This window comes from Daucus carota, chromosome 8 (genome assembly GCF_001625215.2).
Source record: "Daucus carota subsp. sativus chromosome 8, DH1 v3.0, whole genome shotgun sequence".
Classification (NCBI taxonomy): Eukaryota; Viridiplantae; Streptophyta; class Magnoliopsida; order Apiales; family Apiaceae; genus Daucus; species Daucus carota.
This window is the reverse complement of record NC_030388.2, coordinates 10,809,874-10,881,962: the sequence shown is the minus strand read 5'-3', so window position 1 is coordinate 10,881,962 and position 72,089 is coordinate 10,809,874. Positions and strand designations below refer to the sequence as shown.

Below are 72,089 nucleotides of genomic sequence, written 5' to 3'. Positions count from 1 at the left end.
CCAATTGTACATACATCCATCAAATTCTAATTTCACCGACTACACATCCATCAAATACAATATCGATCAACTACTACACATCCATCTAATCTAAATATCAAGTACATAATCAAAGCCTATAAAGTACATAATCAAATCTATGTCTTTTAGGTTTGCTCCTGGAAGATGAACTTTTGTGCCATCCAGGCCTTTTAAATGCACCACCACATGCAGCAACTCGTCTAAGTAACTCACTTCTGCTATTTTTATGAGGAGTTCTGCAGAAAAGGCCAATCACTCAAACCTGAATAATGAATAGGACAACATAACCTAAAGCAACTAATTACCAAAATTTAAAAGCTAGGACATAAAATAAAATAGCAGTAACAAGTAGATTTTTACTGTATGTGACAAAAGTAAAAATTATTACAGACGTGCTAAAAGCTAAAACACTCTTGTCGACCATATATATATAAGTGCTATTGAGCAAAACTAAAAAATAAAAATATTTCACAGGACAAGGTGAAACTCACATCATATTGATGCAGATCCTTGTCTGGCAAATCCTTGTCAATTTTTATATGAAACATAGTCAGTAGCTTGTAGGACAATTCTTCCTTGCTATAATCAAATCAGATATGAAGCAATTATATTATTTTGCCAAGAAGGATAAAAGACCAACTTTGGTTTGCTAGCTGGTTAATTAGAAACAGTTTTCATATAAGCTGATTAAGAGCAGGTTTAGCATTCACACAAGAACATTGATTAGGACTGCAAGTTAATTAAGACTTATCCCGATACTTACTGATAATATGAAATATCTAGTCTCAGGAAGAAGCTAGTTAGAATGCCTCCTAAACTGTAAAAGTAACAGCAAAGCAAGTAATATGAGTAAGTTTCAAAACACATGATATAAGCTAATTTCAGAGGTTTGTTTCTCTTACAGTATCTCTATCCATTAACTCCTTCTTTTCTTCTGGTGTGCACTTGGTGTTCAGGCACTAGTTATCATAATCCATATATACTTAGTGAAGAAAACACCCTAGCCAGCGAAAATTTCATCCCTTTATTATTGTCAGGGATATATAAAAAGTCACTCAATAGGCATATTATACGCAATTACCTTTTATTTTCATTTAAACAGACTCTGTAATGCATCTATTTAAAAAAATTAAATAAATAACAGAAAGAACTCTCAACGCTAAACAGTAATGATAGTTATATTTTTTGATAGTTATAGGAATATTTCCATAAAATTATATTTAAATCATCTTTTTTGGTTCCAAACAATATATATTTCTACATTAATGCATTCAAACAATTCACAGATAACAATTGTTCAGTACCTTAACAATTTCACAGCTCTTAACCTGACTTGCAGGGAAAGGGCATAACCCAGACTATTGACACCACAATTTATTTGATCACTCACCTGCATATCATCAGAAACTAGAATATAAATAAAACTTCATTGTGCAACAGATCATTGAGCAGATATTAGATGCTAGCATTGGCTACTGTAAATGTTGGCTGCACTCTTGGTGCAAAACTGATGGCAATTGTGAGTCCACACCAGTAAGCATTTTTCTCATTAGAAAATCATACAAAAAATCATACGGAAAATCATATAAGAAATGGAAGCAAATAAGGATGACATCCATGGAAACCTTTTTGCTTACTTTTATTTTTTGGGGGATAAATATCTGCACAACATGTCCAAGCAGAATATAATATAAGAAACAACACATACTTGTTGTCCTGCATGCTCTCTACCCAACCTGTACAACACAGAATGATTGCATAAGTAGTAGTGATAAGCTTTATAACTCTGAAATTACAGTATATAAACATCATGTCCACGGACACAGAGTAGTACAAGCAACACATATTGAATAATTGAATATTATTGAATTAGCTAGGGTGCTTGTCCTCGTAAATTATTGAATAATGTAGTCGAACTCGAGTCGTCCGTCAGCAAGAGATTTGATATCATGTTAAGTTAACGATTCTTTTAAAAATTCATTATTGCCCAGCAGTTTGGCCTAAAGATTCAACTCAATTGTCTTCCTAGACATACCAGATTTCCATCATATATCAAATGTATCACCATCGGCAGCCTCCTACCTTAAGCCTCCAACTCTTCCAGAATCCTTAATATCACCTGCAAAATCATACTCTATAAAGTCTCTGCTTTTCTACAGGTCGCACTAGACTCTTTTTTTTGGGCAAACTTGAACGGGTTGCATTACTTTGAAAAGTTAAATTTCATTTGACTACAAGTAGTAGATCAGTACTTTTAGGTTGTGTTTGACAAAGCTTAGAAAACAGAATAAACCCCTGTTAAAGCTCTGCTGATCTTTAACTTATTGGATATTAGAACGCTTATAAAGTTTAAAAAACTATATATTAGACAAAATATAGAAAAATGAATATCATACTACAAAAGGCATGTTGACAAATACTGAAATCCTTACCAGCAGAACAGAATGATTCCAACAAATTTTGACTATTGATTTCCATAATGTTTCAATGCAATGCTAGTGAATACTACTTCAGTCATCACCTTTCTCTGCTCAAACTATGTGTATACCAAGAAGACTCATAAGCGTGCTGTCAAAAGTCAAAACCAATTTATAAGTACTGGAAAGGTCAATTAGTTTGCATCATACAGACTATTAACTAGCCTGATAAAATCATAAACAATGCTATCTTTTCAACAAACAAAAACACACTCTCCAAAACACCGAAATTAATCATCCAGAGACAATTAAGAATCTGACTAATATCCTCGAAAGAGCAACACATATTTCGTCACAATTATGCCTATGAAACGCGTTCTATCACCGTGTCAAAACTAACAACTCCAATGGTTTCCCGACTTCCCCAGATCCCCCAAATTACCAATACTAACCACCTGAATTTCACGAAACACCCCATGTCATGATCCAAAGTAACATACAAACACACGAATATCCTAATACGAACAAACTGCAACAGACTAAACTTCAAATATACAGAATCAATGAAATCTCCAAATTTTGAGATTAAAAACTAGGGTTTCAAAAATCTTCATAATACACACAATAGCACAATATAAACCCAAAAAGCAACCAAATATAGCATATATACAACAATCAAACCTTACCAACTCAAGAAATAAGATCCAATCGACTGATTAAGCTCAAGCTTCGAGCACTTGAAAGAGCAGCTAGCAGCTCCTGGAGCCCGGGACTGAAGAAGTAGAGGCGGAATCGAGGTTGTACAGCTCTTGGATCGCCTAAACTCGGACGGAGATGATGAACGCCGGTGAATCGAGGTCGTGCCATTTCTAGGGTTTTGGAGCAGAGAGGCTGTGTGAGGAACCTTTTGTTTTAATTTGAGTGGGCTGTGTGCAGAGAGGCTACGTGAGGCTACTGAAGTGTCTGAATGTTTTGTGTATGATTTTTGATTTACATTTGTAATGTGTTGGGTTATAATGTGTTGGGTGATTTTAATTTTTGTGTGTGGGGGGATTAGTTTTAATTAGTTTAATATTTTAATTTAGGGGAATAATTATAATTTTTAATATTTTAAAGTTATAATATATATGATTTAATTTGTGTATTTTAATGATTTTTTGTATTTTAAAATTATATATATATATAATTTTGTGTTTTAATGATTTTGATTATATTAATATTTATATGTTTGTGTTTGTAGTTGAATGATTTTAGTTTAAAGTTTTATGTTATGAATATTGGAGGGAGATGAAATTTGTTTAAGGGAGGGAAGTTGAAATTTTATAAGGGAGGGAGATTTTTGATAAGGGGGAAATGGGAGTGGGAATGATGGAAACTTTTTTTAAACGCGTTACACATCAGTTGCATAAATAACTGATGTCTAAAGTACTTTAACACATCAGTTTAAGTGAAAATGATGTTAAAAGCAGTTTTAACATCAGTGGCAATTCTAACTGATGTCTGAAGTGCGATGTCTATTCCACTTTTTCTAGTAGTGATCAAATGGACGTCAAAAGTGCATTCTTAAATGGATATCTCAAGGAAGAAGTCTATGTCAAGCAACCACCAGGATTCGAGGATGAAAAATATCCCAACCGTGTCTACAAGCTCAAGAAGGCACTATATGGGTTAAGGCAAGCACCTCGATCATGGTATGAAAGGTTAAGTGAATTTCTGAGCAAAAATGGTTTCATTAGAGGTAAAATTGATCCTACTTTGTTTACTATCTTCAAAGGTCAAGATATATTAGTTGTTCAAATATATGTAGATGATATTATATTTGGATCTACTAATGATTCTTTGTGTAAGTGGTTTTCAAAGTGCATGCATAGTGAGTTTGACATGAGCATGATGGGAGAGCTCAATTATTTCTTGGGGCTCCAAATTAAGCAAACTCCAGAAGGAATCTATGTGCATCAATCCAAATATATCAAGAATCTACTCAAAAGATTTGGATATGAGAATATCAAGGCGAAATTAACACCAATGAGCTTTGTCAGCAAGCTGACAGCAGATGAAAATGGTAAAGATGTTGATATTCGAATGTATAGAGGTATGATTGGTAGTTTACTTTATCTTACAGCCTCTAGACCTGATATTATGTATAGTGTTTGTGTTTGTGCTAGATTTCAAGCAAAACCAAAGGATTCTCACTTACAAGCTGTTAAAAGAATATTTAAATATTTAAGTGGAACCATAACTTTGGGCTTATTCTATCCTATCACAAATGCTTTTGATCTTGTTGGGTATAGTGATGCAGATTATGCAGGTAGTCAAACTGATAGAAAAAGTACAAGTGGTGTTTGTGCATTTTTGGGTCAAAGTTTAGTTTCTTGGTTAAGCAAGAAGCAAACTTCAGTTGCTCTATCTACGGCTGAGGGGGAGTATTTAGCAGCTAGTAGCTGTTGCTCTCAAATGCTATGGATGAGACAACAATTGAAGGACTTTGGAATCAAATGCAAGCAAACTCCAATCTTTTGTGACAACACAAGTACAGTCAACATTTCAGAAAATCTAGTCAATCATTCAAGAACAAAGCACATTGATGTTCGACATCATTTTCTGAGAGACAATGTTGCAAAAGGTGCTGTCAAGCTAATATTTGAGGCTACAGCAGATCAGCTAGCTGACATCTTCACAAAACCTCTTCCGGAAGAACGATATGTTGTGCTAAGAAGGGAATTGGGTGTGTGTGATGTGCAGTCAGCAGGCTCTTAAGCATGGTCCGGGTACTATCAGCTTACTCCTAGCCTTTTACATAATTTTTATTTATTTTGCATGCTGGTCAATTTAAGTGTTTATTTGAAATCTGTGTTCTTAAATGATATTGACGTTGTATGTTTAGAAATCTGAAATTTTGTGTTGAAATTTGATACGTGATTATGTGCTTATCTGTGCAATTTATGATAAGTTTAAAATTCAAATTTTAGTTTCTAGGGATATATATATATGTGATACGTGATAAGTGCTGTTAACAATTTTTGAGTTATTCGGTATCTAGTCGATAAACATGAATTATTTTAGGAATTTTAGTTCGTTTAATTTTATTCCTAAAAATACTCCCCTGATAATCGTTAAAAGAGTTTTGAAATACATACTCTCTCCACGGCTCTTCAACTACATATACAACCCTCCCCGAGACACTAGGGTTTTATCTAACCTACTCCGAAAGATCTCGGTATTCTCAATAGCAACTATCGGTTTGCGGCTCGCGATGAGGAAGAAGACAAGAGCTAATCTCAAAGCCCACACTCCACAGCCTTCTACCACTTCCCAGAAGCGAAAGCTTATGGATGAAGAAGACGATGAACTGGTTACTGTGGATAGCGGCGACGAGTTCTCTGGGGTGAATCGCGATGAGATAGGGCTTGAATCTACTCAGAAGAAGCCTCGACCTGAGGTTCTTGCTGTTCGTGGCCTCGCCGGTCGCAAGGTCATTTTGGGTAAGCCTATTTCTGGAAAAGCTTTTTCTACTTGCGGTATTGTTAAGCTTTTTGAAGATTTGGGGTTTCAGTCGTTTTTGTTAGATTTGCCTAAAACTTGCTACCCTGCTTTAGTTAGGGAGTTTTATGCCAATTTGCAGTCGGTTGGAACTGATCAGTATGTGTCTTATGTGTCGGACGTTAAGATTTGTCTGTCATCTATGTTTTTGGGGGCTATTCTTAAAATACCACCCTCTCCACTCACTATCCACACTAAGAGAGGTCCTAAAGATGTTGAAGGGTTTACTCATAAAGATCAGTTAAAGGTTCTCACGGGTCTTGATAATGTTTCTGAGAATGCATTTCCGTCTACTACTCAATTGATTCCTCTGGCTCATGCTCTATTTAAGTTGTCAATTGAAAATGTTAGTCCTAGGCTTGGAACCCGTTCGAATTTGTCTTCACAAGATATTGTTGTGGTCTCTATGATTATGGCTGGTAGTAAATTTGATTTGCCTGATTTAATCTTGAAAAATATGTTGGATTCTGTTGAGGGTAAGTCATCTGGTGGTTTACCATATGGGTTGTTGTTGACTCGGGTGTTTGAGTGGTTTGGGGTCTCGTTTGTTGATGAAGAGACTGTCACTGCCAAGGAGTTTCTTGATGTGAAGTTTTTGGCTCAGTCCAACTTGAAACTAGACACAGATGGGCATTTGGTTGTTGTGGAAGTTCCTCCACCTCCACCCTCTACACAATCTGTTAATCTTGTTGATTTGGGAATCTCTGCTCAAGAGATTCATGATTATATGGATGAACTTCGAGCAAATCACAAGGAAGTGATGGATGGACAGAAGCAGCTGTCTGAGCAGATGGGTGAGTTGGTTTCTCAGGTAAGTTTCTGGAAGGACATGATGTTTGGGGCTCGAACTTCAACTGCTTCAGAGAAATGCAGTTCTGGAAGCTTTGCTTATGAACTCTGCAGGCGGATGTATGGGTCCGGTGGTTCGTCAGATGTGAAGTTCACTTTTACTTCAGAGGATGATGCCACTGATAGCCCAAGGCCAAGAACAGCTATGGATGCACTCAAGGAGTCGGCTGGGAAGGTTATTTTGGATGCTGCAGGGAATGTGGACATTGCAAAGACTCTAGCTACTGTTGCTACCAAGGAAAAGGATGATCAGGACGCTGCTGGAACTTAATTTCTTTCCTTTTTAATGATTAAGGGGGAGGAAATTAGGAAAATAAGACTTTACTTAAGTTTAGTTTAATCTGCTTAAGTACTATGGCCCTATTTGTTTAAGACTAAGTTTTTGTGCTGGTTCTGAATTTGGTGATCTCAGGTGGTTTATCCTGAGTTAAATTGTTTAAGTTGTTATGTTTGGATAATATTGTTTTGGATACCAGGTGGTTTATCCTGGTTAGGAATATTTGAATTATCTATGCAATTTGCTTTTGATTAATTGTCTCTGTGTTAGTTAAATATCTCAGGTATTAATTGTTTCTGTGTTAGTTAAAGTATGCATATCTGTGAATTAGATATATCTGTTAGATTTTATTCTGTGATATTTGTGAAAGTTTAGTGATATTAGATTGCTATATTTAGGGGGAGTTTATTACTTTTCCTAATATAGTGTAATCATCAAAAAGGGGGAGATTGATATTCTCAAGGTTTTGATGATGACACTAACAGCAAGCTAATAACATGAAACTGATATGTGTCAGCATGCTATCAAAGGTTGTTTATGTGAACTAACAGTATTTCAGGATATTAGCATGATTATAGCTGTCAGCAAGCTTACAGGGATATTTACAAGCTATCAGCAGGCTAACAGCGTGAACAGAGAAACAATCGGATAAAGATCAAAGTCTATTTTCAAGGAGATTTAATAGGAAACGACTTTGTAAGGATTCTAATATTTGTATATATCTTATATAAATATTAGAGCTCGGTTTTATAAAGAGTTTTCATTCAAAAACGTTTTCCTAACTAATAGGAGATTTTATCTCAAATCGATCTTATCTAAAACTCCTATCTAGTTTAAAATGGTTGGACTTTATTTAAATATCTTTACTGAGATGATTTCAAACGTGTATTATTTTTTACTCAGTAAACTTATGTCATCCAAACGTTCATCATTCAAATCAAATTTAAACGTGAGGTTGTTACCAAGATCGTTGGGAAATTTGTTGAATTGTGACCGTTGGTATGATGTATATAAATTTGTGTGTGATTTCGTTTTTAAGATCAAGGAGAACACACCAAGCTTTCTGAAATACAACTCTTTACATTGCTAAATCTTTTGTTGAGCTCTAGTACTTATATTCGTATATATATCTATATTGAGAGTTCATAGTTTCGGTTGTATTACACTTATTCATTGTATTGTTCAAGGTGTAATGTTTTGTTGCTGTGTATCCAGCTTGTGAAACAAGGGAACAAGGGAACTAGTTAGCTAGGAGAATATACTTGGGAAGTATAGGTCTTGGTAGGCTTTTGGTTCGTGGTTCAAGGGTTTCAGCAGGCTGATAACAGGAACAAGGGAGAAAGGGAGTTATATTATTGAATCTTGTAATCGTTGATATTATTGATTAATAATATAATCTCTTACCAGTTGGTAGGGGACCAGGACGTAGACCATTAGGGTTAGGGGTCGAACCTGGCTAAAATTCTTGGTGTTGCTAGCATACTGCTTTACATTATCTGCATTGCATTTATCTTATTAGCAGGCTAACTGTTTACTCTGAAAATTAACAGCAGGCTGTCATTGACAGATTAATTATTTGGTAACTTATAAAAATCGGGTATATTAGCCATAACACCTATTCACCCCCCCTCTAGGTATGTAATTTCATTAAGTTTTTTTTAAAAAAATCAGATTTTTTGAATTTTATTTCGAAATTTTCAAATTTCTTTCGAATTTTGAATTTTCTTTCATTTTTTTGGGCTAAATTTTAAAATCACAGTTCGGATTAAAATATTAAAATGTTGATTGGATTTACATACCATCTCTTTCGGTCTCTTTAATAATAAATTTCTAAAAACTTATCTAAGAGTTTTTATTTTCAATCATTTATGTCTTTTTCTTATATATAGTTGAAAAATCTGTTCAGAATTAGAAGTTGTGATTTTACACTATAAATGAGATTATTTTTTTTCATTTTCTAATAGATTTTTGGGTTTTTCAGATTTTTTTTTCACCATAAATGAGATTTTTTTGCTTTTTTTAAGGAAAAAAATGACCTCTTAAAGAAATCTCCTGATTTTTGTCAATTTTTTTTTTTTGAATTTTCTGGACTTTTTCCTTTTTTTTTAAAAGAAAAATTGAATTTTCCGTTAAGTAGTTAATGGAATGGCTAAAATGAAAAGAAGATATAACGTTAGTGCCTATAATGAAAATAAATTTAGTTCGGTGATATGTTTCTAAAAATGTAAATAGTTTAGGGACAAAAAAAAACATTTTCCCTTATAAATTTGACCGGTTTAGACGAACAAAATGAGCCAAATATGATTGTATTCGGTTACTTACATAATATAATTACGACCGTAAGTCGCTAAATATATTAAAAAAATAGCATGATCTTTTTGTTCCAGTCATAATCTCACCTGTAAATTTTTTTATCCGAATCAGCAATCCAATCATGTGACTATCTAACCAAAATCAACCAAAGCAAAAATTGTAAGAGATAAACTACTGCTTCAAATACATGCATCTTCACACTATGTAAGAAGCTTAAGGTGTTAGAGGAGACTTTTTTATAGATCTTATATTATATTTCAACAAACTTGAAATCCAGATAACAATTGTTACAATTGTGATGAAGGCGGTTGAAACTAATTACGACCAAGTAATTGATGAATTAATCATTTTAGCTTGTATTTCGTATTGATAAGAATTAGTGTGTCCGGATTTTCATAAATACAAGTCACCAAATTAACTAGTGCACTATAACACACTTTCTATGTTATGCGTTGGTCTGTACTAAATTGTTGAGTTCGGTATTATTCAAAATAAAGTGAATTTCACTAGCCCAATGAAAAAATAAAATTAGCAAAACTAATATGTAATTCTTCGAACCCAAATTTTGGGGTATTCTTGTCCGCAGGTTGCATACGCAGAAAAGTCCGAAATTTGCGAAACCACGAATTTTGTCTCGAAGTTCCATAATTTGCACCTTTGCGCGCACGTAGGAAATGGAGCATAACATAATAAATAGGAGTAAACACCACATGGGTGTTCTACTATATAAAGGCAAAAAAAACTCATATCCTTTTTAATGTGGGATATGTGTTCCAAACTACATTTTCCACTTCCAAGAGACTCACTTTGGATACTTCTATCTCATTCATCTCTTAGTCATTTCACTGATTCAAAGTGCCTCGGAAAGATCTATGAGAGGAGAACATATTCAAATACTCACTTAAATAATGTGACTTAAAATCGATACAACAATGTTGGGCTTAAACCCACATTTTTCCAACATATACTTAGATTCGAATAACATTACATATTAAGTTCAAATTCCCTTCCAACTTGGTTAATTGGAATTCGAATTACAACAGAACATCATACCAACAGGAAAATTTGTTGAATAGGGACAATAATAAATATGAAATTACCAAATACAATATAAATAAAAATTACATAAAAAGTAGATGTCTATTCCAAAAAATATACAATTTTGATCCCCAACACTATATTGGGATGTGTTAACTCCACCATACATATTCAATTCGAATTTTAAGCAATATATTAGTATTTTAGATCGATTTTTCTTTGTTTTCTTTGTTTTGGTTCTAAATTTATAACATTGATAGAATGCAATCCTTAACTTTTAGTTTTCCTTCGTATTGTACCCTTTTGTCCATATTCTATCCAAAATAATCAGTGAGTTAAATTTGAAAAGATTTTTTCAAATTTTAAATTTTGGTACAGTGCAAATATTTTGGTACAGTGCATTCCGTAGTTTGTTCTTGTGATATATTGCATCTTAACTAATAATTTTTTTTTTGTATAATAAATTTTTGTATGTATGTGTTAATTTACATGTGATAGTGAGATATCTTTTATCAAATTACAAATTTTTGATTCGAGTGTTACAAATAAATACTTATTATATACACATATGTGTTCAACCTTTCACACGTAAGAAAAATAATAGTGAACACTATATTTAATAATTATTTAATTTTATCATATCAAAGTTGATTTTTATACAAATTAAATTTAATATTGTAGTAAGGATGCAATTTATCGCTATGCCAAAATTAAAATTTTGAAAAATTCTTTCCAAGTTTATCCTCACATAAATTAACGGTAACGGATATTTTGGATGATATTTAGACAAAAGGTGTACTACGAAAGAAAATGCAAAACTAAGGGTTGCATTCTGTCAAGGTTATAAAGTGAGAATCAAATCGAAATACATGATTAATTTAATTGTGCTTCTAAATTAATTTGAATATTTGTTGGTATTCATACATGATTTGAAGGGTGAAAGTCTTAAATACCTAATATTTGTAGGAACATGCCTGAACTATCCACGCTTCAAAATTATATCCAAAATAATCAAAGAGTATGCGTGCAGGTACACACGCATTTTAAGCTTGCGTGTTTTGTCATATTTATGATTTTTAATGTTAATTCAGTTGTACACGCATGAGATAGATGCGCATTGTCATGTGGTTCTAGGCTTCCCTTAGTTCCCTACACCCAAATAAGCTTCAGAGCTTGTTTATTATATACATTTGATCTCACCAATAGTAGTAGAAGAGAGATTGTCTAATTAGAACTATAGATTTGAAACCATCTTAAAGAAGGAAGATGAAATCGATTGAGATGGATAATAAGTTAATAAATGAAGAGAATTAGCATCGAGCATTGTGCGGATAACATTTATGTCCGTGTATATGTAATTGGGTTAAGCTCAAGACAAAAAAAGGAGAAACATCTTCTTTGTTTACTCTTTAACTACATAATAGTATACACGCATTTTTAGAGTGCATGTTTGAGTGGATAAAAAGAACAGTTGCATGGAGAAGGTGTATTTTGGATATGTAAGCATTAAAAATTAGTTATTTAGGGCAATTTTTCTGATTTGAAATCCCGCTTAAAAATATGGTGGTCTTGAATTGGGATTACTTGATGTTATTCAAATTGACATGTAAAGGTTGATGAATTTTTTGAGATTAAAAAAAATTGAAGGATTTTATTTACATTTTGAAAAAACAAATGATGGATTGTAGTTGATGCTTAAGATTTTAGTTTTTAGAAAACTATCTATATTCCATGAGAATTTGTAGAACTTTGATTAAATTCTAATAATTTTACATCAAGTATTAAATCTCAAACTCCGCTTGCTGCTCCATAAAATAAAAATCAACCAAAATACATTATAGATTATTATTAATTTATTAAAATTTGAATTGAATAGAACATTTAGTTTTATCAAATTTGTAGGTTGATTTGGAATGTATATTCAATTTATATTTTAATTAATTAATAATAATTTATAAATTTTGATATATTATACTTGATTTGAATTTTATATGGAATTTAGTGAAGTTGATATGAAATATCATAGAATTGATGTATAGTAGTTAGGAATATTTAAGTATAATCATTTGATATGGGAAATGAGAAAATTTAAAAACATGAAAGAGAATTAACAATCCCTCATGATATATCATTTTATGAAGTTAAATAGTTTATCATATTTTAATCAATACTAAATTATCCTGATTGAATATAAATAAATATTTAAATATAATTTATAATCATGACTTAGTACGACCAGATTTTTTGAAATAATTGGAAAATGAGGGGCCTGATTTTACCTTAACTGATCGGGTGACTGTCTATTTAGCAGTTGATCTCGAATAATCGCCGTTTTTATAACAGTGACCGGGGACGGGGAGTATAAATCTTTTACACTTTTATGAGTAGAACGCAGTAGTATGATGCAACATTAATTAGTGACAGCAAGTTGGTGCAATCATAGTCACCGGCTAGTTAAGATGTTTGTCCTTACCGGCAATCAGTTGCACAGAAGCAAACCAAGTAGCTAGCCAGTTGGGGGGTAAGCATGATAGGTCAGGAATAATTTTGTGACACCCTTTTGGATTCATTTAACTGACCAAAATTTTAGGGCATTCTGCCTACATAACAGAATACGATACGTTTTACCTAGATATATAGCTTTGACAAGCAATGAACAACACTTGTTCGTCGATCTCCCCCATTTTTGTCAATGTAAACTGAACCCACTTTAGTTCAATTTAATTTTGGTGAATGTTCAATTTTTCACTAAATTTTAAAGGGGTTTAGAGCATTTCCAACCATTGAAAATCCTTAGCTAAAAGGTGAGTTGACATATTAAAAATAAAAAAATTTAGCCAAATAGCTCAAAAAACTCAACTCCAACCATACCCAGCTGTTGTCTATAATTTTGGTTAACCTCTTGTGGATGGCTAAATTTGTCGAACCTCGTCTGTAAGAAATCTGTAGGAAGATTGCACCTCATTTATTAACATATTAAACTGATATATTCTATTTTAACAATTTAAAATATTAATAACATACTATTTTTAAATTATAGTCAACCAATATATCCAATACCATTGAAGCAAAATGTCTTACAAGTTCAGCAAATTTTGAATAATGTGTTACAAGTCCCATTTAGCCCACGATTATAGTCAACGCTGTTGGAGATGCTCTTAGCCACTTATAAAAATCTGTGAAACAGATAGGAAAAAAGCGGATTGATTTATCTAAGTTCGAGTAATGTATCATTTTACTGGATATCAGTGGTCGCGCTCAAGAGAGAACCCGTTCTTAAAATAGAACGAGACAACCACTAAGGTTCTGCTGCGAAACCCTAAATTTTAAATAGATTTTAAGGATCTAAATTTAAATAAATGTTTTTTTTCATGTTCATTCATCGTTGTATGTGTTCAAAAATAATTTAAAATATAATATATAAATATTGACCTTTTTTGTATGTGAAGTTCCGCTGCAAAACGCTAATTAATACTAGAAATAAGATAATAGTTCTACGAGTTCTCGGTAATGATTCTCTGTTCAACATATTCACCAGGCAGTCCAACTTAACTATATTTAACTGAAGTCAGTCAAGTTTAATTAAAATTGATCATTTTCACGTGATTAAGAAGAGCACGATTGGATAGCCCAGTAGTGGGTTTATCCTCTGTTGACCCGGGACACCCGGGTTCGACTCTGGCTCACCCCGAGAATTATTAGAACAGATACTAAGTTGTAAGGCATATAAGCCTGCATTGTCAAAAAAAAAAAGAAAAAAAAAGAAGAAGAGTATCTCAGTTTGTTTTATTAGAGCATCTCCAATTATTGAAAATCCTTAGATAAAAAGTAACATGACATATAAATAAAAAAAATTAGTCAACTGCTCGAAAAACTCATACTCTAACCATACCAAGCTGTTGTCTATAATTTTAGCCAACCCCTATAGATGGCTAAATTTGTCGAACCTGGTCTGTAAAAAATCTGTAGGAAAATTGCATATCATCATATTGAAGTGGTATATTCTATTTTAACAATCTAAAATATTAATAACATACTATTTTTAAATTATAGCCAACCAATATAGCCAATACCATTGAAGCAAAATGTCTTACGAGTTCAACAAATTTTACATAATGTCCTACAGGTCCCATTTAGCCAACGATTATAGCCAACGTTGTTGGAGATGCTCTTACTCTGTTTTGTTTATGTATTTAAACATATATTGTAGAAGGCGTTTGACTAGACTTAAATGAAGTGATTTATTATTTAAATAAAAAATGGATTATAAGAGCATCCTATATTTCCAAATAAAAAAAAGTAGAGGTTACTTAAATATCCGTTCCATGTAGAAATTAAATCATGCCCAGTGTTGTAAAAAGCGGGAATCGGACTTAGTCGGTAAGGACATCGTCCAGCGATTAATCTGATAATTGAGGATTAATCGGAGTGATTAATCGGAATCAATTTAATATTAATTTTTAATTTAGAGAAATATAAATATAAATATATTTACATTTAATTAATGATTTTATCCACATAATATCCATTTTCTAAATATTAAGGTCAATTTATCCATAAGACAATAGTACAATGTGTCTTAAAATTAATTTTAAAATTTTAAAAATTTTTTACTATGAATTTTAAGTTTTTTTAAATTTACCGATTTTTGCCGATTTTATCATCTTTTGACCGATTAATCCCGTTTTTGACCGATTTTTAAGAAAAACGCTTTTTTCACCGATTATCGCTTAATCGAGACGTTGGCCGACCGAACAGCGATTAATCGGCAATTAATCCCGATTAATAGACTTTTAGAACACTAATCATGCCAAGTAACACTACTGTAGCACGCAGGTTAAAAAAAAGAAAAAGAAATTAATGTTATAAAATATTATATTAAGTGATTGTCAAAAGCTTAGTCAAGAAGACTCGCAAATCTTATCAAGTAAGTTTGGCGAAACTTACTAAGGAAGACTCGCAAAGCTTATCGAGGAAGACTTACGATACTTACTCGAGAAGAATCATAATACTTAACCTAGAAGTATTGCAAATCTTAGTTAGGAAGATTCATCAACCAACCTCTATAAATAGCTGGTTCAGTTGAAATGAATTCTATTCGGAAATATTCTGAAATACAACTACTCTCTCTCTCCATCTCCTATTCTCTTTATACTTTCCAGGATAGTTTCTTTTCTATCGTTGTATAGTTTAATAGTATATATTACAAGATTTACAACACGTTATCAGCACGAGGCTCTGCCGAACTGAGATAAGTCAAAGAAGGACTCTGCCACACTGAGATAAGCCAAAAGATACATCATAAACAGGTACAATCTAACCAACTCTGAAAATTGCGATTTTCACAGAAATAAGGTACGATCTATCTCTACTCATTTTACAATTATTACTATTGTTATTGCTTATGAATTTACTATTGCTTGATTTGTTAATGGCGGCAATGCCGCCTAAAAATTTTTAGTTATATCATACTGTATAGATATTAGATTTTTTGTCTATTAACTTGAAATATTGATATGTCATGTTTTAAATATTTATTTTACATTCGGAATGACAAACCTTGTAAAATTAGATTTTGTTGCCTTGGATGTTTCCGGGAATAATTATCTCTCTTGGTTCCTTAATGTGATATTACACCTTAGTGCTAACACTTAAAAGACACTATTGATTTAGAAAATAATCCCCGTTGTTTAACAAAATGTCAAGCCATTTATCTTTCTTAGACATCACATCCTTGAAAACCTAAAATATGAATATCTCACTATTAGAAATCCCCTCACTCTTTGGAATAATCTGAAGGACAGATTTGATTACCAGAAACCTATTCACTTACCATCTGCCCATTCTGACCGGTTGATTTGAGGTTACAAGATTTCAAATATGTAGCTGTTAACGGAGGATTTTGGTTAACAAGAATTACATGAGTTTGGGGATTAGGGTTTATGGAAAAAGAGGGGCTGAGCTTGAGAGATGTCTCGATTTATCTCGTGTATCGGATCTCATATCCCAAGATGCCTGCGTACCTATGTTTTTATAGGATCAAGCCCACGCAGTTCTGTTAGGATTGGGCCTATCCCGAGAGACTTTAGGGATAAGTTACGTTAAATGCTGATTTAATTGATTTTAATCTGATATAATCTTCGAGTTGTGATATCTTTCCGGATTTAAAAGATACCGTTTGGAGATATTTTCTGTGATTGTTGATTCTTTCCTCGTTTGAGAGAGAGGATAATTACTTGTGGCCAAGTAATTAATTAATAATCTGAATTAATAAAAGAATTTGGGAAATTAATAGGAAAATACGCTATGCCAAAATATGGCATAACAACAACCCCCAGTTCTTCAGTGCAGCTGGATGTGCTGGAGAACTAAAAATCTTCAAGCTTCCAAATTCTTGTAATCGCTGAAACAACTAGATATAAAATATCAGTAAAATGTATGAAGCGCTACAGTGCCAGCAGTATATGCGTAGATGCAAGTATGACATCATGTAAGGACCAAAATCGGATATAAATCTGCCAAGATTTTTAAAAGTGCGAGCTATATAGTTTAAAATCCATGCGGACTTTATTGTCAAGTTAGGACCTTGGCATTTGTATAGAACCCGAATTGGCGCACACGCTCCTCAAGTGTCAAAGCAAAACGCAGGATGCGGCAGACACAAGTCTTTTTGTCAAATGGATATACCTGAACGAATGTGTGTGACACATTGACAGGCCTTCAATCATGTAAAATTACCCCTGTGCTTGTGAAAGAGCGGGGCCTTCAATGAGATAAGCATGTAACCCCTGTGCTCGTGAGAGAGCGGGGTCTTCAATAAAATAAGTTGTATCCACTCGACTCTTTTGGAAAGAGGAGAGACTTTGGTATCCGCCATCCGGTAGTTGCTGACTCTTTTGTTGGTGTAGCATTGCGGGACTTCCAAGTTTGCCCAGGCTACCCTACTTGACAAGTTCAGCTCGCAAGTTTGAAATATATATATATATTTTTGACATATATTACCGCGACAATATGCAAAATATTTCACAAGCGCAATCCAACATATAATAAGCATGATGATTGAAAATTGTCGCAGTATAAAAAATTTCTTGAAAATATGCTCCTTGTAAAATACTCAAAATTGCATGACGTGCTGATAAATATTTTTCTTGAAGAGATGCAGCTCGTACGAAATTTTAAAGACGTACAAATTATCCAAAACATAAATATCTCGTACGATATTTTTTTAAAAATAGACGTGTTACCCGAATTTGGGCTCACGAATAATTTTACAAGCATAAAAATAATACTTGCACAGATTAAATAATAAAAATTTTATGCATGGCAGAATATTTTAATTTACGCAGAAAAAAAAAATAAAGTAATAAAACTTATCTTGATTTTTCGTTGAGCCGCACTGATCAGGGCCGTCCACTTCCATTCATCATCGCTGCCTTGCCAATATGTTTTTGCTGCAATTACATCTACTGCCATGATACCTTTCAATCACCAGAGTATCAATTCATGTGTACAGGGAATAGATTGTGCAACGTCTCTCTTTCCGGTAGCATGTGCATTAATATTAACAGGTCAGTGTCTTGATTTAAGAAGCCGCGACCTCAGATTCTCAAATTGTTTTGTATGTGATTTTGTCCTCACGAGCAGCACCAAGACCCCGTCTTTTTATTAAAATTATTCGTCCTCCTCGAATAAAAAGTTAAACCTCCCACTGTGGTCGTCAATTGTTAACGGAGGATTTTGGTTAACAAGAATTACATGAGTTTGGGGATTAGGGTTTATGGAAAAAGAGGGGCTGAGCTTGAGAGATGTCTCGATTTATCTCGTGTATCGGATCTCATATCCCAAGATGCCTGCGTACCTATGTTTTTATAGGATCAAGCCCACGCAGTTCTGTTAGGATTGGGCCTATCCCGAGAGACTTTAGGGATAAGTTACGTTAAATGCTGATTTAATTGATTTTAATCTGATATAATCTTCGAGTTGTGATATCTTTCCGGATTTAAAAGATACCGTTTGGAGATATTTTCTGTGATTGTTGATTCTTTCCTCGTTTGAGAGAGAGGATAATTACTTGTGGCCAAGTAATTAATTAATAATCTGAATTAATAAAAGAATTTGGGAAATTAATAGGAAAATACGCTATGCCAAAATATGGCATAACAGTAGCTAAATATAATTCTGCTCTTTTCAAGATAAGCTCAAAATTAATTTTGTATGGTGAAAATATTATTGATGCTCAAATAATTGAAAAGACCCTATCGACTTTTCACCGAAATATTATGATTTTGGCACAACGATATAGAGAGCGGAGTTTCCAAAAAAAATATGGCGCGCTGGTATCTCTCCTTCTTGTGGCTGAAAAGAATAATGAGTTGCTATTGAAAAACCATCGGATACGTCCCATAGGCTCTGCCCAGTTACCTGAAGTACATAACACGTCATTCCTGAAGAATGAACGTGGGAAAGGGCATAGAGGAGGACGAGGTTATGGACGGAACCGTGGACGTGGAAATTTCCGTAGTCGGTTTCGAAATATATATCATTCTGGCCACCTGAAGTGGTAATGTGATGGTTACAACTCAGGCCACTAGAAATGGAAACGTGAAGTGCCAAAAGAAAGGCACCCAAAGAAGGAGAGAACTGAGACATATGTCATTGGTGCGGATCTGAGGGACATTGGCAATGTACCTATCGCACACCTAACATCTTGTTGATCTCTATGAGTTATCCAAAAGGAATAATGGAAAGAGAGTAGAAACAAATTTTGCTAATTATAATCTAGTTGATGAACCAATCAATAAGATCTCAAATGAAATGGATACTAGTGCTAACCTTTATTATGGTTGAGACGACTAGACTTCATATGTATTGTCTTGCTTTACTTATTTCCTTTATGTTTTACATATTTTCTTTATCTGCTTGTTTCATGTTGTTGTTTGATATACTCGGTGTGTTTTTAAAAGATGTTTTTTTTTCATTTATATATGTATAAAGATGGAAGATATATGCATTATTGATTACACAACCACACACACTATTTTACAAAGTTAGAAATACTTTCACAGTTGACTAATGAAATCAACTCACATGTATGGACGGTATCGGCTACATCATATATAATAGAGGGTTTTGAGAAAGCTAGTTTTATTCTGCCAAATAAGACGCACATAAGATGTTCCATACTCTAAAAGGTCAATGAACAACCTATTGAGGTTTAAAGATACTCGTTTGTAATGGTTTCACGTTGAAACTACTGATGAGAATGAAAAAGAATATCTCCTCATCACCTCAAACAAAATTGACGATAAAAAGGTCCCAGAAAAATTTCACTCAGTTTCTTCTGGATTATATGTTAAAGAATAAGAGTCATTGAATCTCATAGTGTCAACATTCCCAAAGTCACAAGACCCAAAACTACTTTGCCTTTAGCACCAAGGGCTTAGTCATCCAAGAATATCTATGATGCGTCGTATTATTGAAAATTCTATAAGACATCCTCTTAAAACTCAAAAGGTAATACCCCAAGATGAACTTCCTTGTTCAGTATGTTCTTTAAGAAAATTGTTTGTCTGATCATCCCCATTTAAGCTTCAAACTGAATCCCCGAAATTCGTAGAAAGAATTCAATGTGATATTTGTGGTCCTATTCATCCATCTTCTAGCCCATTTAAGTACTTTATGGTTTTAATTGATGCATCAACTCGATGGTCCCATATATGTCTTTACCAAATTACTTCCCCACATAATCAATAGAGTAAAGAGCTACGTGACCTACATTCATTTAGTATCTTGTCAAATAGTAGTTCATAAATAAAATAAAATTGAATCATATGATTGTCATAGACAATCTTATTGTTAACTGGTCATTAAAAAGATTTTAGAGATACTAGTGGGGGACTTTTAATAATTGAAGAATGTGTCTTTATTGTACTGTCACAAAGAACTACACTGAGGGCACAATTAGTATATATGTTGGTTTTGATTCTTCGTTTAATATAAGGTATCTAGAACCATTAACTGGTGATATTTTCACTGCTTGGTATGCTGATTGTCTTTTCGGTGAATCTATATTCCCTAAATCAGGGGGAGAAAATATTTTGCATACATTATGTGATATCATTGAATGCATCAGTTTTGAATTCTATTGATCTACGTACTAATAATATGGATCAGAACTTCAAAGCGGTATTCATATGCAAAATATTGATAATCAAATTCTTTTAGTGATTTATAGAAATATTATCGCACATACATGCTATTAATGCTCTGGTAAGGATTGAAATCCTTGATTTATAAATCAATTCTTGAAGAATTGGTTAGAGTATAATAAACACGCTGGAAGCGTGGGGAATCTATTCGTACATATAATATTGTATTGTGAAATTACAAATTGATTATACTTGCCCCAGAAGCGGCAAGCTTGTTGATATATACCTTAAAAGTGGTACTACCCCTTGTAGAGGTTATTGTATTATGAGAACGGAAATTAATCAGACTTGCCAAAAAGTGGCAACCATTCCATAAAATACCCCAGAAGTGGTATTACCTCCCGAGGAGGTTTGAGCCCCTGAAGTGGCTGAATTAAAATCCTTAGAAATGGGATTTTCTTTGAAAGATGATATTGTCCCAGAAGTGACAAATACATACCCCAGAAGTGGTATTGCCTCCTGAAGAGGTTCAAGCCCTTGAAGTGGCTGTAACAAATCCTCCTGAAGAGGAAATTGCCCCAGAAGTGGCACATGCCCTAAAAGTGGCAAATGCCCCAGAAGTGGCAAATGCTTCCATAGAAGCAAAGGTACCTGAAAGTTATGAGATCTCAATGAGTTATGTACATAGAGAAAAATTAGTGGATCGTGAGAGTATTGAGATTGATGATATGTATGTGATATTATTATAAACTCCGATCCTAAACCACAAAGTGTGGAGAAGTGTCGACAATGAGATGATTGGATCGTGGGAGTATTGAGGTTACGATATGTATGCGATATTATTATGAACTCCGATCCTGAACCACAAAGTGTGGAAGAGTGTCGACAATGATATGATTGGCCAAAATGAAAAATTGCAATCTATGAAGAATTGCAATCCTTGCGCAAGGGAAATGTATATGGGCCTATAGTTTAAACACCAGCTGGTGGAGTCCCTGTTGGGAATATATGAGTATTTGTACGAAAATGAAATGAGAGAAATGAAATTGTGAGATATAAAGCTTGGCTGATAGCCCAAGGATTCTCTCAGATGCCTGGATTTGAATATCAGGAAACATACTCTCCTATAAGGGATAGAGTTACTTTTGTTTCTTGATGGGTATAACTTTAATCACCAGGAAATATACTCTCCTATAATGGATGGAGTTACTTTTCATTTTCTAATGAGTATGGCTATGGAAACACGTCTGATGGACGTTGTGATAGCATACTTTTATGGATCACTTGATAGTGATATTTTTATGAAAATCCCTGAAGGGTTAAAGATAGAGGACATTAAGCCTCGACATTTATATTATGTTATATCCCAACGATCATTATATGGTTTGAAACAATTTAGTCGTATGCGGTACAACAGGCTTAGTAAATAATTATTGAATGATGGATATGTTAATAATCAGGTATGTGTCCTTGCATTTTTATTCAACGTTCACCAACTGTTTTTGTTATTATTATTGTTGTATATGTGGATGATTTGAATATTGTTGGTACTTTTGAAGATATTACTAGTGCTATTAACCATTTGAAAAATGAGTTTTGAAATGAAAAATCTTCGAAAGACAAGATTTTGTTTAGGTATACAGGTGGAGCACTTATCTTCAGGCATATTTGTTTATCAATCAAACTACACTGAAAAAGGTCCTTGATCGGTTCTACATGGACAAAACTCATCCACTAACCACACTAATGGTTGTTCGATCACTCGAAGTTGGAAAGGATCCCTTTCGTCCTAGGAAACAGGATGAAGAAGCAATCGGACCTGAATTTTCCTATCTTCGTGCAATTTGGAGCCTTTATATTGCAGTTATTGTGAACCTGTTGGCGAGATTCAATTTTGGCTCAACTAAAAGATGTTGTATACATGTCACATTTTCATTTTGGGCGATCACAAACAGAGTTACTGGAAATTCATGAAGCAAGCAAAAGATATGTTTGGTTAAGACAACTTGTGGAAGGATATGTCTAAGGAGATCGAACAAAGCACATATTGCCAGGATTCTTCTATACTCAAGAATTTTATGAAAATGGTGATATTGATATACAACAAGTTCGTTCATGCGATAACTTGGCGGATTTATTTACAAAGTCATTATCGGCATCAACATTTGAGAAGTTATGAAGTAATAGGGGTATGCGAAGATTAAGGAGTCTACTAAAACAAGATGTCGAAATGTGAATGATTTTATTCAGGGGGAGACTGTACTCTTTTTCCTTCGACAAGGTTTTTATCCCACTGGGTTTTTCCTTGCAAGGTTTTAACGAGGCAGTCAATCTCTATGATAACTCGCATTTGACAATCAAGGGGGAGTGTTATAAAATATTATATTAAGTGATTGTCAAAAGCTTAGTCAAGAAGACTCGCAAATCTTATCAAGTAAGTTTGGCGAAACTTACTAAGGTAGACTCGCAAAGCTTATCGAGGAAGACTTACGATACTTACTCGAGAAGAATCATAATACTTAACCTAGAAGTATTGCAAATCTTAGTTAGGAAGATTCATCAACCAACCTCTATAAATAGCTGGTTCAGTTGAAATGAATTCTATTCGGAAATATTCTGAAATACAACTACTCTCTCTCTCCATCTCCTATTCTCTTTATACTTTCCAGGATAGTTTCTTTTCTATCGTTGTATAGTTTAATAGTATATATTACAAGATTTACAACAATTAATCAAATATTTCCATCGTAAAGTCAAAATCAAGAGAATAAAATCTAAAGATACTTGAAATCTTATCACTGTTACACATGATTCCGCAACGGCATCAAGAACCAAGAACTGGAACTAATATAATATTATTATATTCACTAAAAATAAAATGAAATAAAAGCACGGCCATATGTGTAGGGTAGTCCGATGTGAAGTACAGAGCCACAGAAAAGATAGAATACTCGCATAATCTTTGTCTACTCGTCATCAGATAAAAAATTAATATAATTAATTGCACGATCAAGAAATGGGCTACGTAGGCGACTTAGATATCACTCCTGCAAATGTAAGATACGAATAAAATGAATTTGGTGGATCTAGAGACATCGATGGAGACATGTGAAATTATCATGTTATCCCTGTCAGTAATATAAGTATGTCCAAATGCAGGTAGTTTTCATTTAGGTGCTTGGAAATCTAGAGGACCATTTCTCAAAAGCTACTTGACAGTTTTTCCTTAATGTCAACAGACCCCATTTCTCTTCTCGTTTCGGGCAATCAGTAGCTTGAGGTGAAGTTTGTGCAGTGTGATGTGATTTTGTGAGTAAAAACATGGTTCGGATTTTTGATAAACACGTATTGTAATTTGTATGTAAATGTTGGTTTTGGATGTGAATTTAGAGAATTTCACTTATTTCTGGATGTGCTAGTCCAGCATAAGGTGCTGTTTATTACTAGTCAAAGCTAATTGACCATCGATTAATACGTTATAACATGGGTTTGGGTAGTATCTGGAGCTTAAAATAAGTTGTTTTGTGTGACATATATCATGCTCCTGTTTCTTTGTTTAGAAACTGCTCGTTTTGGTTTTCCTATTTGTTGGTGTAAATAAGTGAAATTTTTTTAAAAATTTGAGAATGTTAATTTATTTCTTAAATATTCAATTTCTTTTCTGAACAATTTACTAACTCATTTATTTTTTCACTTCTAATTCACTTCCTGATTTTAAGCAAAAAATCATTTATTTTAAAATTTTGTCCAAACGGCTCTATCCCTATCCTGCACAAGCGTTTTCAAGTTTTTCCCTTCATAGCATTTGTGTCTGCAGCCCCAACAACCATATATAGAAAAAACATCTTGTGTTCGACATTGAAATAGGATAGATTCAATGCAATTGTGCCAGAGGAAACTGTTAAGTTACCTGTTTTTTCAAAAAATCTGAAGCAAGATCTGAGGTGTCCGTTTAACGTACGATACTAATTAAGATATCGGTTCTGTTATACAAAATCTGTGCAAGACCATCTCCGATCCATATCAAAATGGTGGAATTTTAACACCATGCTATTAAACTGCATCATATTAAAAATTCACTCCAATCTATCAACACAATATCCTATACACAAAAGAAATCTTTTACACATAAAATGAAATATTATCTTTTTATTATGTTATTGATATCGATATTTAATTTGTACTTGAATTAAAAGTTGGTAAGATTGATTATATTATATGTCTGTATTTTATTTTTGAATCAAATTTATTTAAAAACAAAATTTCTATATAGGAATATAAATTTATTGCAATTTTGGAATAAATAAAAATGGTGAATTAAGTAGTAAAGTAAGAAAATTTAAAACGATTATGATTGGAAAATTAAAAATATAAGATAACATAAGTTTGATGAGACTTAGAAGAAATAAATTTGTTTTGTATAATAAGTGTGAGGGTGTAGTAGACATTTTAAGAAACTTCAAATTTGGTATAAAAATTATCAAAATTACATTAACTGTACACTTAACATCAAATTTGATGTCAACCAAATCATTTAGTTTTTTAGCGTAACTTTACGCCATCAATTTTTAAGTGACATTATTTTCATATTTTGGTATTTGACCGGAGATGCTTTAAGGATAAAAAAAAGAATGGATTCATAAGTAGAAATGTAATAATCTTTGAGGATCGAACGAAGTTATAAATCTATTTTAATTTTTTTGTCGATCATGTCCTGACCTCGGCGATGACAGAGGTGGTCACACGTTGTATGCATGTGGGACCACTAGATGTAAGATGCCTCAGCTTGGAACAGTGAAAAGGTATATAATTTTGCCAGTCCTCAATACGGAATTTCTAGAATTGAATAGATTAATTTCTAAATTTGATGACTATTTGGAGCTCGAAGGGCTGGATTCCAGTTTACCAACTTAGTTCCTTGGACAGTGATCCTACGTACAGTTAAGATACTCGTCTTTAATGCTTATCAAAGGAGCATAAGATCCTTAACTGCAATGCAGTATGCATGTCTTCAGTGTTCATTTCAAGCACAAAAACAGAAACTATGCTGATTACTTCAGTGTTAATTTAATTACCTAGCTATTCCTCCAAGCTGATCACCCGATTTAAGGTACTTGTTTGAATAATATCCCAGGAGAAAAGATCAACAGCTGTTAGTTTATATTTTGCTGTGATTTTGGCCCAATATATATATTTAGACCATGCGGTCTATTCGTTTCATGTACCTTCGTGTTTTTTTTATCTAAACTCATGAATGACAGAATGAGATTATGTGCAAAATGTTTCAAATTAAATGAATGCTTTTTTCATGAAAGAATATAAACTTGCACGTAAAATCAAAATATTGAAAAAGCTTATAAACTCCGCCAAACACCAGGCATGCAAAAGGGCCTCTGTAAACAAAATTTGTTTTTGTTCTGGTCAATGTAAGTGTAAGCAAAGTTAGAGAGGCTAATCAATAATTGATTAGCACAAGTGTACTTTTCAACAACAATCTAAGTAGATTGCTGGCCTAGAAAAATCAGGATAAGGTAAGGGGTTACCTGAGCCAATTGGATGCAAACTGGTAGGCTTGTCTGGGATTGAGACAAACAACATTAAGGGGACCAGCAGCCTTGTAGCCCATATCTTCTGTGTGATTAATATTGCTCGACATACATATAAAGGGTTTGTCTAGTGTGTGCTCATGGGCACATGCTAAGCACTGACATTCATAAATTTAGAGAGTTTTGATTGGTGTGGTTGTTGTAAATGAGAGGGTTCACCATTATAAGAGAGAGTAAGCCAATCAAAACCCTCCAAACTTATGGATTTTAGTGCTTAATATGTGCTCATGGGCACACACTAGAAAAACCGATATATAAAACGTTACATTTACGTAAAAAAACTTATCCTTTTGAATTTAGTTTGATGATCATATGTACGAATCGATTGTAATATAATTTGACAAAATCGATAATAATAATTGGTTGGTTGCGAACTGGAATGGTTAGTTATAAGTTTAAAACTGGCTGAGCGGTAGTGTTTAATTTTAGATGACCGGATGTGATATATACAGTCGACCATTTGAAAAATGCTTTTTATTGATACTTTCTTTGTCTCTTAATATTTTTTCTGTTTGTTTTTGACACGTTTGCCAACACACACTTTTAATCATTAATATCTTTAATTTCGTATTAATATTAAATATAAAAGTTTCACCATATTAAAATACTCATAAATACGAATCTAACAAGATCAATTATGACTATATTTGGTCTTATAAATTATGCGTAAATTAGTAATTTGTCTCATGTTATGAATAGTTCGAATATCTCAAATAAGAAAAGAATTTAGAACCAGATGGAGTAATATACGTATGTTGTGTTTGGTTGGTATGAATGATTCTGGAATGGAATGAAAATAAACTATCTTTCGGATAATTTTTAGGAAATTTCATCCCTTCCTCCATTCCATTCCTTACATTATGCTCCATTCTCTCTCATCCTCAATTTTTCTCAAACCTCATCATAGCAATTTTGCACTTCTTCAATTTTTTTTCAAAACTTTCTTCATATCTCTATTAATTTCAGTTATTTTTGGTCATTCCATTCAATTCTCACCAACCAAACACAACGATAGAGTCTCTGTAACATCTTGTTGCGCATTAAAAATATTAGTCGGAGTCCTTTGAAAATTTGTTGATTACTTGATAATGTGTAATAGGTATGAATGTTCGATCATCTTATCGTGAAAATGATTTTATCGAATGAATATACTAGATATTGATCTCGATAAAACATGAATAAAGTTACACGATTGGGAAAAAAAAAAGTCATTTACACGATTAATAGGAATAAGTTTCATCTTCCTGCAGTCAATCAAAATATGAATTAATTAACATTCGGCAAGATATATTCGTTATGTTCAGTTATTTTAAGCTGAAGGCAGCTACATTATTAATATGCAGTGTAAAAATGAACGTGTTTACAAGTCTAATACAAACTGCGATACTTTTAAACTGAGTTTTGTAATCCTCCTAGGCGCCAATCGAATGTGATATTCGAATCCTCTGTCACAAAGTGCGAGCTTGGATTTATCTGCTCCAAATTGGTACGGACATTGTATTATAGCCATAGAAGCTAGCTTAGCTCCAAAGTAAACAGTAGCTTAGCATATCATAAACATGTCTAATTAATACTACAAGTCAGTGGGTCAATCTGAGTTTGTTTTGACTTTTGCATGCTTCTAACCAAGAGAAAAATAGCCATGCTTTCTTTCTCTCAAGGCTTATCTACACGTACAGTGTTATTTTAATGTTTATCAACTCATGCAGTGTGTGTGTGTGTGTTTTATGTTCATCAAATCCTTAAAATGGATTATCTTCCCAATCTGCCGTATTGGTTATGTATCACAATGTTAATTATATGATAGTCTTTACGTGATCTGTAATGCATGATGCGATTTAATAAAATTTTCATGGCTATTTTTGGGCAATCAGGGATGACGGAACGAGTAAGATAGAATTAAACCCTGGCCTCTACAGAAACTCTCTAACTTTGCCGTCGGCGTTTTCATCGATTTTCACCGATAAAAAGCACCGAATCAAAATTTATTTTGATTTGTCACTACTAGAAAAACTGCCTACAACAACGACTAAAAACTGATGTCTGAATTTTTTTTTTTTGACTGATGTCTACGCGGGGATGTTAAAAGTATACAGTTTAGACATCAGTTTTTAACTGATGTGTGTGTTGTATTCACACATCATTTTTGTAATAAAATCTGATGTCTTTGACTCATATTTATAAATACATCACATGATAATCTTATGAATATTATTTAATTTTGATGTCTAAATCCCATATAATATATAATTTACATGGTTAAAATAAATATTTAAATCAGTTATTAGTAAAAATCTAATGTCTATAACTATTATTAACATCGTCCGGAGAACAATATCAATGTTAGATAGCTTATAAAACAACAGCCCAATGAAGGATGTGATGTCAAAAGAAAGGTACAACAACAGTTGTACAAACAAATGTATTTAAGGATTGGATTTAGTAACTACCTTTACACATCATCTAAGGAGATATCTATTTGTGAATTTCAGACAACAAGTTTGTTTTATAAAATGATTTCGAATACTCTTCTACACATCAGTTTAAAACCACCATACCAATTACAGAGTCAAAACTCTACTCGTATATATTATTAATGCTATAAATCAAAGTAGCTGGCAATCCATAAAAGTCATACTCCCTCCGTCCCAGCCATTTGTATACAAATGGTTGGGACACGGAGACCAAGAAATAATGTAAGAATTTGGTAAAGTTAGATGAAAAGTGGGTATAGTGGTAGGACCCATTTATATTTAATAATAAATTTGAGATAGTGGATGAAAGTAGTGGGTGTAATAGTGTTTATATTATTATAGAATGAAGATAGTGGAAGAAAGTAGTTGGTGTAGTGATGTTTTATATTATAAAAATTTACTATTTTTGGTATGTATACAATTGATGGGACGTCCCAAAAAGGAAACTGTATACAATTCACTGGGACGGAGGGAGTAGCTAAATAGAAGTACAAATTGTTAATACAAATCAAAGTAGGTGGCAATCCATAAATGATTCGGATGTGACAAGCGCGGTTATCTGCAGTAGTTCCCTCCTGATTCGATACAAGCACGGTCCTGGTTTGACTAGAGAGCTTTCATTACCGGCTTCTGGGGAAGCATACCAATAATTTCTTGCTGAAGGCAGTCGTTCTAGCACAATACTGGCAGGAAGAGAAGACATCAGATATAGCTTATATTAGCATATGCTTTTTTGGTATGACAAATTTAATAAATATCACATTGTTGATCGAATAAAGCAGTACCTCTTATTCTCCCCATCAATAAACACCTTTATACATGCAAACAAATAAACTCAAACCCCAAATACATCAAAATACACATAGAAATAAATGCAGCAATAGAACAATAGAAATTTCTATCAATCTAGACCATACACCATAGCAAAAAATCTTTAGACCTATAGTAAGTTACATTCTGATTAGTTTCCATATCCATCTTTCTGCATATATAAGAAAATTACATGATGGGACTAGAAGCACATACCTGCTAAGTCTAGCAGAAGGTCACAGAGAAATATTAAATATAGAAACACTATACGATCGAGCCAGAGATTATAATTTACACAGTAATCACGCAGGTTATAGAGTTAACACAATAATAGTATATCCTATCTCTGTTACAAATTACAGCATTAACAAATTTCTTGCATAAAGTTTGAATTTATAGCTCTGAAGTCTGAATTTATCTGCATGGTCTAATTCTTCCTTTCAAACTGAATCTTATTTGCATTTTTATTGTTTTCTGCATAGAATTCATCAATGTGAACATGCTAAAAGAAAATCCTTTTTGGTTGGAGACAAGGGAAGAAATAAAAAATTATGATCAAATCTCTGTTAACAAAAAGTGTCCAAATCCTCTATTGTGGCTTTCTAAGGCTGGCCAAGAAAAAATTCTAATTTGAAATGGAATGGAGTGGTAACATTTAGATCCACATATGCACATGCAAAGATAATATTACTGCAATATATTGAAGATCAAAAGTGAAAGCAGGTTAATGTATATATGTACCGACAATTTGGACGCTTCAGAGTCAGAGATTTAGAACGAGAACAAACTGGTACCTAATACTTAGTGAAGACTGGGAGTGAAAAATTGCTTATCAGAACTAAAGTCAGATAACACATCTCCATTCCTTCAACACTACAAACATACACATAAAGGCACAAAATTAAATCAGAAAAATGAGCTTAAACAATAAACACAATTCTATACACATAAAGGGCACAAACTTGTTTAGTAAATCATCCTCCTGATATTTTGTACTCATTAATAAAAAAAATCCACCATGAACTTGATTATGATAGTTCTATACAAATTTTTATGTCTGTGTCTAATAGCAAAGACTCAAACATCAAAGATAATATCACGCCACTTCTAATAATAGCAGAGTTCATGTGCTTCACTAATACCATAGCAGTGATAATTATGCTAACACAAAAGAATTATATTTCTCCTGCGAGTAGGAATTAAAACACATACCTTAATACCTCTATAAAGCTCCTTGAAAAAAAACTGACACACATATAACCCATACATATCTCTTATAGGACTATAACTAAACACCTTTATACATGCAAACAAATAAACTCAAACACTAAACACATAGAATTCTCAGACCAAACCACATACCATAGCAAAAAATCTCAGACCAAACGAAACATGAACACGCAAGCTCGAAACAAGTAAAACACAAACTTGAACCCTAAAATCAAACTGAAAGAAAGTTTTAAATCTAAGCTCTTACCTACAAGATCGAACTGCAAACAAAGCTGTGAGTCCAAACTCTCCGCTCGAACTCAAACAAGAGTTGAAAATCGAAGCTCCGATATCCAAATCGCAAGCACTAAACACCTATATGAGCAAATCGAAGAATTGAAAGCTATAGTCAGATGAATGAAGTTTAATTGAAGCTTAATTAAAAGCTAGGGTTACCTGTAGAGAAAGTGGAGAAACAGACTGATTGATTTTATTTCTAGGGTTTATACTCGAGAACGATATAGCGGGGAAGAAATGGGGAGTGTTCGACTTTTTAATTTTGTCTGAATGTAGATGTGTAATGAAAACGTTATGTTTTAAGTTTAGTTAATGTTAAGTTTTTAATTGTTTTGAATTTATTTTGTGTGAATGGTGTTTTGATATAAGCGGGAGGGGGATAAAAAAATGTTTTGGGGAACACTAAAGCGGGAAATAACGAGGTGGTCGCTGGATAAAATTTTTGGAAATGAATTTATTACATTGTTTTATTACTAAACTGATGTTGAAAAATATAAAAGACATCAACTTTTAAAATAGCGATGTAAAAATGATTTTTAACATCAGTGTTTTTTTGACTGATGTCTGAAATGTGATGTTATATCCACTAATTCTAGTAGTGTGTTCTCGTTTTCTCAATAATACTTCTCACCGAATCTGTTCCTAGGCAATAGATCTATTCCATTTTCAAGATTTTGATTTTGTAATTAATCAATTGGGATGAGTCAACGACGAGTCAAGCGACTGCGATTCAGTTTTAATCATATTCATGTCTACATATATTTATATTTGGTAAGGTAGGTATCGTGTGAATTGACCCCACGATGGTAAGAATTCAAAATCTTTTGTCTTGGTGCTTTTAAATGTGTTTGTTTTTATGTCTTTTGTTATTGGTTATATTTTTTCGTAATTGAATTTTGTTATTCGTTTATAACTAAATTTTCTAAGACTTGTTCTATCTTTAGTTTTAATTATTGTGTTCCTTGCGAGGGAGTCCCATATTTGATGACTTTTTGATCATATATTGTGTTCCTTGCGAGGGAGTCCCATTGTTGATGGTTTTTTGATCGTATATTGCAAATTTGTTTTTCGTTAATTTACGATTGTATCATTTTCGATGACTTTGTTTGCTGCCTGGCATGATCTTTCGTGCTTGATTGTTTCCTTCCTACTTTTTTCCCTCTCTCTTTATTTCCTTCCTTTCCGCGGGTTTTTGTCTATCATCTGGGATTTCTTTTCAGTCATTGAAGTTCTATTGACTAAATTTCCGGAGCTATCTCTGCATGACCTTTGGTTAGTCGGCAGAGTTTTTTGAATGAAAGTTCTTCTTTCTTCTTAATTTTGTGGATTTTTCTTTTCTTTCAAGTGCTTTTTTTCAGACATCTAAATTTTTATCTAATCTCTTGTGGGACTTTTCGACTTGCCTTCTGGTAAGATGAAAGTTTTTAATGTATGAAAGAAATTCTTCCAATCCTTTTGGTATTGCATTTTGGTACAATTCACTGACGTGAAAGTCTTATGACAAAAAAATGATGATTGTACTAGTCTAATTTTTTAATATCAGTTAAGGTTTGATATAAATTTTCAACTTGAATTTAATTTAAAATTGAGATCCAAAAATCCAACCAAACTATAGAAATTCATTTCTCTTGATTTTAAAGTTTTGAAATTTAAGTCTATTAGATTTTTCGTTCCGGGCCGAAATAAATCATAATTCGATCCGGTTCATAAATTTTTTTTGGTTCGAATCAAATAACCAAATTATATATATTATTAGTTTATGTTATATATGTATTATATTTTTATTATTATACATATCTGTCCTTAAAATGGAACCTTAGAACCAGGTTCCGTTGCAGAACTTTAAATTTTAAATAAATATTTAGAACCTAAATCTAAATACATGTTTTCGCATCGTTGTTCGTGTTCAATAATAATATTATATGCTTTTTGCATCATTGTGTGTGTTCAAAACTAATTTCAAAATATAATACATAAACACCTTATTGTTTGCATGTGCAGTTCTGCTGCAGAACCCTAATTAATACTAAAAATAAGGTTAATGGATTTAAGGATTCTTAGGCTAAGGGTATATAATACATGTTTCATAAATACAATTTTACTCTAATATGCTAGCATCACCTTATTCGTTGATTAATCTGTATATTTAATAGCTTTAATATATTAATATAATTATTTTCCTCAAATATGATTTATACTGATATCTGCAAGCTTAATATTGATTGATTAATTATTGATTTACTATTCTATACTGATATGGATCCCCTCATTTTTTATATGCTTATAATCATGTTCTCAAAAATTCTTTTTATTTGATTTTCAATTTTTGTTCTTAAAAATTCAGTATTCAAGAACCGAACTGGACCAAACTGTAAAAGAACTGTACCGAATCAAAATAATTCAGATTGACCCATTAAAAAATTTGACTCAATTTAGTCGTATTTATTTTAACAATTCATTTCTCGGTCAATTTAGTTAGGTTTCATTTCAGTCGGTCAGAAAATCATAACTGTTATTTAATTTATAAATCATTTTTAGTTAACTGAGCTGATATAAATACACCAGAGCTCATATTTCTCCGCCTCTGTGGGAATTGCATGTATAAGTAGTGATTATTAGCAATATATATAACACATTAGGGAAGTACAAATATTGTAATATTAGTTCTTTATTTTGAATGAAGGAATGAAGATTTTCGATGTTTATTTTTGTGTATGCGGTTTTAAACCAAAACTGAAGTGATTGTAACCAAAACGAGATATTTAAAATTGATACAAAATCGTAACCGAACTGGCAGCTTCGATTTTGACTTTTAAAAATCAGGGGTATGTGATTTTTGTTTCGGTTTCGATTTTACTAAGAATCGAAACCACACCCAACGATGAGGCTTAGTCATAAAGGTCTAGGGCCCGATTACAATCTAGGGACTTCACGGATACGAATTTGACCCTTTCTATTAGAGTCAACACTAACCACTATATATATCCCCTGATTTAATCAATCGACGAAACTATGACTTGCCCAAAATATTAAAGGCTCATCCTTACCATCCGATGAGGATAACCCATCAAAATACAGGATAAGTGATTCCAAGTCATGTGTATGTCATGTCAATACTCCTCAATAAAGATAACTCACCAGAATTACAGTGGAAGGTCTTTTAAGTAGGTGCTCCTAATGCAAGTCCGTCAATATAGTCTTCAATATGGTCCATTAGAGTCTTCCACACTATTTCCCGCAAATAAATATATAAATCATTACAATAATGACTGTAATAAAAAAATCCAACCCATTTAAGCTTATCTAAAACAAATCAGGCCCATGTTGAATTTTGGTTGTAACAAGTTTAGCCCTTATCATTCAACCACATACACTCTCTCTAACTAATATATCTTGCCTCCGAATTTTCACTTCTCTCATAATACCGGAATGCACATTAATGTTGTATTATTTTTAATTTTGATAAACTTGCAGTTTTAAGAAAATTATTTTAGCTCAAATCAATTAATGTGTCCATGACTAATAAAAATTGCACAAGTCATTGATAATTTTTCAGTGAGTCTGTCTTTGTCTCAGTATTATAGTTTGAATCCTCGTCACTTTCTTCTACATCATCATCTATCAGCGATGTTTTTGGAGAAATTTCGGTCTCATTATAATTTTCTTTCCAAAATCAACATATTCAAGAAGGTGACCAACATATAAAATTGTATTCTACAATATAACATACATACATACATACATCAGTCAATTTTCTAACAGATACATCACCATACATCATCGAAACTCCATATCAGTGAAATCACGACCATTTGTTTTAAAATAACAATAGAGGTCGCAATATCAAACTTGAAATCCTTAGAAAAATCTTCTAAATCTCTAAATGATAATTCATCAGCATTAAGTTTAACCAAGTTTGTTACCCCACTAGTATACATGAGTTTTCAAGTATCAAAATTATCATGATGTTGGACATAAACATTAACCTTACTCGACATACTTGATACACACCCAAAAACTTTTCAACATACCAGATGGAAAGATATATGATAAGCATCAATTATTCAATGCCCGGCCAAGGCAAACTCCAATTGAACTCCAATTAAAACAGAGGCGATTCGGCCAAGGCGAACCAATTGAACTCCAATTAAAACAGAGGCGATTTAAGGATTTATCTGCAAACTAGTTTAATTACGATGTTATGTTTTAATTTTAGATAAATAAATTTTTATTTCACTTTTATTTTTACGTCGTCCACGTAATTTTTTTTTCACTTTTATTTGAATGTTCTCCACATAATCGCGATGATATATTATGTCTTCATTTGGTGATAAAATCTTGTATGAAATCACAGTTTCGGCCGATAGCTCAAAAGATAGCTCCATCCGGACATTGATGAATTGGGTACCAGTAATTCAACGAGAATGCATGAAGCGGATATTTGTATTTGTATATACATTATCTTTAAAATATCGTTTAACTGTCTATTCATGAAAACAAAGGATTGTAATTTACTGTTTGTTCGACTCGATCACTGGTGTAGATGCCGCATGACTTTTTATTATTAGATTAACACCTTTTTTAAACAAATATGATTACTATCATTTATTCAAAATTAACTTAATATACGTTAAACATATTCATGTCACATGAGATTATTTTAAACACATCATTAGTTGTCGTTAAATAATATTTAGCATAATTATTCAGGTGTATCCGTTACTGATTTAATTGACAAGTTTGATTTTAAATTTAGTGACTAGCTTTATACATCAAACCACTTCAGTGACTCACTTGATTACTAATCATTTACAAAAATCGAAATATAATCCATCGTCCAACCGTTTGGACATTTCAGAATCTTAATTAGTTCATCTATTTTCTCGAATAAAACTTAATAAATTTAGAAAACATGCTAGCATCTTCAACCATGAGAAGCCCTTAGCTAAAAGCTTAGTTGGCTTACCAAAAATAAAAATTATAACCAACGCCTTCAAAAAATGACACGCCAATCATACTAGCCCTTGTCTATAATTATAGCCAACCTCCTATGAATGACTAAATTTGTCCAATCTCTACAGGTCTGTAAGAAATCTGTAGGAAGATTACACATCATTTATTACCATATTAAATTAATATATTCTATTTATAAAAAATATTAACATACTATTTTTAAATTATAGTCAACTTATATAGCCAATATCATCGAAGCACAATATTTTACAGGTTCAACAAATTTTACATATTGTCTTACCGGTCCAATTTAGCCAACGACTATGACCAACGCCGTTGGAGATGCTCACAACTGCTACGAGCCTAACTGGCTTTTATCGAAGTCAGAAATTTTAAATTATTATTAACTTTAAATTAGAAATATCTATTTATGTACAAGTCAATAAGAAATTAAAATTAAGAAAGCGGATTGTAGTCAAAATCTAACGGACAGTACAATTTGAACAACTCAGTTATTTTTATAATTTTATTTAATATAGAAATGATCAAAGTATATTTAATATTAATATTTTTCATAACTTATAAGTATAGTATAAAATATCCAAACATATATTAATTTAAATTTTAAAATTTACACTTTTAACTTATCTTTTTGACACATTAAATTATAAATCATCATTTTAAATTTAATAATGAATTGAATTTTTTGTTCTATTGTTAATATATTTGATGAACATAGGCACATAGCTGTCAATTAGGTCAGCTTTCAGTCAAAACCAAACCAAACTAAACCAAACATACTCAGTATATCCCGCTAAGAGCAGGGTCTGAGGAGGGTAAGATGTACGCAGACCATGCCCCTACCCTTTAAGTAGAGATGCCGTTTCCGTGAAGACCCCCAGCTTAGTGCATAGTAAATAAAATAGTGTGTGATATAATATTAATATAATACCTTAGCCCATGGCCTTATTCACACAGGAATTACCTAAACAGTTCCGTTTGTTGATGATGGGTGACAATGATCTGAAATGGAGATATCAAATTAAATAAGATCTGTAATTGCACACTTTCTTGAATTGACTTGATTCTTGCATGTGTAATCCATCCATGTCGGTTCTCCTTCATTAACGCTACCAAAGTAACCACCGCCACCAATCCAACGGAGCCTACCTCTTTCCTTCCCCACGCTTATGCAATACCATTGAACATTATAAACCAAACCAAACATACTCAGTATATCCCGCTTAGAGCAGGGTCTGAGGAGGGTAAGATGTACGCAGCCATGCCCATACCCTTAAAGCAGAGAGGCTGTTTCCGTGAAGATCCCCGGCTTAGTGCACAATAAAATAAATAGTGTGTGATATAATATTAATATAATACCTTAGCACATGGCCTTTTTCACAAGGGACTTACCTAAACAGTTCCCGTTTGTCGATGACAGTGACAATGATCTTGAATTAAATTGATTCCTTCTTGTGTAATACACTAACTGCCACCAATTCAACAAAACCCCGTTCTTGCCTCTCTCACCCCTATGTAATACCATTGTAGACGATGATGACACGAATTCAGGACACCCCCACCACACGAATACGGTTACCGTGCCAAAACCATTTAGAAACCGCGTGAAACCTGGCCAAATCCCTCGACGAACCAACATCCGTGATGATCCATTGGTAAGCACTGATTAACATAAATACAATGTTTGTGTCTATGTCTAATATGCCGACAACAAACTGATTGTAAGAATTAATGAGATTAGAAAATTTGATACAGTATGTGTAATTAACTAATATTAAATCTTGGCCGCACACAAAAGAAAGGAACATGGAGATACCATTGTAGACTATGTTGACACAAATTCAGACACCCCCATTACAAGAATACGATTGCCATGCCAAAATCATGTAGAAACCGTGTGAAACCTTGCCAAATTCTTCGACGAACCAACATCCGTGATGATCCATTAGTACGCACTGGTTAACGTAGTTATTCCAAATTTTTTCTGAATCGGATAACTGCCTGAATTACATGACCACTTGGTTCGAACAGGGCAGAGAAAACTGTGATCGGCAAGATCGGCAATTAATTAGTCTGGCAATTTTGCCACATCCAACGGACATATGCAAGCGGATGAAACCCAGGGTTTTGTAAGCTTGAGTCACGTGAAACCAAACTAAAACAAGAATGAATAAGTTATTCGTAACTATCAAGAGAAGGCTGAGTAACCAGCAACAGAATGTCATCAAGCGAACTTGGGATTTTCACATAATATAACCGCAAAATGAATATGAACATTCTGTGAATTTTGGTGCAAGTGATTTACGGATATGGACGAAAGGGAGAAGATGAGGTATCTATATAATCCTAATTTGTGAATACAAACAGGATGGAATTTTACCTAATCTACCCTTGCCATTTTTTACTCCTAATACTTCTGAAGGACTTCAGCGTAATTACACATGCTTGATGGATCATCCATTACAAAACGGGTCTTCACCCGACTCAAATTACAACAGGTTCATGCATATATCACCCGAGGATCCGAGCTTTTACGGGCGATCCGCCAGTTTTCTTGAAATCGTTTGTCGGTTATGGCAGCCCGTAATTTCAACAACCATTTCCTACTTCGATTTCAAATTTCGTCAAACCTAGCTTTCTTCTCATTCGTAATCATAGTCATATCAGTAACTACAATCCACCAGTTTGCATCTCCTCTGTGATGTTTCAGTGTGTGACAGTGGTGGTGATTTTTCGTCGGAGGGTAAGCCACTTTTATGGATGCATCTGATTCGCGCCACCAGGCTCATTTTCTCCGGACTCTTCATCTCCTCATTTTATTCCCCTCTCATCCCTTGCTTCAACCCATCAATCCAAACTACAATCGACTCGCCCACGATTTTTGTTGATTTCATGTTCCAGAGATGTGAGAAAGGTTAGAACAATTTTGGGTAAATGACATATCTGTTTTGTGAAATAGAACTTGAGATTAATTTTTTAACATTTTTCTTAACTCTTGGTGTTTTTTTATTGATATTATAGGCATCTGAACGGGAAAAAAAAATAGTGGTTTGTCTTTGTCTTTTATTTCTTCTGGATTAAATATATTCTGATTTTGTTATAGTTGGTGATTTATGATTTTTGATTTAAAATTACTGTAAACCAAAGTTTCGAATAAACTACACTAAAGTTCCGAGATGTATTTACAACAATCTTGGTCTTGATTTCTAGAAAGTCTTGGACGTGAGTGTAATGTTGCTAATGCTGCCGGAAAAGTTTCAGTTCCTATTCGAGGGTATGTGCTATTTTCACTGCTAAATATAAGTGACCATCACACTATCATTGTTTATATTTCCGAACATTGTATATTTGAAATAAATATATAAAATGTTAGCTTTGGTTACGGCTAACCAATAATGACAACAATGAGTTACTGAAGTAGATTGTCTTTTGATCTGTGTCCCTTTCATAGTATATTTTGGAGCTCTCACTCTTTGTATCTTGAGCATTCATTGATATTTTATTTGTGTTATTTTCAGGCAAAGATATGTATTATCTAGAATATGAAAAAAATAAAGATATTTTTTTGTTACAACTCCACTTCAGCAAAGAGCAACAGCTATAGGAGCAAACAAAAATCAACCAGGATTGTGGCATATCAAGGTTGGTAATTTAATCTTTTATGTCATGGAACCACATTGCTCACACTATTATTCTGTTACTGGTATATTTGATTTGACTCAAACTTTTAATGTTTAGTACTAATTAGTTTTGCCAAGAAACTAATAGAAGCAAATAAGATCTGAACATACTCCTGGCTCTGGGCATTTGGCATTAGCTTCAGGACATACAATGAGACATTTAAGGTTACAAAGAGTCTCGAGGAGACCCTATTATGCTCTCTCAGGTTTGAGTTCAAAACTCATTAATTCTTCATTAATTGTTATCGTTATTGTCGAAATGTCTTCATGTTTTTTTCTAAAGTTATATAACTTATTTCTCACTTTGAAAGCAAAATCATTAGTGACCAAGTTGTGTAAGTGCTGCAGATTAATACATGTAATAGTTTCTACTGAGGTGAACTCTTCCCAAAAGACTCTATAAACCTACAATTTGGACAGAAGTTGGAGTTAATGGTGTATGTGTGTGTGTGTGTGTGTGATTTAATACTCCTTTAAAGGCTAAAATTTTAAACTGTCAAATTCATCCCATTTTGGTGTGCAAAATAACAGGTTCCCCAACTTTGAAGGCCCAATATATAAGAGTCCAGTTCAGGATTTGGCATTTGTTGTTACACTATTCATACAGAAGGGAGGATCATTTGTTAATCAATATAATCCATGCAAAAAAAATTTAGGAGGTAAGCTGATCGAGGAGGTGAGCATTGCACAGAGTTCTAAACTAAGCAACAACATATCAAGTGATGAGATCAAATAAGGTGGTCACAAAAATTCATTTGGTATATGATATCTTCAATACATCTCACTCCTTTTTATCTACAAGTTATAGCTGCTATAATTCTCTGTGATTGTTTAAACCTGATACAAGACGCAATTAATCACAACTCTCTGTCATGTATGTCCTTATAGTGCAGGAGAAAGAAAAGAATGCTTTGTTTCCACTTTATACATTTCTCATCGTTATAAGGTCCAGCAGTAAAATTCGGCTTTAAACGATGTGTTTGTGTATAAGATTCACATTTTGCTCTACACTATTTCATTTTTTAAATTCTAATCTTAATAATAAATAAGCTATCAACATCTTTATTCTGACTTTGTATATTGTTAGATATAATTGATGATTACTAATGTTCTTAAAGTTTGTTTTAGAACAGGAGTGATCAGAGTTTAAGCTGGGAGCTGATCAGAGTTTGATAAAGTCTGATCAGAGTTTACATAGTCAAGGCTCGTCAGAGTTTACACGTGGAAAGAGCTCAGAAGCGGATATACTTCAAGGAAGGATAGAAGCGGAGGAGTGATTTGCTAACTATGGAAACCAAACAGAAAACAGTAGCAATCTTTGACTGATAGAATACATAGCTGATTTATAGGATATTAAATCAGAGATTGATTTTGTAACTGTGTATATATAAACACAGATTAGGGTTACTCTATACGAGTTGAGTTATCGAGTATATTTTACAGAACCCTAGCAGCTCTTAGTGATAAGATATAAATCACTGAGAGAGTTTTTGTAACCGATTAAGCTTTGTGAATAACAGTTTACTGCTTTCAATCTCTTATATTGTCATACTGTGTTTTTGATTGTGTTCACTATATCAACTTATATAGTGAGTTTATAGGACCTAACAAGTGGTATCAGAGCCAGCTCTGTTAAGATAACTACAGTAAGATCTTAATTACAATCATGTCTGAAAAATCACAAGCTTCGTCTTTTAGAGTTCCAGTCCTTAAGGCATCTGAATATCCAGTCTGGAAAGAGAGAATGATTATATTTCTAGACTCTGTCGATCCAGAATACCTTGACAGGATCTATGATGGACCACATATGCCCACCAAGCTCTCTGTTGGGATTGCAGATGAACCTCAGAAGATGGTCCCAAAAGACAAGAAAGATTATACCCCTGAGGACATCTTGTCAATTGGTAAAGACTCAAAGGTGAAACACCTTCTGCACAGTGCCCTTGATAATGCAATGTCTAATAGGGTGATTGGGTGCAAAACTGCTAAACAAATCTGGGATGCTCTGGAAACCAGATGTCAGGGAACTCAAGCCATCAAGAAGAACAGAAAAACCATCCTTACACAGGAGTATGAGCACTTTGACTCAAAATCTGGTGAGTCCTTGACAGATCTGTATGACAGATTTGTCAAACTCTTGAATGACTTATCTCTGGTGAACAAGGAATATGATCTTGAAGACTCAAACCTCAAATTCCTTCTGGCTCTTCCTGAAAAATGGGATTTGAAAGTCACTACAATAAGAGACAATCTTGATCTTGGAGAAATGTCTCTTGATGATGTTTTTGGAAGACTGAAGACTCATGAACTTGAGATGGAGCAGAGGAGCAAACGTCATGGAGGGAAATCAAAGTCTGTTGCTCTAAAAGTTCAAGAGGAAGCTGCAAAAAGCAAAGGAAAAGCTCATGTCACAAAGTCTGACATTGAGTCATCAAACTCTGATGACTCAAACTCTGATGTTCCCTCAGACTCTGAAGATAGTGATGATGAGATGATGCAGTTAGCAGCATTGATGGTGAAAAGCTTCAAGAAGTTGGCTTACAAAAAGTTCAACAAAGGCAAAAGTTTCTCAAGGAAAGACAGAAACTCTGACAGAGTTTATGATAAGAAGAACTTCAGGAAGAATGAGGGCAAGGAAGGAAAAGCTGGAAAAGCTGACAAGTATACCTGTTTCAACTGTGGTGAAAAGGGTCACTTTGCATCTGAATGCAAGAAAGCCAAGAAAGAAAAGGAAAAAGCCTTTATCACCAAGAAAGGAAACTGGACAGATACATCTGATTCAGAGGAAGAAGTCAATTATGCTCTGATGGCAAACACTGACAACAACTCTGAATCTACTGCTAAGGTACCTCATTCTACTCTTGCCTTTGATACTGAAGATATAACTGAGTTAAGATTGTTCCTTAAAACTTTGCATATCAGCTTTAGAGATCAGACTTTAGAGAATGAAAGATTAAAATCTGAAACTCTAAGTGTAAAGAAAAGGAATGATTATCTAGAAAAAGAATTAGTTCAGATGTTAGAAGTTCAGAAAGAGAGAGATGATGCTGTCATTGTCAAAGATGAACTATTAAAGAGGTATGCATCTCTTCAATCAGAACTTGCTAAGGAAAGGGATATTATTAAGACATGGACTAATTCAGGCAAAACTACTCAGGATATCTTAGGTAGTGGAAACTGGAAGAAGGGACTAGGTTACACTGATAACTCAGAAGCTGAGTCATCAAAAACAGAGTTTGTTAAAACTTTAAAACCTAAGGTTAAACCTGTTAAATTTGTTGCTGAATCCTCTAAGTCTAAACAGTGTAGACCAGAATCAGAGATTAACAACAATTTAAAATCTGATAAGCCCAAACAGGTTAACATAGGACTGATGACTCAGAAACAGCTTAAGCATAAGCTTAAAGAGGTAAAGTCTGATAACAAAGACCAGGAGCCTAGAAAAAATAGAAATGGCAAGGTTGGAATAGACAAGAGTAATAACTACATGCCTATTCCTAATGCACCTAGGAAGACATGCCATAACTGTGGAAATACTAATCATCTTGCTAATTTTTGCAGGAAGAACAAGGACATTAACTCCTTACCTACAAAGTCTGGAGTTAGAAAAAGTAGTATTAGATATAAACCACAAGATCCATGTTTTCATTGTGGTAGTTTATGGCATTCTATTTATACTTGCAAAGAATATCATAGTTTGTATTATGATTATTATCAATTGAAACCTTCTTTGAAAAAGGTTAATAAAAACTCTGCAAGTACAAAATCTGTTTCTAGTACAAACTCTGTTCCAAAGTCTGTTAGCTCAAACTCTGATAATAATAATTCCGCTGCAAAAGCTAACAAACTTAATAAGGCCAAGGGATCCAAGCAAGTCTGGGTCCTTAAAACTAACAATTAGTGGTCTTTGTGATTGCAGGGCAACAGGAAGAATATCCTAGTCTTGGACAGTGGATGTTCAGGACACATGACTGGAAATAAGGCCCTGCTGTCAGAGTTTGTGGAGAAAGCTGGCCCAAGTGTTTCTTATGGAGATGGCAACATAGGAAGGACTCTGGGATATGGCAACATCAATCTTGGAAATGTCATCATCTCAAATGTAGCTCTTGTTCAAGGGCTAAAACACAATTTACTCTCTGTCAGTCAGATCTGTGACAGAGGATATCATGTTGATTTCTATGAAGAACACAGTGAGATAGTAAGCAAGTCAACAGGCAAGGTGGCAGTGATTGCTCACAGACATGGAAACATTTATGAAATCAACTTGCCTACAAACTCTGAAGGAAAAGCAATTTGCTTATCTACAAGAATCTCTGCAGAAGAAAGTTGGAAGTGGCACAAGAAGCACTCACATCTCAATTTCAACTCCATAAATGAGCTTATAAAGAAAAAGCTTGTGAGAGAACTCCCTGAATCACTACTCACTTCAGATGGTCTATGTGATTCATGTCAAAAGGCCAAGCAGAGAAAGACATCCTTCAAGAGTAAGACTGAATTCTCAATAAAGAAGCAAAATCATCTTCTACATGTTGATCTATTTGGACCAGTTAATGTACCATCCATTGCAAGGAAGAAATATGCTCTTGTCATTGTTGATGAGTATACTAGATACACTTGGGTATATTTTCTTCACTCTAAAGATGAAACAGCTTTGCATCTGATGGATCATGTGAAGCAACTGGACCATGGATCTGAAGACAAAGTAAAGATCATTAGAAGTGATAATGGAACTGAGTTCAGAAATTCAACAATGGAAGAGTTCTGCAAAGAAAGAGGTGTAGTGCAACAATATTCTGCACCTGGAACACCACAGCAAAATGGTGTAGTTGAAAGGAAAAACAGGACTCTAATAGAAGCTGCCAGAACTATGCTTGATGAGGCTAAATTACCTACTTATTTCTGGGCAGAAGCTGTTCAAACAGCTTGTTTCACTCAAAATGCAACACTGATTAATAAGCATGGCAAGACCCCATATGAGATGGTGAAGAAAAAGAAGCCAAATCTGAAGTACTTTCATGTATTTGGGTGCAAATGCTTTGTATTGAAGACTCATCCAGAACAGCTTACCAAGTTTGATTTAAAAGCTGATGAAAGCATTTTTGTAGGTTATCCTCTGACAACAAAGGCCTTCAGAGTCTATAATCTAAGAACCAAGGTGATCATGGAATCCATACATGTGTCATTTGATGACAAGAGAATTATGGGTTTAGCAGACATGGATGATCATGAAGAACTGCATTTTGAAAATGAAGAAATATTCTCTGATTCGACAAACTCTGATGAACAGTCAAACTCTGACTGTGAGCAAAATACAGCAAACTCTTGTGAAAATTTACAAGTTCATGATGATGAAGCATATGTTGAGGGGGAGCATTAGAATGTTTCAGACTCTACCCAAGACTCAAAATCATCAGAGAATGCTGACTCAAACTCATCAGAGAATACTGATTCAAACTCTGATAGCACAAATTCAGGGGGAGCTACAGAGGAAGATCAACAGAATCAAGAGAGCATGGATCAAGGGGGAGGATCCAATGATGAAAGTAGCAAACTTCCACATGCTAGGAAGTGGACAAAATCTCATACACCTGATTTGATAATTGGAAATCCAGAAGCAGGTGTGCAAACAAGGACAGCTACAGCAAATGAGTGTTTACATCATTGCTTTCTGTCACAAACAGAACCTAAAAAGGTGGAGGAAGCTCTTCAAGATGCTGACTGGATTCAAGCAATGCAAGAAGAGCTAAATGAGTTTGAGAGAAATAAAGTCTGGACCCTAGTACCAAGACCTAAAGATAGATCCATAGTTGGTACAAAATGGGTTTTCAGAAACAAAACTGATAGTGAAGGTGTCATTACAAGGAATAAAGCAAGACTTGTGGCAAAAGGGTATTCACAACAGGAAGGTATTGATTATGATGAGACATTTGCTCCAGTTGCAAGATTGGAGGCAATTAGAATCTTTCTGGCCTATGCTGCTCACAAGAAGTTCAAAGTATTCCAGATGGATGTCAAGAGTGCTTTTCTTAATGGGAAACTGGATGAAGAGGTATATGTTGAACAACCTCCAGGCTTTGTGGATCCAAAGCATCCAGACTATGTTTATAGATTGGACAAAGCACTTTATGGACTAAAGCAGGCTCCAAGAGCATGGTATGAAACTCTGGCTCAATTTCTTCTTGAAAGTGGATTTACTAGAGGTACCATAGATAAAACCCTGTTTTATTTGAATCATGGGAATGATCTGCTTTTAGTTCAAATCTATGTTGATGATATCATTTTTGGTTCCACTAATGCTAAACTCTGTCAAAGATTTGCCAAGCTCATGCAGTCTAGGTACCAAATGAGCATGATGGGGGAACTCAGTTATTTTCTGGGTTTACAAGTTAAACAGACTGAAGATGGGATCTTTATCAATCAAGCCAAGTATACCAGAAATCTCTTGAAGAAATTTGGTATGCAAGACAGTTCAGCTGCAACTACTCCTATGGCAACAGCAACCAAGCTAGACAAAGATACTGGTGCATCAGTGGATATCACAAACTATAGAGGAATGATTGGATCTTTGCTTTATCTGACTGCAAGTAGACCAGACATAATGTATGCCACATGTCTATGTGCAAGATTTCAGGCAGATCCAAGAGAGCCTCATCTGATTGCAGTAAAGAGGATATTCAGATATCTCAAGGGAACCACATCATTGGGATTATGGTATCCTAGAGAATCAGATTTTAGTCTAATTGGATACTCTGATGCAGATTTTGCAGGTTGCAAAATTGACAGGAAAAGCACAAGTGGGAGTTGTCAATTTCTGGGTGGAAGACTTGTTTCTTGGTACAGCAAGAAGCAAAAGTCAATATCAACATCAACAGCAGAGTCAGAGTATATAGCTGCAGGCAGCTGCTGTGCTCAAATTCTTTGGATGAAGAATCAATTGTTGGACTATGGGTTATCCTTTTCTAAAATTCCTATTTATTGTGATAACCAAAGTGCTATTGCTATGACAGGAAACCCAGTTCAACATTCTCTGACAAAGCACATCAGTATAAGATATCATTTTATAAGGGAGCATGTGCTGGAAGGAACCATTGAACTTCACTTTGTTCCCACTGAACAGCAGCTAGCAGACATATTCACCAAACCACTATGTGAAGCAACTTTTACTAGGCTGGTGAATGAGCTAGGAATGATATCAGGAACTGAGTAAACATAATGGTCAGATCTTTCAAGTTTAATTACCATATGTATTGCTCACAAATTTGCCATGATATACTCTGATTGTTAAACTCTGATGACATTCTCTGATGATATACTCTGTTTGTTATACTCTGATTGTCATTCTCTGACGATATTCTCTGATGTTTGTAAACTCTGAATCTTGATAAATGATCTCATTTTATTTCTCTGAGACAAATAACCTGTGAAGATTCTATGAAGCATGATCTGAATTAGTAATCATGAATCTCAGTTAAGTTCTTCAATCTTGATCTCAATTTTGTGCTACTGTATTACACAAGAAGCATGTTAATATCATTGAGACTCTTTTACTTCACATATCTTAATTATAAGTGAGACTGATTAATTTGAATTTTCTCTCATTAAAATTAGAGATGCACAGTGGTTATAAACTCTGATGACTTTATTTCTAAGCCAATACACCCCAGATGATGAGCATGGTACTCCTTTGAGATCTTAGATGTCTATATGACAGTGATTGGGAAGACCCAAACATTTGCTGGTATTAAGTAATTGCTAAGATTTTAAAATCTATGGTGACCAGTCACAATCTCTGATTACTGGAGAAATACTGATGCAATATTATATTTAAAGGTCGTGCCTCATTTACACTGAGAAGCGTCCTTATGAAAAAAAAAATATGTATATATATAGGGGGTATTTAATTGCATAATTCTTCATCAGAGTATGTCACTTCTCTATGTCTTGAGAGTTTGAACAGATTATATTTGTCTTCCTTATTCTTAGGAAATTATGAAATTCTTTAGTCTCTGATTTAATATGTTAAATCACACACATTATTTCACAAGCACATTATTGAGCTATGGATTTTATGACAAAATCTGATTCTTGATGAATTTTCTAAACATTATGTTTTATTCTGAGGTACTTAGAAATTTATTTTCTTTGTTTTAAATCTCAGAGTTTAAAATTCGAGGGATTTTATCTTGATTTTTTAATCTTGTATATCTCAGGAGTTTAAATATTCAGAGAATGTGAAGAGAGTGTACCAAACGGCTGTATTGTTAGTGGGCTTACATGTAAAACATTTTAATAGGAGAACGTGTAATCAGCATTTATAGCTGCACAAGTTTTACTGCGCTCATGATTACTATTTTCTTTTCTCCATGCCACTAACACTCATCTACCAGTTAAAATCTGACAGGTGTACAGCTGAACAAAAGCCCAAGCGTGTACAGCTAAACAAAATCTGAAGAGTTTATCACATCAGATTTTATTGCTTATTATTCACTTATACACTTCATCTTTACACACACTCTCTCAACAAACTCTTAAGCTTTTCTCTCTGCAACTCAAATCTTCTCTTACACACTTTCTCAAACACCTTTCTTCCTTTACAAACTCTGTTCTAATGGCGACTTCAGCGTTTATTCATGCAGGTGTGGAATTTGTTCCCAACAACCACGTTGCCATTCTTAACACAGCAGATGCTCCAAGGGATTATCATCCAATCCAGCAATTCCTGGCACAGAGTGTCCTGGGTACTGCTCTTACTGCTCCTGCCAGACTCTCTGGAAGCCAAATCATCACTTTTTGGAGGACAGGGCAATATGATAATGGTGGTGCAGATGGATCACCATCTATTGTGTTCGCATATGAAGGGGAGGAGTATGCTGTTACTCCAGCCACAGTTCGTCAAGCATTCAACATGCCAGAGAATGCAGCTTACATCACAAATGGAGATACCAATCTCAGGGGCATGATGAATGCTCTGGGATACAGTGAATCCCTTGATAAATTGGGACAATTAAAGCGTCCAGGACTAAGAAGGGAATGGAGCTTCTTCTTTGACTGTATCACGAGGGCTTTCCAGAAGAAGAGCACCAACTGGGATGCTATACCCATGGATATGCTACAAATTGGGTATTCTCTGATCTACTCTACTAATTTTGATTTTGGTAGATTAGTTATTAGAAATATTGGTGAAAGAATGCATGAAAATAGACAAGTCATATATTTCTCAAGATTCTGTCAATTATTGTTTAATGCCACTGTTGGTGAGGTGGATTTTGCTGTTGATGATGAGATCAAGCCCTTTAGGCTTCATAAAAGGGTGTTCAAGGACCTCATCTCAAAAGATGAGAAGTATCCAATCCAGAGGCCCCTCCTAATTCCAGCTCCAGTTAGAGCTAGGATGGATTTGCCCCCAGTCCAACAACAACAACCTCAACCTTCCAGAACTCCCACAGCAAGCAGATCTTCTGCATCAAAGTCAGCAAGGGCTACAAAGTCTGATGCAACCCCATCCACTGTGAAGACCAGAACCTCTGTTGCTACACAAGTTCTGAAGACAAAGTCTGATGTGCCAACAAACTCTGATACAGTTCCTACAATAAACTCTGATACAGTCTCTAAGACTTTAAACTCTGAAGCTGCTTCTCCACCAAAGCAGAAAAGAAGGAGACTTGTTGCAGCTTATGACTATGATGATCTGGAAGCCTCTCCTGCAACAAACTCTGAACCTTCTCAGGCTAGCCCTCAGTCCAGAAAAGTTAGATTTAAAGCAAGGGCAAACAAGCCTAAGAAGGCAAAGGTACCTATTACTGAGATCACAGATTTCACTCTTGAGGAAGAGCAAGCACCATCCACTACACTTCCTGATTCTTCTCAAGCTCTGATGGTGCATCCTCTTCAAGCTGTTCCACTCTCTACTGCTACAGCATCTTCTACTTCATCAGAAGTAGATGAGGAAATAATCTGCAAAGAACCAGTTACAACTGAAGCTGGGACAACATTGTCTGATCCTCACACTCCAATCTCTGATCATGGACCCTCCACTCCAATTCCTCATTCTCCATTGAAATTTCCTGAGGGTGCCATAATTCATGATACATCTCCAGAAAATTACAAATCAGATGCTGTAATTGAAGACTCTGACAAGGTAGCATTGGAAGCATTGCAGTCACTTGCTAAGGCTGATAAAGAGCCCAGCAAATCAAAATCTGCAGATCAATAGAAAGTTGTTCCAGATCCTGTTCAAGATGATGTTGATCCTGCATCTGATGATGATGAGGATGATGAAAATGAAGATGATGAAAATGAGGATGAAGTCCCCATGTCCCTTCAACAACAGAAGTGGGAGTCTACCAGTCAATACAATGCCAGACTGCAAACTCTGAAGCCAAACTCTGAGCCTCTTCCCAGGGATCTTCAGGTTGATCCACCTAATGAAGTATGGGATAAACTCTGGCTGAGTCACCAGCATTCTCTGGAGCCAGCAAAGGCTGAAGAATTCTTATCTATGGCAGAGAATAAAATTACAAACTCTGATGTCATGTCAAGCCTCAAAGCCACAGTTCTATATCTGAAGACATTTCATACTGCTCATGCTCAGACATCTAAGTCAGTAGATGGTCTTAGAACAGAGGTAGCTAACTTTAAGGAAACTCAGAATATGGACAAGAAAAGGCACTTACTACCTCTGAAGGAAGACATGAAGAAGCTGGTATCTGCAAATCAATCTCTGGAACAGAGGATGTCAAACATTGAGTCCACTCAAGAGACAATGTCTAAACAGCTTGAAGCCATCCAATCTTCACTTTCTCTGATAACCTCAGTACTGATTCCTGATGAGGATGATGTCAAAAAGGGGGAGAGAGTAGCACAAGTCAAATGCAAGTCTACTTCTCAAACTCTGAAAAGAAAGAAAAATGATGATGATGATGATGTGGATGACTTCACAAAGAACAAGAGATTTCAAGCTGCAACTGGTGGAAGAGTTTCAAACTCTGACAGTGCAAAACAGTCTAAGCAAAGCTCAAAGTCTGCTCCAGCTCCAACACACAATGTCACATCTGGATCAAAGCAAAGACCAGTGGCTGGATCAGATAAACCAATGACTGATGAAGAATATGCTAGACTGATATTTGAACAAGAAAATCCAGAAGCTAAATTGGATTTGGAGTTGATTGCTGCAGAGGAAGCTGAACTGAAGAAAGAATATGTTGAAGCTATAACCTCAGGCAAAATCCAGAAACCTGCAAAATCAACTGCCAGACCAAAGGAAAAAGGAATAATGATCAAGGAAACTACTATTGCTGATCAGAGTTTACCAATCAAAAAGGTATACTCTGAAGATGAATATACAAGCAAAGGCAAAAGCATAGTAGATGATAGCCTTGAGAAAGGCTGGATTCAGAAGAAGCCTACAACCTCTGACAAAGATCAAGTTGTAAAAGGAAAGAAATCAGAAGCTGCAATCTCTGACAAAGCTCATATTGCAGAATCACAAGAAGAAAAATTAACCTCTGACACAGCTCAAGTTAATGAGGAAGCAAAGAAAGATACAACCTCTGACAAGGCTCAAGTTGTGTTTAAACCAACAACAACCCCATTGCCAGGATTTGCAAAGCCAAGTCTGATGACTGAGATAAATTTCGACAAGGGCTCAATTCAACCAATCTCTCATCGAAAAGCAGGAAGAGATAAAGGAGGACTAGGATCTAAATATGAAAAATTTGATCAGAGTATAGGATCAATGTCAACAGACCCCTCATCTCTCTGTGCACCCAAGACTGGAGCATTGCAAGAAAGAATGGACAAACTTGATTCAGTCCAACTGGTAAAGAATGACAGAGGTGATAACATTCTTATCTACTTTATGTCTGATGGAACAGTGTTTAGAGTTATTGAAGCTGATCTCTATGCTAAACACTGGGAGGAGTTGAGATATGTTCAGTACATATTTCAAGTGAAGAACAGATCATGTCAGCACATCTCAAATCTGATCAAGGATCAAATCAAGAGAAAAATGGGTATAACAGGAAACAAGAATGCTGGACCTTTTATTCCTAAGTACTTCAATTATCAAGGTCAGCTAGTTGAGATGAAGAAGAATTCAGCAAAAATAGAAACAATAGCTGGAATCAGTACTCTTAGTTTCAATGAAGAGTCTGACAAAGGTTATTACATCAGGCTGGATAAAGACATGAGAAGAAACAAGATCTATGATCTTAGAGCTGCAATCTATCAAACTGGAGTTTCAGATCCAGAACTAAGAGAGATCAAGAGACAGATGATCACAGCACTTGCAGAAGCTGAAAGAGAACTCCTCAGAGAATACTTAAAGACAACCAATGGTGTCTATGAAGCTAAGGAGTAAAGTATCTGTAAGTTTAAAAAGTTTTCTGTTATGATTATATAGCTAAACTCTGTTGCATTTGATTTATTTGTTTTGACATCATCAATTATCTGTTAACTTGCACATAACATATTTATGCACAAGTTGGGGGAGATTGTTAGATATAATTGATGATTACTAATGTTCTTAAAGTTTGTTTTAGAACAGGAGTGATCAGAGTTTAAGCTGGGAGCTGATCAGAGTTTGATAAAGTCTGATCAGAGTTTACATAGTGTTATTTTACACCAACTATGAGAAAGATTGTAGAAGGGGGGGTTGAATACAATCTTTTACAAATTTAAAAGATTCAAGAATGATACACTAAACACAGTAAACAGAAAAACACCAAGTATTAAAAATACGGGTGGATTGAATGATCCACCCGTGAGATTTTATATAGAAGAATCTGTGGATTGTTTACAATTCGCACAGCTGCTGGTTCATCACTCAAAACAAGTTCTAACTCTCAGATTTTTCTCTCAAGTAATTTGAACAAGTTCAACTGATGCTGCTAACTTGGTTATATACTCCAAGTTTTACAAAGCTTTTAGCTAGATTACAAAATGCACTCTAATCTAAAAACAATGCTGCACAACTTTGTCTTATGCATGCTTTCTGAGATGTCTTCATCTTTGACCATCACCTTGATTTGATCCAGATTGCACTGCATGAGATAAGTATGTTTCTGCTTCTTCTTTATTTTCCTAATTAGGCTTCCATGACTATTTTAGTGAAATTCGATCCATGTGATTTGTCAGACTTAAGCTCTAGTCACTTTCAACTGCTCTTTGCTTCATCAGTTGAAAGTTCTGGTTGCTTTCAACTGCTCTTGACTTTATCAGTTGAATGCCTGGCTCATCAGTTGAATGAATTACAAACTCCATCAGTTGAATGCTGTTCCAGTCTCATCAGTTGAATTCCTCAGCATTATCAGTTGAACACTTTGTCTTCAGTTGAATGCTTGATTTTCATCAGTTGAAACATCATCCAGTCTTCATCAGTTGAATAGTTACATCTCATCAGTTGAATATCCTTCACTTAGATAAAATTACATGGCATTGGATATTTACAATTAGCCATCCTATTCTACCCATCCGTTGATAATTCCCAAAGACAAGAAACATAACAATTACAACTGAAATTTGATAAAGGTTCTAAGTAAGACATGTTACAAAATGTTTATGTTATCATCAAAAATTATTGATTCCTAACAATCTCCCCCAATTTATGACTGGAGAAGATGCAGACATAAATTCTACACTTGATGATAACAAAAACATTAATAAAATAAAATGCAGAATTTAAATACAAGAGTTAGAAAAGATTACAGATGATTATGCTCCTCTAGACTGAGCAGTTACTTGTTCCTAGAAGATCTTCTTCTTCTGGACTTAAGTTTTTCTTCAAGAATATTGATTTGCTTCTGAAAGATCCTGTAGAACCATTCTTCATCACTATCTTGTCTGTTGAGCTTGGATTGGAGAGTCTTCAGAGTATTCAAGCTAGCAACCTTGAGTTGATCTTTAGGTCTGAAAAATCTCCTAACACCTTGATTGTCCCTAAATTCCATAACTGGAGTAGGTTCATGATGAATTTTCTTTCCAGTGTAGGGAATTTTCAGCCTTCTTTGTAGACTAGCATCTGAGTTCCATTCCTTCCTGATCTCAAGGATTCTCTTTAGTACCATTTGCTTTGCAGGTGGTGTAAATCCTCCAGTCCTCTTCATAGATCCATATATTTTTGTTAGAGAACTGAATCCCTCAGATTTCAGAACTCTGTGAAGAGGCCAGATGACATCACCCTTGTTTTTGTAAGAGAATACCAATCTTTCAGGTAACTTTGAAGTTGCTTCTATTCCTCTTACTTCTTGAAGATCATCCAGCTCCAGCTCCAACTCAGAAATTTCTTCAATGTTAGCAATGATCAGATAGTCATCAGGATTTTCAGGTTCTTTTGGAGGTTTAGGAGAGTTAGCCATCTTCTTAGCAACAGACTTGACTTTCTTCTTTGGCTTGGAAGGTTCTTGAACAAGAAAAGCTGGAATTGGGATATCTTCCAAGTCAACTGGCTCCTCCTTTGGCATTATTGGCTCATCATGGAAGTTGACATCTGGATGTACCACTGTGGTGTCCTTGATTGGAGAAGAAGGCTTTGAGATAGGCTTTTCTGGCACTTCTTCTCTTCTCTTGGCTGCCTCAGGCATCTTAGTCTTAGATTTGACTCTCTTTTTCTTTGGAGAAGATTCAAGAGGCAATCTTTCCTCATTTAAAAGCTCAGCTGCCAACTCCTCTTCCAGCTCAATAGCATACCTTTCATCAACCTCTATTTGATTTAGAGAGAGTTGAGATTCAAACTCCTCTTTTTCACATTCTCTGGCCACCTCTTCAGCTTTAGCAAATGAGTAGTGAGGATGGCCAGTTCCAATAAACAGCTTCTGGCCTTCTCTATAGATGATGGCAAAATGAGCCTTTAAGGCCACATCTGCACAGTCTTTATAACTTTTGATTTCTTGGCCCAAAAGCTTGTATTCATTTTTGTCAGGCCTGGCTAGTGGAAAGTAGATTGAGCTTGAGTCTTTTCCAGGCCTGGAGTAACCACAATTGTTTGGAAACAGAATTGGCTTGAACTCATTCAGAAATGATGGCTCACCCTTTTCTGTCTTGGAGGGAATAACAATCTCAGGTGTAATTACCCTGAGAATTGTGGTTGTGGTTGGAAAAGAGATTTGAGCTGTGGTGGCTGTAGAAGATGTAGATGATTTCTTGCCCAGTTGAGCCACTCTCTTTGCAATGGAGTCCAATTCTTTCATCCTTGCAATCTTCTGCTTTTCCCTTTCAGTGTGGAAAGGGGGAGGAATTTGACTGATCAATTCTGCAGGAGTTGGTAATTCTTTCTCCCCCTTTTTGTTAGCAGCAAGTGTAGATGGACTAGGAAGAGAAACACCAGAGGCAAGAAGAAGATGTTGAAGAAGTCCAGTCTGAATTCTTTGATGCTGCAACATCTCCTCCATTCTAGAGTTTAAGATATAGACATTTCCTTCCAGAGCATCCACTTGCTTCTCCAATTGTAGTTGTTTTTGCTCAGATGCAGAAAGAGCTGATTTGACCTGAGCTGGAAGCTTTTCATCAATTTGTTTGGTCAGATCAGTCTTAACAGAGCCAATAAGAAAATTGAGATGCTCTATCTCTTTCTGAAAATGGAGAGATTGATATTTGTGAAGCTTGAGGTTGTCTAGTGCTTGACTGGCAATGGTGGCAGAGATGGCTGGAGAAGATGAGTTTCCAGGTTGTGATTGAAGAATGGTGGAGGCTTGCCTTTCCAGCTCCATGCTAACAACAGCTGCATTGGCAAATTGCATGGAGAGCCATGAAGGTAGAGAAGTTGTAGGTTGTTCACCAAGGGATTCCTCAAGAGTATCATTGAGGTCTTCATCACTAGCATCATAATGAAAATCATCTCCAGCATTGGCAGGCAAAGCTGTAAATGCCTCCTTTGCTCTAAGCATAGAAGATGTAGTGTGAATCAGATTGAGGTGCCTCTCAGCTGCTTGATTATCCAATCTGGCAAAATCTTGAATGGAAGACATCCCATGAGTAAAAGTCTCAGGGTCTAGTGAAACACCATCCAATATGGATCTGTATTCAGCTTGAAACTCTTGTTCACTAAACCCTTCACTGACACCTGCATTTCTCTCAATTTCTCTCTGTTCTTGCATCAAGGGCTCCCCTTGGCTCACCACACAACTCACCTCTCCCTCACTTACCCTTACTAAAGGGTCACTCTTATCCTCTCCTTTTTCCTGGCTAGAAGAAAATGCCAGACTCTCCACACCCTCTCCTTTTGCCAGCTCACTAGGCTGCCTCTCCACTCCATAGCTCACTCCACTCAATCCTAAAAGTGTTTGTGCTACCATGTGATCAACTGCTGTAGAAGAAGATAAAGTAATTGAAGTAGCAGCAGTTGTCAACTGATGAGAGACATCAGTTGAAACATGAGTAGAGGATGCATTCAACTGATGAGAGCTGTTAAGCAGATCAGTTGAAGGACAAACACTTGTCAACTGATGAGGAAGATCAGTTGAAGAAAATGAAGAAATAGGTTTAGAGGCTGTGATAGTTGAGTCTGTGGTGATTGATTTTAATGGTATATCCACAGAGCACACTGTCACAAAAGAAGGAATTGGAAGAGAAAGATCCAACAAATCATCAAAGTGATGATGATCAATCTCAGAGGGGGACTTCTCCATGAAATCTAAAGATGGAGAATTTACAAGTGTGGTGTGGATCAATTCCACATCCACAGAAGAGGTTGGGGATTGTGTTTGAGTTGTGGAAATAGTAAGATCATGAATATGGGTGATTGGTTGAGATGAAGAGAGGGGCTGTGACTCCACATTTATTGGAGTCACATCAATCTGACTTTGAGAAGTTAAAGGCATAAAATCCAGAATGGATGCCTGTGTGTGTGCAGAGTGCTTCAGTTTGTCACTTCTTAGCTTCTTTCTCCCATAGGCTTTTATTGGTGAAGAAGTGGTGTCCCTCCCCCTTTTTGACTGTGTCCTTGGCTGAGGACTGTTTTCAATAACAACATCCTTTTGGGAGGATGCTGCTAGGGATGTGCTTAAATCCATATTAACATCTACAGTCTTTTGGGAGACTGCAGAGTGGCTAGGCTGGTTAACACACACCTCTCCATCCTTATGCTTAGGGCTTCTTTGATGTTCACCCTTTCCCTCCCCCTCACAACCTCCAATCACACTCCCCTCAGGCTTGTGTTTCTTAGTTTTTACAACAGATGCCTTTTGGGAGGCATCTGAGGTTGGTTTAGAAGACTTGGTTTTAGAGGGTTTTGCTACTTGTGTAGGCTGTTGATGGGCCTCTTCAACAGCCCTGATAGCAGAAAGCAAAGAAGTTGAGGGTTGAGAGAGAGTAGTAGGAAAGCCATGTACCTCTTTTTGCTTTCCAGCCTCCATTATTGGCAGGTACACCACCTCCAAGGAGGGGTACAATTTCATCCTGAAGAGGTCTTTAAAGACTCTCTTTTCCTGCACAAAACTAGGAAGCTTGGCTTCCTTGTTAGTAATAACCAGCTTTTTGTTGAGATGATTAGCTAGCATCATAAGAAACCTGACATAATAAATATTCCTAGGTCTACTAGTTTTATCACCTAGTTTCTCCCCAATTTCTTGGATCATCAAACCACCAAAATTGAAATATTCATTAGTCAGGTACATGTAAAGCATTTGCAAAATCTGGGAAGTGAGAGCATTGAAATTACTAATCTTACCAGAAAATGCCTTAATAAAAGCATCACATAAATAACTCCATTCTCTTCTAAGACCCCTTCTTTCTATTTTACCTAAGGCATCAGTTGGCAAAACATAATTCATGGCATAAAGTAAATTAACCAACTGATTATCACTAGGCAAAGATAAAACAGTATCTTCAGGAATCTTAAAGCATGCTTTCATAACATCAGCATTAACAGAATGAGTCTTATTATTGACAGAGAAAGTTAGAGTTTCATCCTCACTATTAAACTCTGCAGAGGTCCACATTTCCTCCACTATCTCATGGTAGATGATAGGAGCTTCAGTCATAGCATAAGAGAGCTGACTTGACTTGATGAACTCCATCATCCTGTGATACTCCTTCTCCTCCACAGCTTTAGTATCCACAAATGACGCAAAGTTGTTCTTCTCATAGATAAACCCACTTGGTGCAGTATACTTCTTCATGGGTGCCATTGCAGTTACAGAGAAAGCTTGAGGAAAAATTAGAGTTTGCTTTTGCACAGAGAGAGAGAAGAGAACTTGAAAAATTCGAAAGAGTGAGATGAAAGGAGGTGAAAATAAATTAAAACACTTAAATACTTTCTCAGAAAATTGCTGTGATTGGCTGAGAAATTACCGTTGAGAAGAAATTACTCTTATTGAACTCTACAAAAATTACACACACGATCGTGTGTATAAAGTAGGAGAGAGACAAAAGAAATTTCAACGGCTCAGATCTGATAATACTTTCAACGGATGAAATAAGCGCCTCTTTAAACTTCCTATTCAACTGATGAAGATCAGTTGAGAGCGTCTTCAACTGGTGTCATCAGTTGAATGAAAAACAAAACAAGAGGATATTGTTTCAAACATCAGTTGAAACAATTTCACTAGTTCATCAGTTGAAATATTATAGACTTTATCCAGAATTATAACTAATTCAATTTTGATAAATCAAAATTAATCAAATTCTGGCTGCCAAATTACAGAAAAATTCACTCTAAATTAGGAGAAATTTAACATACCTAATTTACTTACCAACCTTGTGAATGTGGATTCATCAAGAGGCTTTGTGAAGATATCTGCAATCTGTTCTGCACTTGGAACAAAATGCATTTCAACAGTACCAGCCATCACATGTTCTCTAATGAAGTGGTATTTGATGTCAATGTGCTTGGTTCTTGAGTGTTGTACTGGATTTTCAGTTATAGCAATAGCACTGGTGTTGTCACAAAATATTGGGATTTTTGAGAGATTTAATCCATAATCAAGTAATTGATTTCTCATCCACAATAATTGTGCACAACAGCTTCCAGCTGCAATGTACTCAGCCTCAGCTGTAGAGGTTGATACAGAATTTTGCTTTTTGCTAAACCAAGAAATCAATCTGTCACCAAGAAATTGACAGGTGCCTGTTGTACTTTTTCTATCAATTTTGCATCCTGCAAAATCAGCATCTGAATATCCAATTAGATCAAATCCAGAGTCTTTAGGGTACCAAATACCAAGATTTGGTGTTCCCTTAAGATATCTGAATATTCTTTTTATAGCAATAAGATGTGATTCTTTAGGATCAGATTGAAATCTAGCACAGAGGCATGTAGAAAACATAATATCTGGTCTACTAGCTGTCAAATATAAAAGAGAACCAACCATGCCTCTATAATTAGAGATGTCCACAGATTTCTCATTAGGACTTAACTCTAATTTGGTGGCTGTTGGCATGGGAGTCTTAGCTTCTTTGCAATCCAATAAATCAAACTTTTTAAGTAGATCATAAATGTACTTAGTTTGATTTATGAATATACCTTCCTTTACTTGTTTAACTTGTAAACCAAGAAAGTAGGTGAGCTCTCCCATCATGCTCATTTCATACTGACTTTTCATTAGATTAGCAAACTTCTTGCAAAGTTTCTCATCTGTAGAACCAAAGATTATGTCATCTACATAAATTTGAACCAGAATAAAGGCACCATTTACATTTCTGTAAAATAGTGTTTTATCCACAGTTCCTCTGGAAAAATGATTATCTAACAAGAATTGAGACAGAGTGTCATACCATGCCCTTGGTGCTTGCTTTAGTCCATAGAGTGCTTTTAATAAAAAGTAAACATACTCTGGAAATTCTGGATCCTCAAAACCAGGAGGCTGACTGACATATACCTCCTCTTCCAGTTCACCATTTAGAAAAGCACTCTTGACATCCATTTGATAAACTTTAAAGTTTGCATGAGCAGCATAAGCCAGGAACATTCTTATTGCTTCCAGTCTTGCAACTGGTGCAAAGGTCTCATCAAAATCAATTCCTTCAGATTGAGAGTATCCTTTAGCAACAGGTCTTGCCTTGTTCCTGGTGACAACTCCATTCTCATCCACCTTGTTTCTGAATACCCACCTTACTCCTACAATTGTTCTGTTTTTAGGCTTGGGTACCAGCTTCCATACATTGTTTCTCTCAAATTGATTTAATTCTTCTTGCATAGCAAGAACCCAATCAGCATCTTTGAGAGCATCTTCTATGACTTTAGGTTCATCCTGTGAAAGGAATGCACTATACAAACATTCATCTTGAGTTGCTCTTCTTGTTTGTACAGATGCATTTGCATCTCCAATAATTAGCTCAAAAGGATGATCCCTTGTCCACTTTCTTTGGGGTGGAAGTGATTGTCTTGATGATGTGGCTTCATTGTTGAAGTTCAGGTTTCCATGTTGGAAAGCTCCCCCTAAATTTGACATCTCATTATTTCTAGACTGATTGGAACTTTGAGACATTCTTTCAACTGATGATCCTTGAGGTGTTTCAACTGATCCCTCCAATGTAGTTTCAACTGATGCTTCAGTTGAATTTCCAGTTGCAGTTGTTCCTTGCACTAGAGAGTCATCAGTTGGAATATTAATTCCAGGATTAATTCCAACATTTTGAATAATGTCATCATCATCATCACTGTCATACAGATCACCTTCACCTTCATTTTCAAATCTGAGATTATCATGAAATCCTTCATCTGAGAATCCTTGAATCTTCTTATCATCAAAAACCACATGGATTGATTCCATAACAATGTTGGTTCTCAGATTATATACTCTAAATGATTTTCCATCAGAGTATCCAACAAAAATAGCTTCATCTGCCTTGGCCTCAAATTTTCCAAGATTTTCACCTTGATTTCTTAGAACATAACACTTGCATCCAAATACATGAAGAAAGCTAATTGTTGGCTTCTTTCCTTTGAAGAGTTGAAAGGGAGTTAGATTATGAGGTTTGGTAATTAGTGAAATGTTTTGAGTGAAGCAAGCAGTGTTCACAGCTTCAGCCCAAAAATAGGTTGGAAGTTGAGCTTCATTAATCATGGTTCTTGCAGCCTCAATAAGAGTTCTATTTTTCCTTTCAACAACACCATTTTGTTGTGGAGTTCTTGGTGCAGAGAACTCATGAGTAATTCCCTCTTCTTCACAAAATTCTTTCATCACAGAGTTCTTGAATTCTGTCCCATTGTCACTTCTTATCCTTCCAACTTTGACATCTGGATTGTTGTTTAATGCCTTGATATGATTGATGATGATTTTCCCAGCTTCATCCTTAGAATGCAGAAAGAAAGTCCAAGTGAATTTTGAAAAATCATCAACAATCACTAGGCAATATTTCTTCTTTGAAATAGACATGATGTTAACTGGTCCAAACAAATCCATATGCAAGAGCTGAAGGGGCTTCACAATTGATGAAAGAGTTTTGCTTTTGAAAGAGCTTCTCTTTTGCTTTCCTAGCTGACAGGCTCCACAAAGTCCATCTTTTGAGAATTCCAGCTTTGGTAGACCTCTTACCAAGTCCTTCTTTACTAACTCATTCAAGGTTTTGAAATTTAGATGAGACAATCTCTTATGCCATAGCCAACTGTCATCTGAGCTTGCTTTGCTGAGAAGGCAAGTGATAGATTCAGACTTGACAGAATTGAAGTCAGCTACATACACATTTCCTTTTCTTTGTCCAATCAGAACCACATTGTTGTCATCTCCTTTGGTGACAACACAGGCTGCAGAAGTGAAATTTACTTTGTAACCTTTGTCACAGAGCTGACTGATGCTAAGCAAGTTGTGCTTAAGACCAGACACCAATGCAACTTCATCAATGATGACATTCTCTCTTGCAATCAAGCCATATCCCATAGTATATCCTTTGCTGTCATCTCCAAAGGTAATGCTAGGGCCAGCTTTCTCCACAAACTTTGTGAGCAGGGAGGAATCACCAGTCATGTGCCTGGAGCATCCACTATCCAAGTACCACAAATTCTTCTTGTGGTTTCCCTGCACACATTTCACAAACAGATCAAGTTGATTTTGGTACCCAAATTGCTTTGGGTCCAGATTTGTTAGTCTTAGCAGCCTTTTCCACCTTCTCAACCTTTTCCTTGGATTGAATAGGTTCAATCTTTGGTTTTGGTTGAGAAACTGGAATATCAACTTTGTTTTCAAACACAGGCCTTTGAGGCATGCATACATTGTTCATTCCATGCAAATTTGAATGAAATTGAGGCATGTTAAAGGCATTGAAATAAGGATTGAACATATATGGCATGTTAGGCTGAGAATAAGGATTGTGAGGCAATAAACCAGGCATCATATTCATAGCAGATAAATTCATGTGAGGAACAGATGTCATAGGAATAGGCAAAGACAAATTAGGAGCAATCACAGTTTTACAATTAGCAGATAAATGATTTACACTACCACACTTACTGCAGGTTTTCCTAAGAGCACTAGCATTGGGAGTGTAATTGGTGTGCTTGTTGACTCCTATTTTGCCATTTCTATTTCCTTTCTTCTTTTTAGTCTCCTCAGATTTATGCTCACTAGTATCCAACTTCTTCTTGTTCTTGTTACTGGAATTAAGAGTGTTATTAACACTATTACTGGTCTCAGAAGAACTATTCTCACCTTTAACAAAATTCTTTCTAACAGGACCATATTTCTTGTTAAGCTTCTTGAGAACACTCTTGTCAACTGATGAGTTTTTGTTCAACTGATGACTCTCATCAGTTGAGACTTTGCTCTTCAACTGATGATCATCATCAGTATTCTCATCACTTGAACTGTTCTCAGATATCTCAAGCACTTTCTTATTCCTCTTCCACTCATTCTCTACAAAGGTCTCTCTACCTTGCATGTTGATGATATTGGTGGAAACATCCCTACCTGATTTCCATTTGGCAATAATCTCTTGTTCCTTATCAAGCTGCTTTCTTATGATCTCTTCTCTTTTCAGAACAACCAAGAGATCATCCTTGGCTGTCTGACACTCAATTTTCAGCTTCTCAAACTCAATAAATTGAGCTTCTAAGACACTGTTTCTATCACTAAGAAAGGTGTTAGCTTCCTTAATCCTACTATTTTCCTTAGTGAGAGATTTTAAAGAAACATGCAAATGATACAATTCTGTAGACATTTCATTAATAGTAGCATTGCATTCATCTTTAGTTAACTCAACTAGGTTTGTAGTGAATACCTGACTACTGCTTCCAGTGTTTTCTTCTTGATCTGTGGAGTTGGCCATTAGAGCTAGATTGACAAACTCCTCCTCTTCATCAGAATCATCTCCAGCTGCCCAATCATCCTTTGTGATGAATGCTCTTTCCTTTTGTTTGAGAAGTTCATAATATTTCTTTTTGTAGTCAATGTTTTCACTTGACTTCTTCTCAACTTTAGGCTTTCTGCACTCATTTGCAAAGTGACCTGCATTCCCACAGTTGAAGCACTTGAATTTTGATCTGTCTACCATGCTTCTATCAGACTTGGGATTGCCTTTAAAAGATTTTGCAGAATTAAAATTCTTTTTGAATTTCAGTTTGGAGAATCTTCTTGACAGGAAGGCTAGATGCTCATCAATTCCATCACTTTCTTCACCAGAATCAGCTACTTCTTTCTCCTTTCTTCTTCCTTTGCTTGACTCTGAGCTCTCCTCTTTGACCAACTTTTCAGTTTCTTCAACTTGAGATTTTCCCTTGTCCTTGACAGTATCCTCCAGAGATGCAATTAGAGCCACAGATGAATGCCCTTTCTTTTGGCTTTTCTCAATCTCTTCATCTTGCTCCATTTCAAGCTCATAAGTTTTTAAGGTTCCATACAGTCTCTCTAGAGTATAGTCTTTGAACTCTTGTGTATTTCTGAGAGAGACTGTCATGGGCTTCCATTCTTTGGGAAGAGCTCTTAAGAATTTCAAGTTTGAATCCTTAACTTGATATACTCTTCCAAACAACTTTAGACCATTTAACAGTTTTTGAAATCTGTTAAATGTATCACTTAAACTTTCACCAGCCTTGAAATGGAATGACTCATATTGCTGAATCAGAAGCTGCATTTTGTTCTCTCTCACTTGCTCATTTCCTTCACAGATGGTCCTGATGGTGTCCCAAACTTCTTTAGCACTTGTGCAGCTAATAACACTGTCAATCATTTCTTGATCCAAACCATTGAACAGAAGGTTCATGGTTTTCTTGTCCTTGTGCACTTCTTCAGTATCTTCTTGAGAATATTCATGGATAGGTTTTGGAATCATCTTACCTACCATGTCTTCACCATCAGCTCCCATACTTGTGCAGACCTTCATGGGGACATGAGGTCCTTTTTCAATGCAGTTCACATAGCTTTCATCAATGGACAACAGATGCAGATGCATTCTCACTTTCCAGTGAAAATAGTTGTCTTTGTCAAGAACAGGAATCTTCACTCCAGCATCCTTCTTTCCCATCTTTCTCTAGCAGTGTTGATCTTTTTCCCTGTTTGTTGGGAACCTGGCTCTGATACCAATTGTTATTTTACACCAACTATGAGAAAGATTGTAGAAGGGGGGGTTGAATACAATCTTTTACAAATTTAAAAGATTCAAGAATGATACACTAAACACAGTAAACAGAAAAACACCAAGTATTAAAAATACGGGTGGATTGAATGATCCACCCGTGAGATTTTATATAGAAGAATCTGTGGATTGTTTACAATTCGCACAGCTGCTGGTTCATCACTCAAAACAAGTTCTAACTCTCAGATTTTTCTCTCAAGTAATTTGAACAAGTTCAACTGATGCTGCTAACTTGGTTATATACTCCAAGTTTTACAAAGCTTTTAGCTAGATTACAAAATGCACTCTAATCTAAAAACAATGCTGCACAACTTTGTCTTATGCATGCTTTCTGAGATGTCTTCATCTTTGACCATCACCTTGATTTGATCCAGATTGCACTGCATGAGATAAGTATGTTTCTGCTTCTTCTTTATTTTCCTAATTAGGCTTCCATGACTATTTTAGTGAAATTCGATCCATGTGATTTGTCAGACTTAAGCTCTAGTCACTTTCAACTGCTCTTTGCTTCATCAGTTGAAAGTTCTGGTTGCTTTCAACTGCTCTTGACTTTATCAGTTGAATGCCTGGCTCATCAGTTGAATGAATTACAAACTCCATCAGTTGAATGCTGTTCCAGTCTCATCAGTTGAATTCCTCAGCATTATCAGTTGAACACTTTGTCTTCAGTTGAATGCTTGATTTTCATCAGTTGAAACATCATCCAGTCTTCATCAGTTGAATAGTTACATCTCATCAGTTGAATATCCTTCACTTAGATAAAATTACATGGCATTGGATATTTACAATTAGCCATCCTATTCTACCCATCCGTTGATAATTCCCAAAGACAAGAAACATAACAATTACAACTGAAATTTGATAAAGGTTCTAAGTAAGACATGTTACAAAATGTTTATGTTATCATCAAAAATTATTGATTCCTAACACATAGTCAAGGCTCGTCAGAGTTTACACGTGGAAAGAGCTCAGAAGCGGATATACTTCAAGGAAGGATAGAAGCGGAGGAGTGATTTGCTGACTATGGAAACCAAACAGAAAACAGTAGCAATCTTTGATTGATAGAATACATAGCTGATTTATAGGATATCAAATCAGAGATTGATTTTGTAACTGTGTATATATAAACACAGATTAGGGTTACTCTATACGAGTTGAGTTATCGAGTATATTTTACAGAACCCTAGCAGCTCTTAGTGATAAGATATAAATCACTGAGAGAGTTTTTGTAACCGATTAAGCTTTGTGAATAACAGTTTACTGCTTTCAATCTCTTATATTGTCATACTGTGTTTTTGATTGTGTTCACTATATCAACTTATATAGTGAGTTTATAGGACCTAACATATATATAGTAGTAAATGAGTTAGACTTTATCAGGGCACCTGTGAGATGACTGGTTTTGTTAATATCATAAAGAAAATCAGGATGACTGTGAAACCATGAAGAATGAGAAGAATTTAAAGTGATGTGGATGTCTGGTTGTCAACTTGGTTCCGATTATATCTTCTTCATTCATTAATATACGATATTTATATACAGGAGGGCCTGCTTCTGTTATTTAGGGGACACTTCCATTGGAATTTACCATCTCTTTTTTTTGGCAGTGTTTCCCAGGTTAGGTTAATTGGTAGCGTTTTGCGTTTTACAATATGCCAGCCATACAGAAGCTTTATAACGCCTGCAAAGTGTCTCTTTCTACTGATGGCCCATATCAGAGGATGCTATTGAGAAAATTCGGAGCTTATTAGGTAATAAGTCGCTTTTGTTATTTTCAATAGAAGTCAACTAAGTGTTTCGATCCAAGTATGTCCATTGCAGGATAACTTTCAAGTTTAAATGGTTGTCCTTTACCTTTACTAACTGTGTGCTGGTATGCACCCATATATTCAGAGATTAACTGCAGCATGTGGCCTCCTAGGTGCCTTTTTTAGTTGCCAAACAACGGTGTGGTGCAATTGTTGATATTTTTTACTTGCAATTTTTTCAATATCATTTCCAGCAATTATCATTGTGATTCTATTGTTGAATTTTCTTGATAATAAACTCAATATTTGAGAAGAAGCGGCAAAATGATCTCATTTTTTGAATCCTTTTGAGAGCTCCGACCTCTTAAATAAGCAAGTAGTCAGAGTTTAATTTTGATCTTGCACAATTGCACTTCACGAATCTGTATGGTGATCATGTTTATTGTATTTTAAAACATGTGCATCTGCTGTGACGATCTTATTTTGTGTGGATTATTGGTTTCAAAAATCAAACTCCTGTAATTGGTCTACATAGAGTTCTCCTGCTCAAAATAAATATTATGCCTCTTTCAGTTGCTCTGTATTTTCATCAAGTTTGGAAAATAAAATTGGCTCACGTGATACAGGGAGGTTAATGCCCGGGATGGAAAAAAAGGCGGCCTAAAGATCATGTCCCTATAATTTCTTTTTTTGTCCAAATATGTGCTCTACAATTCATTTTTAAGCGAAGTGAGAGACCTTCATGATAATCACGGTTCATATTTTCTTTTGGAAATTTATTTGATGAGGTCTAATATTCTGTTTATTTAGAGATTAAATTTACTCTGGTTCCATTAAGTAGTCAAATAAAAAGTAGGTGTATAAATATAAGTCAATTTTATTATTTTTGAGGCATGTCCAATGATGTATATTAATTTGATAAGTTCTTACATATTTAATAATTGGGCCCTTAGAGGCAGGTCTTACAATTATGCAACTTCTCTTACATTCTCTGCCGCAACAATTAATCCCCGGCTTCTGTTTCTAGGTTTATTGCATGATGATGGTTCACAAAGGACGGAAGGCGTCTGATAAGGAGGCAGTGAAGAATGCTGACGTAGCAGATCTGGATGTGGAAGTCTCTGACCAAAACATAGAATCTGAAGACGATGTAGAAGGAAGAGGATGATGGTGATATAAAGCTAAGCATATCCGGCAGTATATGACAGCGCTGGCCTACTTGATAATCTTGGGAATGTCAGCTGGCTGGAGAATATTGATTGGATACGGAAGCTTACTCTTGATCATAGCTAAGAGAAAGAGGTGGATGCGAATGATGACCTGAACTGAGAGTTATCCTTTTATAACCAAGTTCTTGACAGTACTAGAGAAGCTATATGAAATTGAAATCAATGAAAATTTCTTTTTGAAGGCCTAAAGAATAAAGATTATTATGCTGAAAAGGTGAAAAGTGATCATCAGTCATCACATGGAAAAGGTTAGGGACGGCTTCTGACAGAAAAAAGAAGGATCGAGGAAGCAGAGGAGAGAAGGAAGGCTAGAGAGAACAAAAAGATGTCAAAAGTCTCAGAAACAAAAAATAGAGGGCTAAGGAAAAGAAGAACGGGATTGAATCTGTTAAAAAGTGGAGGAAGCAGAGGCAACAAAGTGGGTTCCCTGGGGATGAAAAAGATTTTGACACCGGCTTATCATTTGAGGATGGAAATATATTTGAAAGCTTAAATAAAAAGAGACCTGAGGTGCATCTTGGTGATCGTTCTGGAGGCAAGGCACGACAAGGTGCTGGCAAGGGTAAACCAGGAGCCCTACAAAAAGAGACAGGGCAGGGAGTTTAAAGAGTCAAAGTATAGATTTGGAGGCAAAAAGACACGAAGAAGCAAAATACTGCTGAGACCACTAACTAATGATATGCAATACTACAGCAAAGGTTTCTGTGAGAACAAGAAAAAGAAGACTTGAACGGATAGGTTCGTGAATGCTACAAAGTCGAAATACTAGCGGACTTCGGAAAAATATACCCTTAAATTGTTACTCATGTGGTCTACCATGACAGTTTTGCTCTAATGTCAATGTGAGCCCTGCAACATTAAAGTTCTTTTTTTTCTCTTGACAATTAATAATTGTAATCACTACTTTCAAATTCTCTTAATTTAAATTAGAGAACATTATCATTGTGAATTAATGTTAATGCACAGTGAAGATACTGTGACTAATTACTATATGCTTACAAAATAAGTAATATATTTAAAATGTATATGAGACAAGGATACATTATAAAATTTAAAAAGAAAGCACGAACACAATAAGAAATAAATTTAATTATTTAACAAACAAATAAAATATAATTAAATATATTAACATTACCGTGTGCGAAGCACGGGCCAAATTACTAGTGTAAATAATATGTGAATACTTTTTCATATTCGATCAAAAATCAATTAATTTGATCAAGAGTAAACTTCACAGTTGTGTCCAAAGTTTAAATTGATTTTCAAAACGTTGGCTAGAGTTCCAAATTCTCAAAAAAGTGGCCAAACTTTGGTTCGCTTTTTAAAAATGTGGCTTCCGTTAGACTCCTGTTAATACATATAACGGGAGCCACACTTTTAAAAATCGGAGCCAAAGTTTGACCATCTTTTTGAGAATTTGAAACTCTGACCAACTTTTTAAAAATCTGTTTAAACTTTGGCCACAACTACTTTTCGATCAAAAATGAAAAGTTAATGTTCTGATTCAATTGGCCCGTCTTTAAACAAAAAAAGAATACTGTTTGGGCCAATAACATGTTTTCGTTTTTGGATCTAGTCACTAGAAAAACCCATAGCATCAGTATTATCGTGCAGGACTTCTGTAAATAGCCCAATAACGCCCTGGCTCTCTGTATTACCAGATCCCTTTCAAATTTCACGAGATGTCGGTTGAATTTTATTTTTTTAACAGAATGTCGGTTGAAATTTTTGAAACTGCTGAAAGACAAATAATAGCACGCTTAAAGTCTGGAAGATAGCCAAGCGTTAGATTCATTTTCTGTTCTTATCCAACACTTAAAGTTTGATCCTCGCTCATCTCATCCCGAAAAATATTAGAACAAATATTTATCAAGTTTAAAATAATTTCTTGGAGATGTTCAATAGTAATTTTTACTTTAGTTGTAATTTATTATAGATCGAGAAATTTAATGTCGGTAAAAATATAACAATGCAAATATTAATTTATTTTTCTTTATTGTTTCAAGATAAAAGGGGGAACAATGTGGATAAACTTCAGATAAGAGTCCAACAAGGCATGGGCCCAAAACACTTGGATTCATTAATTAAGCTTTATTGAAATCGATTAGGACCTTTGAAAGTGATAATCACTTGAAAGAAGATAAAGCAAAGAATATGAGATATGTAACACAATAGTTGCCATTGCTGACCCTTTTGTCCCTTTGATATATTAGAGATTGCAACATCGTTAGGTAAAACATTTATAACATGATGTCCTGCAATAATGCATAATTTGTAATAACAAATCATGTTTGATCACTTTAACAAAGTCCTAGCAGCGATTTCACGAAAAAATAAATATATATTCGAGCAAGGTGCACGTAAGCTGACCCGAACAACTGTTAGGTCAGTGAGTTTTCGATACAGAGGTTGTGTTGAACCTACACATGCAGTTGTTGGTAAAATTTGTTGAGCGTACACAAAGGGGTTTTGGTTTGGTCCCAAGTCTAACAGACCTGCCCAACATCACTATGGTAATGGAGTTGGTTGCAACTAGGTTTAGCCAGCTCCTCTAACCGCCAACATTTATTCTAACAAACGCTACAGCTGGGTGCTGAGTTAACTGCAATATTAAATTTCTGATGACCTTAAGCTTGTTAATTGAGTTTATGTTATTACTCCCTCCGTCCTTTTTTTTAATTGTCACATTTAATTTTGTGCCGGTCAAATTGACCAAAGTTTGCTGAGATTTATTAATATTTTATCAATTAAAAAAATAAAAAATATATATAACTGGAAATAACTTTTAATCTACTTTAAGATGTAATTTTCAGTTTTTAAAAATAACGAAAGAGTGACTTATATTTTTTAATCAAAACTTAGTCAATTTAACCCACAAAAATAGAAATGTGACAACTAAAAAGAGATAGAGGGAGCAGCAGGTAAGGATGATGTGTTAAATACTTTTAGGCTTTAGCCATCAAGGATGGGCTCTGGCCTCTGCTCCTTGTGTCCTCGTTAAGCAAATACTACTTGGTATTTATCATCATGAGATATTGAGATCTTGTCAACTTGTAAAGGTTGTTGTTTATATTTCCTTTTATCTAATTTAATTATATATGTTTGGGCTGCAATTTGACACGTATTTTAAAATTTTTATAGTATATTATTTGTTAAATTATTTTTAATTTTTTTCTAAATAAATATTTAACATTTAATTATTTATACAAAAACAAATATTTCAAAAAATAAGAACAGCCCCTACATTCAAAGTACCCCTTTACCATGAGCAAGAACTTGTTTTAGTTGCATATCATAAGGTATTCGAACAACTGCTTCAAATACAGTATCTGGAAGTACCGTTTGTGGAACTTCAATATCCACGGGCTTATTAGCTAAATAGCAATTGGCACATACAATACGACTAGTCGCTTCTCGTGGATTTTCATAACCTTGTTGTTTAAAAGTTTACTTTGTAAAATCATTAAGGTACATGTGAAAAAAACCGTATGATATTGGTAGGAATGAAGGGAACATATATTTAAAGAGTATTATTATCGGTGGACACTATTCTTGACAAAACATTTATGATTTTTGAAGTAAAAATTGTAAAACGGTTAATTTTGATCGTTCCAACAACTAAAAAACTGTTATTATTCAAATTTATATAGTTAAAATTTACAAAAATTATTTATCAATGAAAGTATAAACGAGGTCTGGATTTGGAATTTTAAAATTTGTGGTACTCGAATTCTCAATTCAACACATGGTACGGTGAACGAATATCACACCAAATTAGTTATTGGTTTAAATCCGGGAATGATGCAGATAGTACACGTTACATGTCATCGGTCCATGCTTGTTGAACGACTGAAGTGGGATTATAGTTGAGGTAGAGATGTCACGGTCAAGTGAAGCTAACTAGTTTCTGGTACGCATAACTAATCAGGGTTCAGGGTCCAGGTCCCTGGCATATGTATGTTAGGGATTGGTTAACCAATATTCAGTTTTTAATCGTCGGATAAATATCCAGCGGTCAGGATTAAAACAAAAATTTAAGTACGTTCAGCATTTTTTACGTTTTTTAACCAGTGTTTAAAAAGCGCTGAACGTAAGTTATAATCCTGACTATTGGATATTCATCCAATGGCCCATGTGTTGGCTAAGCGCTTCCTGGGACCGCTGCCCAACTAATCAAATCCTAATCTCAATTAATCATGTCACTTCATACGTGTTAGGAAGAACTAATACAACAGATTTTAAGTCAAATAATTGTGCCTTCTTTCTTAACTCATTGCCACCAATATCTTAAATTCTATTAAATTATGTTATTACTTATTTTTGTGAAATTAAAACCTTGTAGTTTATTCTTTCATTTTATGTTCTTCGAACACAATCATAGATTAATACTCCCTCCGTCCCTCCCATTTCTTATCGTTTGGGTTGGGCACGGAGGTTAAGAAATATGTATAAAGTAACGGAAAATAGAAAGAAAAGTGGGTGAAGTGGTGGGACCCATTGATTTTTAATGTATAAAAAGAATATAGTGGATTAAAGGTAGTGTGAAAAGGAAAGAAAAGTGAGAAAGTGGTGGGACCCATTGACTATTTTGGGTAAGTTTTGAAATGTAAAGAAATGGATGGGACATCCCAAAAAGGAAAGTGTAAAGAAATGGAAGGGACGGAGGGAGTAGATATTACCGGAAAGACGACATGAACATGCGTTTTTAGTCCGGGCTAGGAATTATGATGAAATGAAAGATTAATTTAAGCTTGATATTGACTTGTTGAGTGAACAACAAAAGTTTCTGGTCAAAAGTGTAGACATATCAATGAACAACAATTGTGGCATTTAGAAAGTTACGTGGCATGAAAGCAATTCGGATGAGCTTCACTGCAGTTTTTAGACAGACAGATAAATGCAAGCTCAAAAATGAGTTGATCCAAAATGAGTTGCGGTCGGTGCTCTGGAAATTAGTG

General features: G+C 34.8%; 2 long non-coding RNA genes and 1 pseudogene across 3 annotated transcripts; 2 read left to right on the top strand and 1 right to left on the bottom strand.

Moving 5' to 3' along the window:
- Nucleotides 1-29,169: 29,169 nt before the first annotated feature.
- Nucleotides 29,170-31,290, bottom strand: LOC135148197 (uncharacterized). 2 transcript variants are annotated; one of them, XR_010286098.1, is made up of 4 exons: nucleotides 31,159-31,290; nucleotides 30,971-31,077; nucleotides 30,288-30,366; nucleotides 29,170-29,366 (listed from the first exon to the last, which is right to left on the bottom strand). It is a non-coding gene; the product is annotated as an uncharacterized LOC135148197 (long non-coding RNA). The 2 variants fall into 2 exon arrangements; XR_010286097.1 differs by lacking the exon at nucleotides 30,288-30,366.
- Nucleotides 31,291-38,313: 7,023 nt separating this feature from the next.
- LOC135148235 (uncharacterized) lies at nucleotides 38,314-40,728 on the top strand. The gene is made up of 4 exons (XR_010286176.1): nucleotides 38,314-38,887; nucleotides 38,995-39,247; nucleotides 39,492-40,090; nucleotides 40,185-40,728. It is a non-coding gene; the product is annotated as an uncharacterized LOC135148235 (long non-coding RNA).
- Nucleotides 40,729-49,044: 8,316 nt separating this feature from the next.
- Nucleotides 49,045-68,084, top strand: LOC135148466 (probable rRNA-processing protein EBP2 homolog; annotated as a pseudogene).
- Nucleotides 68,085-72,089: the final 4,005 nt, after the last annotated feature.